At 43.3% G+C, this 72089-nt stretch overlaps 2 long non-coding RNA genes across 3 annotated transcripts; one reads left to right on the top strand and one right to left on the bottom strand.

The window, feature by feature from the left end:
• Nucleotides 1-21829: 21829 nt before the first annotated feature.
• LOC308478018 lies at nt 21830-47372 on the bottom strand. Of its 2 annotated transcripts, XR_013986812.1 has the most exons (5): nt 47211-47372; nt 41952-42080; nt 23723-24090; nt 22806-22897; nt 21830-22329 (listed from the first exon to the last, which is right to left on the bottom strand). It is a non-coding gene; the product is annotated as an uncharacterized lncRNA (long non-coding RNA). The 2 variants fall into 2 exon arrangements; XR_013986811.1 differs by having other exon boundaries at nt 21830-22897.
• On the top strand, nt 22893-37179 carry LOC308478019. The gene is made up of 4 exons (XR_013986813.1): nt 22893-23741; nt 23880-24016; nt 26414-27712; nt 36848-37179. It is a non-coding gene; the product is annotated as an uncharacterized lncRNA (long non-coding RNA).
• Nucleotides 47373-72089: the final 24717 nt, after the last annotated feature.

The raw sequence follows: 72089 nt of genomic DNA, 5'->3' as shown, positions 1-72089 counted from the left end.
GTGGATAATGCTTTGGCCAAGAGCTCACCTTTGGCAATCTTCTAGAACATGTTGCATATGTAGCAGTTCTTTCTAGCTAGAGTGAAACTGAAACCTGACATTTACAGTATCAGATAGAATTGTTCTGGAATGTCCTGGCTGTGTCTGGAATGTCCTGGCTGTGTCTGTAGTACAACAGTTTTGGAAATCTGTAGGAGAGCATCCCACCAATCTCTTGTCATACTAACAATCTTGTTATCAACTAACAATCAAAAGTGCTAAAATTTTAGCTACATTGGCAACAGCATGTTGGCTAGAAGCAACTGGTTTTCTGAAGCTAAAACTTACAATTTTGTTCTAGTAGTTACTTGATCACAATATAGAACTATTTGTTTATTCCTGATGAGTTTTACACATGATGAAAACGTATACTCAAGCAGATATTTTTATAATCACTGTACTATACTATGATACAGTGCATAATGAACATCCACATTCAGTTAGTCTGTGTGCCATCCCCCTTCAGATTCAGCACAGAGAGCACCAAGTGACTCAGAAACAAATCAGAAGTTTAAAAGTCATGATACAAAATGAGTCTTGGGGCCTGTGTGCATACCTAACCTTAAAAAATAAAATAACAAACAAACAAACAAACAAACAAACAAACCGCACCACAGGGTAAGACTCCCAAAATCGGTTAAGACAGACCTTGAGATCTGGATCACGTTTCTGGAATGCTACAATGGAGTCTCCTTATGGCAGGAAATCCTCAACCTGTCCTCAGATTTCCAGGTTCACTGATGCCGCTGGGTCCTTGGGCTTCAGTTTATTCTTTAGGGGACGCTGGTGTGCTCAACAATGGCCAGCAGAGTAGCAAGGCGAGGCTATCATGCGGGATCTCACTTTTCTGGAGTTTTTTCCCCTTAGTTGTGGCTGTTCAAATTTGGACTGAGGAGTTCCAGAATCTCTGGGTGTGCTTCAGAACTGATAACCAGGCGGTGGTCAACATACTGGCTAAGCAGTCATCGCGTTCCGAGAGGGTGTCGCGCCTACTCCGATCATTCGTCCTCCGGTGCCTCGCTTCCGAGCATTAGCTCCCAGGGCTGAGCCACTGCCAGAACCCGTTCCGGAGCACCTGTGGAACCTTGGAGACGTGAAGTGATTAAGGGAGTATTAGCATCTGTCGCACCCTCTATGCTTAGATCATATAAGATGGTCTGGTGTGATTTCATGGGGTTCAGGTCCAAAGTATCCTCCCTTTCCACTAATGTTACACCCTCCACAGAAAACGTTCTGCAATACTTAACACACCTTCATGGCCTAGGTTGAGCCTCGAAAACTTTGAGGATACACATAGCCGCTATCACATTCTTTAGTAGACCCATGTTTTTCCACCGATTCGTGCTGTGACTTCATGGTCCGCAGGGCAATTGAAGGTTGGAGTTGACTGCAGCCTCCAAGTAACAAAGGCCGCAAGCCTATTTCTTACGAGCTCCTGTACCAAATCCGTATGAAACTTAGGTCAATTTGCTGGTCCAAGTTCAAGGCCCGGGTGTTCTCTGCGGCATACGTTATAGCCTCCTTTAGGCCGGGGCCCCAAAACTTTAAAGATACACGTAGTTGCCATCAGCTTCTTTTGTAAAGCCATGTTTTCCTCCGACCCGTGCGGTGACTTCCTGATCCGCAGAGCTATTGAAGGTTGGGGTAAGCTGCAACCCCCTAGAGCCGAGGGCCATAAGCCAATTTCTTACAGGCTGCTCTCTCAAATACGCATAAAGCTTAAGTCGATCTTTTGGACCAAGTTTGAGGCCCGCCTCTTTTCCGCAGCATATGCTAAGCCAATTTCTTACGGGCTGCTCTCTCAGATATGCACAAAGCTTAGGTCAATCTGCTGGACCAAGTTTGAGGCCCGCCTTTTTTCCGCTGCATATGCAATTGCCTTTTTGGTGCCTCGAGGGTCGGTGAAGTAGTAGCCGAGGTTAACGCTTCTGGGTCAACGCGCGGCCTCCTTACGGAGGACGTGCAGTTGTCCAAAGCTAGCACGACGGTGCGGATACGTCAATGCAAAATGGATCAGGCAGGTAGGGGTTCCCTCGTAAAACTTACAGCTTTAGCGCAGTGGGGCCCATGCCCGGTCAAGGACACTAGATGGTACCTTTACCTCAGACTGCCCGGTCCTGGCCTGCTCCTGGTTCACGAGGATGGGTCACCTTTGTTGAGACACCAATTCACAAGGGTACACCGCAAAGCTATTGATGCCTGTGGTTTATCTTCCCAGGATTATGCTGCACAGTCATTCAGGATTGGCGCCACCACAACAGCGGTGCGCTTGGGTCTGCCAGCGGATAGGATTAAAGAAATGGGCCGGTGGAAATCCGATGCTTATAAAGGTTACATTCGCTAGTATGCGCTCCGCTATATTACCTCTACTTACCCGTCTTTCTCTTTCCTTTATTCTCAGCCGTTCTCAGAAAAAGTGTTTGGATTTGTGGCCACAGTATAGTCCATTGGGCCCGTGTCGGCTAGCTGTGGCCTCACCCCTAATCTTGGGTTGCCACCTGGAGTGCGAGTTGCCTGGTTTTCGAGATGAGGCATGTGTTGGGAAGAGCTTGTGCCATTGCTGAGGGAGAAAGTCGCCATGTTTGGCCCTCCCGACATCCTTACCCTTCAAACAGGGGAAAATGACCTTGTTAACAGAAGAAGTGCGGACTTGTCGTGGAACATAAAAAGAGATTTGGATGAGATTGCTGCCTTGTGTCCCGGAACAATGGTGTTCTGGTCCTCCTTCCTGAAGAGAATTGTTTGGCGCAGTGCGCAGAACTGTATGGCCATTGAAAAATCCAGGAAACTCTTAAATCGTGCAATAGCCCGTTGGGTGCGCTTTATGAATGGCCGAGTCATTTCTCACGACCATATCCGGATTGGCGATCAGGCCTTGTACCGGAATGATGGGGTTCATCTTTCAGACCAAGGGAATGACATTTGGTTAAATAGCAGCAGCAGCAGCATCAGGGATTGGTTACAGCTGTGAGGGTATTGGCGGCGAGCATTTTGGGCTCGGGTGGCGGTTAGGCATTGGAATAATATGTTGTGGTGTGTCGAAGGGCTAGGTGTGGCCATCGCCTGCGCCTTCAATTTTGGGTATTCCGTTAAAGGAATCCGGCAGTTGTGTATTCTGTCTGATGCCTGCGTGGCAGGAGGCCATGGCACGACCCTCGGTGACATCAGGGGAGAGCTTATAGTTGGATTAGCATCAACAGGCTCCATCTACTGGTGAATAAACCCCCCTGCTTTAGACTCACCCCTCTCTGAGGGGGTGGAGTCAGCTGACGTAATCCAATGCCTAAGCCAATACCTTTTCACTTGCTGTAATCAATAAAGTTGTGGCCTTTTCTTGCCCATTAACCTTATATCATGTGTCCTCGTGTTTTCATTCCACTATGCGGGGATCGGGTCCTCGAACCACAAAGACTCTCCTCCTGCAAGAGAGGGGAGTGGTTGTGGTCGGGAGCTGGACTCCGCCTCAAGCAGGGGGCGTTCGCCCCCTGCCTACCACTAACCTGGCTGGCGCCCACGCCCACGGGCAGGCACCCAACCAGGTGCCTGCGAGGGGGCGTGTTTAGCAGCCTAAATTGCTGTGGCACCAGCCTTCCGGCCTCACTTTTCATCGTACCGTCACAAGTCACCCACCCTCCACTCCCTTAGAGCTCAGGGTCTCAGTTTTCTTTTAGCCTTGCTATGGACCTTAGGTTGTCCGGGGGGCCTGGTAGGAATTTTTCCATTTAGCATTAGGCTTTTTGGTTTTTTCGCCTACCTCATAGCAATCATCACAACTTTCGTGGTATTGGTGGGTAGGTTAGGCACTGGAATAATGTGTTGTGATGTGTCAAAGTGCTAGGTGTGGCCATCGCCTGCGCCTTCAATTTTGGGTATTCCGTTAAAGGAATCCGGCGGTCGTGTATTCTGTCCGATGCCTGCGTGGTGGGAGGCCATGGCATGACCCTCGGTGACATCAGGGGAGAGCTTATAGTTGGATTAGCATCAACAGGCTCCACCTACTGGTGAATACCCCCCCCCCGTTTTAGACTCACCCCTCTCTGAGGGGGTGGAGTCAGCTGACGTAATCCAATGCCTAAGCCAATACCTTTTCACTTGCTGTAATCAATAAAGTTGTGGCCTTTTCTTGCCCATTAACCTTATATCATGTGTCCTCGTGTTTTCATTCCACTACGCGGGGATCGGGTCCTCAAACCACAAGTTCCCATTCTTCTTAAAGTCGCAGTTGTCCTTATCACGCAGTTTGTAAGTCAATTTAGCCAATTCCTCATAACTCATCAGTTTTTCTCACCACTGTTCTTTCTTTGGGATTTCCTCCTTCTTCCATCCTTGCTCTAGCAAGAGTCTTGCCGCTGTTGTAGCAAAGCTTTCCAACTGTACGCAGTTGCACAAACAGAAAAAAAAAAATTATTCACATGTTTGTTCTAATCAGCTAAAGATTGGGGCATGGACAGTGGGGTGAGCCAAGGCATGGTGCGCTGTGTGTAATTTGAGAATGCTCTAATCCCTATTAGCAGGTGATGGCTGCTCAAAAAAGGTATTATTATTATTATTATTATTATTATTATTATTATTATCACCCTGCCCATCTGGCTGGGTTTCCACATCCACTCTGGGTGGCTCCCAACAGAATATTAAAAACACCATAAAACATCAAACATTAAAAACTTCCCTAAACAGGGCTGCCTTCAGATGTCTTCCAAAAGTCAAATAGTTGTTTATTTCCTTGACATCTGATGGGAGGGCATTCCACAGGGTGGGTGCCACTACTGAGAAGGCCCTCTGCCTGGTTCCCTGTAACCTCACTTCTTGCAGGGACGGAACCGCCAGAAGGTCCTGGCGCTGGACCTGAGTATCTGGACTGGACGATGGGGGTGGAGAAGCTCCTTCAGGTATACTGGGCGGAGGCCATTTAGGGCTTTAAAGGTCAAGACCAATCTTTTGAATTGTGCTCGGAAACGTACTGGCAGCCAATGTAGGTCTTTCAGGACTGGTGTTATGTGGTCTTGGTAGCCACAGTGAGGGAATCTAGAAGTATATCCTTCACTCATGTGAAGCAGTGGCGTAGCATGGGGGTGCAGGGGGGGCTGGCCGCAGCAGGCGCAACATCTGGGGGTTAGGGTTAGGGGGCGCAAATCCACGGGTTAGGGGGCGCAAATTACTTGCCTTGCCCCGGGTGCTGACAACCCACGCTACGCCACTGATGTAAAGGCTCTGATTCATGGAGACATCATGTGAGGGCCACTGACTGTATGAAGCAGCAGGGCTTACTGGTTAAATTTTGGTTCTTTCACACTGTCGATCTCATATTCCACATCAAATATTTATAAATGGTTGAATAGGTTGTCTTTATTGGCAATGAGAAGATGGATTGAGCATCAGAAACTGGGATAATTGGAACCTTGCAATTAATTCTTCCTCATCCAATCTTCACCCCTACCCTCTATTTTCCTGTTCTACTCTCTCATTAGTCTTGCATTTTGTGTCTTGAAAACATTATTTGTAATTTAATGGAGGAAATATGCCTAGGGGGAGTTATACTGCATTTTTTATAAACACACTTTTATTATTCTTTCTATAAATGCTTGTACGTTTACCTACAAAATCTCCATAAATTGGAAGAAAATTCCATGTACTATAAATAACACAAATTAATTTAGGCACAAAATTGATGCATATCTCTCTCTGTGTACCCCCCTCCCCCACATACAGGTGTGTGTGTGTACATGCTTGTTTTCTATGTTTGGCTTCGTCAAACTTTTACATGATGTTGCTATGGGGTGCTGTATGTTCTTCTCCTGGGCACTGGGAGTCAAGCTATAAAGTGATGTGTTGATCTTAGTACTGGAGATTTTCTATCAATTCCTGGTTATTAATTGAATCAGGGGGGAAATGTGACCCTCCTTTGAAGCTGTGACTTATGTAAGTTAAGGCAGAGATAGACAGCTGGAGGTCTTTGCCTCTGGGAAATCTTTTGAGGGCCACATGCCAGCGATGAGTGGAACCAGAGGCAAAAGTGGGTGGAGTAATGAATGTAAATTTCGTCTTTGCACAGTAGGCTAGTTTCTACACACACACACACACACACACACACCCCTTCTCACCCTCCATCCAGACATGTAAAATGCATTATCAGAGTTCAGTGACACATTCTAGCCTGGGAAAAACATTTGGAGCTCCAAAGGGCCTTCTGGTGGTTCCCTCCCTGCGAGAAGTGAGGTTGTAGGTAACCAGAGGGCCTTCTTGGTAGTGGCACCCACCCTGTGGAATGGCCTCCCATCAAATGTCAAGGAAATAGACAACTATCTGACTTTTAGAAGACATCTGAAGGCAGCCCTGTTTAGGGAAGTTTTTAATGTTTGATGTTTTATGGTGTTTTAAATATTCTGTTGGGAGCCACTCAGAGTGGCTGGGGAAACCCAGCCAGATTGGTGGGGTATAAATAATACATTATTATTATATTATTATTATTTTTAAAAAAGGTAAAGGACCCCTGACAGTTAAGTCCAGTCGCAGACAACTTTGGGGTTGGGGACTTTGGCGCTCATTTCGCTTTACAGGCCGAGGGAGCCGGCACTTGTCCGCAGACAGTTTTTATGGGTCATGTGGCCAGCATGACTAAGCCACTTCTGGTGAAACCAGAGCAGCACACGGAAATGCCGTTTACCTTCCCGCCAGAGTGGTACCTATTTATCTACTTGTACTTTTTGGCGTGCTTTCGAACTGCTAGGTTGGCAGGAGCTGGGACCAAGCAACGGGAGATCATCCCGTTGCAGGGATTCGAGCCGCCGACCTTCTGATCGGCAAGCCCAAGAGGCTCAGTGGTTTAGACCACAGCACCACCTGCATCCCATATATTGTTATTATTGGGGCACAAAGCATGGGCAACAAGGGATGTGGCCTGTGGAGTGTTCAGAGGGTCAGAGTTAAAGGAGACCTGGAGGGCCACCTTTGCCCCCTCATTCTTGTGGCTTCACCACTGTTAAGGGAAGTCTTCCTACCGCCCCCAGCCCTAGCAACCTTTGCTTTCAAATATATTAGCTCTGTGAGTTGGACCAGGGACCAGAAACAGGGAAGACAGAGTGAAAAAAGAACCTGCCTGGGTTAGAGCAGGGAACAAGTCTGTCGGGATATGTGCAGAGCATGAAGGAATCTAAAATCAATGGTGAAAACTGTGTGTATTTGTGGGGGGTTTTTTGTTTGTTTTTTAAATCCATCCAGTCATCCTCAGAAATAATTCAGGGAAGATCTGTATTATAGCCCAGCCTAAATCTGTGTCACATTTCCACACCTGAAGATACAAGGAAGTGATAATAAAATTCTCTTGTTTACTTGCCAGGGTTGTTGTTGTTGCTGCTGCTGCTGCTGCTGCTTGCTGTTATCTGGGAGGCTTCCAGGATATACAAAAGCATAATAAATTATGCAACTGAGTCTCCTGCCATTAGTAAGTGGTGATCTTTGAGTCAACAGAGGTGGCCTAAAATTACCCTTTGGCAAATGGTCACGTTACCCACAGTCACCTCTCTTTGCCAACAAGAATCTCGGCACAGATTGGTTATGGAACTTAATAGCTTCCCTCTTAATTCCAACTCCATGTCTTCTCATAATTAACAATAAATAGAACTACAACCATGTTCTCCTGAAAGTTGGAGGTGATACGGCAATAATTAACAGGATTTGTGATGCTTCCCATTCTTATTTGGCTTATTAAGTCTTAAGGGTACAAACTTCTCGTAATTATAACAGGTGAGAGAAAACAGCCTTTTCATAAAGTGTGTGCTTGAATATTAACTCATGCTTTCTTCATTTTGAACAAAAGATATTTGGGGGGGGGTTCTCCCTCCTCTTCATGTTTTTCACCTTTACAGTTGGTGGCTCATCAAATTCTGGAATACAAATACACAATTTGCACCACTGAGTGCCTGCAAAATGTAACTATGGATGTGATTATTGTATCCATCCAAGATACAACAATATGTATCTCACGTACGACTTTATTCACTCCAATTTTATTTCATTCTGAGCTCTTATTTGGTTTACTAGACTGGAATAAGTCACACAATGCAAATCACATGAGATTTATTTAGTTCCTATGGTTTTCCTTGGGTTTAAGCATATGTAAGTAAGATAATCACCCCATTGCAAAAAGAAGACATAGGTCCCTAGTTCCTTGTCTTCATTTTATTATTATTTTTTCCATTTTAAAGAAAAACACAATACCCACAATCCAGTTAAACCAAACCAAAAAATAAACAGGTAATATAGTTTTTCTGCAGGCAGCTTTCAGCAGCTGATTTAATCAAGAGATTCTTATCACTAACAAACAGTTCTAACAATAATAAAGAGCTTCCTCATTCACGGCCAATGAAATCTTGTTTTTCCCAATAATTCATCCACAGTTACCATCAAAACAGCTAAGGCTGCAATCCTGCAGCCACTTATTTAGTAGCAAACACTATGGAATCCCATGAGACTTTAGAGTAGGCTCTATATGCTATGTGAAAAGGTACTTCCTTTTGTCCTGAATCTTCCAACATCCAGCTTCATTGAATGTCTCTAACTTGACTTCTCCAGTTAGAAAGCTCTCGTACCTCTGCCAGAGACTCTGGAAAACTGCTGTGAGTCTGAGTAGACTCAGTAGACAATGCTGGACTCAGTGGTGATCAACAGAGTGGAGAGAAGTATTGTCACATAACACTGATCTTGAAAGACCAGCATTGGCTCCCAGCACATTTCCAAGCACAATTCAAAGTGTTGGTGCTGACCTTTAAAGCCCTAAACGGCCTTGGCCCTGTATATCTGAAGGAGCATCTCCACCCCCATCGTTCAGGCCGGACACTGAAGTCCAGCGCCAAGGGCCTTCTGGCGGTTCCCTCCCTGTGAGAAGTGAGGTTGCAGGGAACCAGGCAGAGGGCCTTTTTGGTAGTGGCACCTGCCCTGTGGAATGCCCTTCCATCAGATGTCAAGGAAATAAAAAACAATCTGACTTTTAGAAGACATCTGAAGGCAGCCCTGTTTAGGGAAGTTTTTAATGTTTGATGTTGTTGCTTTTTTATTGTTGTTATTGGTGTTCTATTGGAAGCCGACCAGAGTGTCTGGGAAAACCCAGCCAGATGGGTGGGGTATAAATAATAATTTTTTTATTATTATTATTATTGCTCACAAGGCTTTCCAGTACAGAGGTCACTGCTGATAACTGAGTGGAGCACGAAGTGGCAAGGAGGTTGGTACAGAGTGGTTGCAGTGGTGAAGCCAATACGTATGACTCTCCCAACACTTCCCCTACATGACACCAACCTCCCCACTACCTTCCTCCAGTGTCTTCCCCTCTTCGAATTTTGTGATGCAGCTTTGCTTCAAAAATTGTCTATAAAAATGTGTGTTTCTTGGGGAAAATGCATATGAAAATGTCTGTTTTAGGGGGAAATGCATAAAAAAGCATTCCAAAATGTATATTTCTGGGGCAGGTATGCATTAAAAGCACTTTTTAGGTAAAGTGCTTGCAACGGTGAATTTTTCAAGCTGTTTTAAAATAATAATAATAACAACCAGAAAACAACATTTCTGACTGAACACATACAAAGCTGATATGGAATGGCAACGGATAGGATTCATCCATACCAGGCTAAAATGCTTTACATAGAACACAGGGAAGCGAAATCTAAAGTCAATGGGATGGTGCACAACACTGTTTGTTTAATCTCGTTCAGCTATGTGATGATGCAACTGAGGGCAAGTTAGTATAATTTAGACTGAGGGTATATAGGGTTCTGCAAATATGAACAATATAAAATCATATTTTAAAAACTGTCCTGAAGGGGATAAATTTCAATACTATCAAAATATTCACAAGGAAACAGTTGATTCAGTATAACTAGGTATATTTATATATATAAACACAAACACATTTTAGTGATGTTATTTTTTTAATTAGAAAAAAAACCTTGTCTGCTGTCCTTGTTGTATTAGAATTTATTCATTTTGCCTCTTTTCGCAGTAGCTGATATTGCTATAATCAATGTATAATGCAATTAATAAACTGAACACATACACTATTTAATTGAAAAAGTAAAGAGAAATTAATTATGGAGACATGAAACTAAGTTATGCTCATGTCCTGCAATTTACCAACAGTGAGAAATGTGATTCTTACATGATAAATGGAAATAGGTAAAAACTACACACCAATTTGAAAAGGATAAATGGCTTTCTCTGAAATCAAAATTCTGTGGTTTCATCAAGTCAGAGGTTATATTCAGCTTCTGGCTGGAGCAAGCTAGTATAAAATTTTATGAAGGGCCATGAATAATTCTCCCTTCCCCCTCCCTTTCCCAATTTTTCCTTTCAATATGACCCAGCTCCCAATGCTAACGTATCTGATTATTTACTTCTATGCAAGGAAAAATTGTGCATGGAATGTAGCATTCATTCAGCACAATGGAAGTAGGTACAAAGGATCGTGATTTGTAGCCTTTGTACAAAGTTATTCAAGTGATTGTTAAGATGCAGGTGTTTGGTTCTAATCAATGCCAGCGATAGTAAGATAGTTACCAGTTGTATGTGGTCTACAGCCACTTCCCCATTGAGCTGACTGCAGCCATTCACCATGTCTGGCCCTGTGTTTGACACTCTTCCCCCCCCCTCCTCTGCCATTTTCCCAGTCTCAAGTAGGCAGAAAATACAGGCTGTTTATGGAGCCCAAGATGAACAGCCATCATACAGGGCTGCATTTAGCTTGATGGGTTATGTAAAATCACTTGTATGAGCCAATACTTTGCATGATAAGGAAATTGTGCTTTATTTGTAAAATGACATGGGGGAGGGGGAGAAAGGTGCCATGAAACATGAATAGAAAGTTTACTTTGCTATGATTTATTCAGTGTATATGCTCCCACTTCTGGAATTAGGATTGGAGCTCCAGTCAATTGACCGGTTAAATAATTTCAGTAGACCATGCATGCCAGCTCCTACGGGCTGAGGCAGTTTTGCCCCACCCCAATGTTGTTGGTTTTTTGAGGGGGCTGGGCCCCCTCAATGTTCAGCTCTGCCCCGTGGCTCGTCGTGACATCATATGATGTCACATGTGTGACACCAGGACATCGTGCGATGTCACACGCATGGTGTCAGGACATTGCGTCAGAAGAAGAGTTTGGATTTGATATCCCGCTTTATCACTACCCGAAGGAGTCTCAAAGCGGCTAACATTCTCCTTTCCCTTCCTCCCCCACAACAAACACTCTGTGAGGTGAGTGGGGCTGAGAGACTTCAAAGAAGTGTGACTGGCCCAAGGTCACCCAGCAGCTGCATGTGGAGGAGCGGAGACGTGAACCCGGTTCCCCAGATTACGAGTCTACTGCTCTTAACCACTACACCACACTGCATCAGGCCCCCTTAATCAACTAGAGAAGATGGCACCTCTGTAGTCAACGAATCAACCAATCATCTATTATTTGACTGCAGTCAAATACTGCCAAATGTTACATAACACCAAGGCATTATTTGTTAGCAACAGTCAGGGTCAAACGTAGAACCAAATCAAGGCTTTTCCTACAGCCCACCTGCCACACTGGAGGTGGCTTTAGAGAGGAGCGACAAGCAAGTCATCAACGACAAAGGACATTGTCTAAGACTGCCAACGACTCCTTTGTGCCTGTTTCAGGATCTTAGATGTATATAGGCCTGAACTGTGGTGTAGAAAAAACGTTGTTGTTGAAAGAACCCAAAGCACTGGCCATAGGAGCCAATTCCTAGGGGATGTCACCCCTTTAAAATATATAAAATATTTCAGGGGGTTGACCCCCAAAGCATTCACATTCAAATGGTGTGTGTGCACTACATATTGTGATCGATCATGCAGAGATTATGCCTACCTGCCCCCCCCCAATATTTTATTCAAGTTAGCACCACACACACTGAATGAAGTATAGAAACAAACTACTATTCCCTTCTATTTTAATTTATTTTTTAAAATAGGGTTTTTTGGGGGAAGTTGCACCCCCTATTCTGCCATTGTTTTGGTGCCATTTTGTTTGACCTGAAAGAATATTTCCCACTCTCTTTTCTTCCCAGCCGTGAGCTGATGGGCCTCCCAATGCACATTAAACTACTCACTTTTTTAAAATTCCTTGCTGCGTGCTGATGCACATGCTAATGTGCATTAGGAGGCTCTTTTTAAGCCCTGTTGCTGTGCACTAATGCACATTAAGATATATTTTAAGCCCCATTGTTATGTGCAAATGAGCATAAACACCTGGATTTAGAAGGACAAATAATAATAATAATAATCTGGAAATCTTCTGGTGAATATTCCTTTCCCTTCTAAGTACACAGTGGAAAATTACGTATCAGAAAGGAAGTGGGGGAACTTTCTGAGAGGAGCAAAACTGTGGATGAAATTTGCACCCCTCCAGTTCCAGTAGCTACTCAAAAGCATTATTTTCAACCCACAAATCAAAGCGAAAGAACGTCATCACACAACCCTGCTGGAAATAGACATCTAACTGGCATCTGTATAAGTGACTGAGCAAGGAAGTCAGCCCCCATCAGAATTACTGACAGAACTGACTCCTGGGAAGAATGCCCGGTGACTATCAGCACATCAGATCACTGTCTCCTTGCACAGAACCTCATTGGCTTCAACTTTCGCCAGCTGTTCTCTCAACTCCAACTGTATCATTTTGGGGGGTTAATACATCCAGGGGGAAAATGAATGTATTAAAAACACAGCTCTTGGCAAATAGATGTTATTCTCTCCCTCCCCCCGATCTTTATTGCTACAGTGACAAATGTGAGCAAATAAAAGGGAAGTCAGCAGATTTAATGGAGAGATTTCAGGCAGTCATTTAATTCAGTGTCTCATAAAATCTTACTCTCAAAATTAATTGGATATGAACACTGTCACGCAGAGCGAAAGCTAGCTTAAGGACCGTTTGCAAAGCATAATGCCAAATGACAATCTCGCAACTTTGGGGAATATTGCAAAGACTCTCGTCTAGGTCTGGCCTTACTGAATATTTCAATATCCTCAAAACAGGAAATAAACAGAATGCTAATGAAGTTCACAGATCAAAGCATTTGTGTGCAGGAAAAGACAATGAAATCCAATTTGGGAATTTGGGAATCAACCCCTCCTGGGGCAGTTTAATGCAGGAAACATGTTCAGATTGTTTTCCTGTGAGATGGGGTGAGGGGGTGGGGTGGGGTTCAGATGCTGTGCGAAAGCTGCAATCCTATGTACAAAGAAGTTAGTCCCATTAAACTATTGAACTCAGAGGCAAAGCCCATTTACAAAAAGAAAAAAGGGAAAAAAGGTCCACTCCTAGTTAAGTACATATAGGAGTGCAGCCACTGTCTCTTGAATAAATGTATAACTACAAGCTCAATCTCTCTGCTCCCATGTTGTCACCAGCAACAAGACAAAAATATGATCCTGGCTATTCCTCTGTGGAGTTGCCAATTTGATTGTTCCAGACAAGCTCCTGTACCTTTACAAGCTCAGTGAGAATCATACAACAAGCGAGGGACAAGGCACATGCTCCCTTGCTGTTTGCCAAGAAACTATGGATAGCACAGGAGTCCAAGAATGCAGTGACCATTTGGCAACCCCACACACATCTATTAATTCTTTTAAAGAATTCCCTTCATCCCAGATGCTGTTCCTTAAAAACTTTGACTTTACCATGGAGGGTGTTTCCGTGTTGCTAAGTATATATGGGTCCTTTTCTCCTGCCCTGATATGATCTGCTTTCAGAGGCCCTGAGGATGGGAGTCTGATGAGGTCAGAGAGGGAGTCTGAAGGGCAGTGTGCTCAAGCAGGTTTCCTGAGGGTGCAGGCCTCTCAGGGTGCAACAGTGAAATGGTTGCTACTGCCAAGGGGCATAAAGCAGTCAGTTGAGGGTAGAATCAGGGTACAAAATCTTTTTTTTTTTAATGATATTTATTGAAAAAAGAATTTTTTTAAAAAATTACAAAGAAAAAAGACAAAAACAGAAAAATAAAAAATAAAACCATCATTTTCAAATTCTCCACTTTCATTACCTTCTTTCCATGACCTCCTCCTCCTCCCATCTCTTGTATCTTGATTAATAATTTTCACAGCAAATCCTTTCCATAATTCATAATATTCTGTCATTACCTTACCTTACTCTATTTTCATCTTATCTTATAAAAAAACCTTAAAACTTAAGACTTAAATCTTATTTTTACCAACTTCTCATAACCATTACCTTTTTAACTAATTCTTTAAACATTTTTACAAGAGCCAAGTAATTTCATTTCAACATTTTTCCAACGTTCATCAATTTTATAAAACATTTCTAATGATAAAAAAAAGAAACAAAAACAATCCATTCTTCTTCCAGCGTCCCCTCCCCCCGGTCCCGGGATTGTCAGTCCTTTTTATCCCATTAGTCTGGCACATTAACCTGGTGATCTTATATCCGAGGCCTTCGAATCTCTTCCATGTCCCTTCCGCAGCTCTTCTTCATATTTTCCTTTCGCTCGTGGGAACTCCAGCTTGGTAGTGTTTTTGACCCTTTTCAACAAATCAGCCCCTTTCCCATAGTCCAGGCTAGACTCCATGTGGTATTTTAAGACATGTTTCAAATTCCCTCCAAAATTGGAAGTCCCAACAGCTCCAAACCTCTGACGGCCCATTGCTGGACTCGGAAAGTCCAAACATTAGAATCAGGGTACAAAATCAATTCAGTTCATGACCCTACCTAATTCACAATATGCAAATGGAAACACAGCTATCCTTTGAAATTTGCCCACGTCTGAATTATACAATGCAGGCAAGTAACATGTTCCAAAATGCATATATTAGGGTAATATGTGCATTCAGGTATATGCATTAGTGAAACCAACACACAAAAGTGCGTCATATTAGGGGAGATTGTCTTGCAAAAATGTGTACATTAGGTGTAATTGCATACAAACATAAGGATTGTAGAACAAAGTTGCACTAAAATGCTGGTGAATTTTCATGAGGTCTTTTTTTAAAAAATGCAAACTGATGTGGAGATCTGAATTTAAGATTGGAAAAATGAGAAAATGTGAGAAATGGGAATTGACAGATTAACCCACCCCAGTTGTGGGGAGGGGAGGGGAGGGATGTGAAAGGAGGTCCATTTTCAACTGCTTGGATGCCACCATGCAGAGCTGACCTGTCAGGCAAAATAGTAGTGAACAATTGTACATGTACACTTGTTGTACATGTTCAAAAGTGGCTACTTAGTCCTCACAGGAGCTGGTTAATTAGCGTATGCAGTGTGCCCCCAAACTGGCTTAGATGTGTCCCTTCTCTACCTTTTATAGCATGACTCTGTACCCTTGATTCAAACCTGGATTCTCTGCATGTAAAATGTGAGGTGTTCTTCACAAAAGACGTGTCTATTTCTCATTGGCTGTTGTTGCTTGCTGGGTAAGAAATTACAATGTGATGTTTGCCAAGTGGGTTTCAGACCCAGGAACTCCCTCTATTTTGCCTGTGTGCATGTGTTTACACCAATAAGACTTTTCTCCTAAAGCTATTGCCTCAGCAGGTGGTGGCATTTCCATGAGAATTGTGGCTGGAGAGGGACGGATTAAATTTCTCCTCCCCATGTTCTGTGGTCCTGGTGATAATTAGCCTCTCCTCCACACATAAACCAACACATAGTACTGAAAACCTTTGACAAAGCTGCATACTCCACATGTAATGAAACATGTAGTTTCCCCATATTTGCTGCATGGAACAGAACATTATCGCAGGATGCTGGAACATGCAGTCAATCAAGTCGATTTCTTGATGTGCTTGACAATTTAGGGAAGTTAATTTGAAATAAAATCCTCACAGAAATTATTCAGTTCATCCATATATATATATATATATATATATATATATATATATATAAACTGTTAATTTGTATTCTGTTTAGTATTATCAATATTATATTTGTCATCATCCAATGATAGGGTGGGGGAGGAAGGAACTATAAAACCTATGCAGTGGTCACGAACCTCAGGTTACGAACTTAATTTGTTCTGGAGGTCCATTCTTAACCCGAAACCATTCTTAACCTGAGGCGCACTTTCACTAATGGGGCCTCCCGCAGCCGCTACGCCACTGGCACGCAATTTCCATTCTCATCCTGGGGCAAAGTTTGTAACCCGAGGTACTCCTTCCAGGTTAGCGGAGTTTGTAACCCAAAGTTTTTGTAACTCAAGGTGTTTGTAACCCGAGATACCACTGTACTTCTTAAAGATATTTCTAGAAATCAATCATCCATAGATCTCACAGAATTTATCCATTGTAGACCAGTGGTGGCATACTGGGCCTTCTCAGTAGTGGTGCCTACCCTGTGGAATTCCCTCTTATCTGATGTTAAGGAAATGAGTAATTATATAGCATTTAGGAAACATCTGAAGGCAGCCCTGTATAGGGAAGCTTTTTAAGGTTTAAAGCATTCCAAATGTGGCTGCACCAGAGACTTGTACATATGTTTAAAAAAATGTTTAGTGTTTTATTATGTTTTTATATATGCTGGAAGCCACCCAGAGTAGCTGGGGAAACCCAGTCAGATGGGTGGGGTACAAATAATAAATTTTGATTATTAAATTATTATACTGCCACACACACGCATATAGCGAATGATTCTAACTCTGTGCTTGCACCGACCATTTGTTGCAAGCCTATACGCCAAAGCATCCTTACTGGGAAGGAAATTTGAGGGAAATCAATTGAATTTCATTTGGCAGACTATTATTTGTAATTAAAGCATTTTAATTAAAGGTTACCATGGGTCAGAAAGTGTATTGCAAAGGAATTAGAAATTGCGGCCAGTTATTTCACAGTGGGAATGAAAACTGAGCGAGGAATGTGCGTTGTTTTCAACGTGTTAATTGCTCTTGAGGTGGGCTTGTTTATGACGTTTATGGATGGCTTCTTGCCTGTGTTGAAAACATCTGACCACCAGTAATGAGGCACCATTAATTAACTAAAAGGCAGCAGGAGGTTAGTGGAGGTTGCTCATTGCCTCTTCCCCTCATTTTTTTTTTTTATATTATTCATGAGCAGGGCAGATGGGGCTATTCCTGGGCAGTGGAGACTCCCTTGCACCATTCATCATTTGATTGCAACCCCATTAGGAGAATATGAATTGACCCAAAGTCACTAATCTTTTTTTAATAAGCCTCATTATTTTTCAGAAAGAAGCAATATTTTATTATGGCTCTCCTTGGAGTTTCTGCAGAGTGTCCCATTCAAAAAAAAAGCAAAAAAAGAAAAAAAAAAAAGCCAAGAACAATTATTCTATCCCAAGAAAATTGTGGATAAAACAAACACAAGAAGAAGTCTCTTAAGAATACAATCGGGCCGGAACTTGGATGTTAACAGAGAAGTGTGGCTGCTCCACAAAAATCAGCAGACCTGGACCTTATAATGGAACAAAATCTGTCATGCAGGATCACGGTACTTGGTGTCTCCTTACCTTGACATAGAGATGGGTAAATAATAATAATAATAATAATAATAATAATAATAATAATAATAATAATTTATTTATACCCCACCCATCTGGCTGGGTTTCCCCAGCCACTCTGGGTGGCTTTCAACAAAATATTAAAATACAGTGGTCAATCTGTCATTTGCAGTTTCTCTCATTTTCTCATTCATTTTTCCATTCTTAAATTCAGTTCTTCAGAACTCTTTTGTTTTGTTTTTAAACAAACTTCATGAAAATTCAACCGTATTTTCACACACATTTTTCCTAACAAACACATTTTTGTATGTAGCTTTGGTTATTATCCGTGTTTTTGGCAAGCCATTTCCACTAATATATTTGTTGCATGTTCTTTTCCCAAATATGTGTACTTTTACCTAACAGATGCCTACTTGTTTTCTATGGCTGGAGGACCGCACTGCAAAATTTGGGGAAGTGTGAATTTTGAAGGGCAGCTATCCTTTGGTTTGCCAGTTGGTTTGAGAGTGAATCAGCTAGCTTTCTCATTAAAATGCAAATAATATCACATTTCTCTCCCATTCTCTACCATGATGCTTTCTTTGCAGAAGTGGGGAAACTTGTAACACAGTGATGGTTGGTTGCGTGACACATTTTATGTTTTATGGGGAGAGAGGGTGAAGTTGTTGTGATTCAATATATGGAGATACAAAGCTTCCATCTACTCAAACCACATCCACAAAATACATTTAAGGCACTATGGTGCCACTTCAAATGGTTGTGGGTTGCCCCAAAGAATTCTGGGGACTGTAGTTTTTAAAGAGTGCTTAGAGTTATTAGGAGACCCCCTATTCCCCTCGCACATATGTTCCAACATTCCTCAGATGAAAATAGGGACATTTTGTGGAGCCTTGTTAACTATGCCTCCTTGAGCCCCCATTTTTGCCCCCCGCCTGAGCATTTGCTATCAGAAGAATGGTGCTCGCTACCACCATTACACCAATGGGACACAGCACGCACACCCTCCACAATCCTAAGAAAACCCTTTAATCATTTTATTTTATTTTATTATTCATTGATGGATTTACAAAAAGAGAAACACACACCAATAAATAACCTTTAGAAAGGGGCAAGATTAGACCGCCCTGTGGAATGCCCTCCCACCAGATGTCAAAGAGAAGAACAATTACCAGACTTTTAGAAGACATCTGAAGGCAGCCCTCTTTAGGGAAGCTTTTAATGTTTAACAGACTACTGTATTTTAATACTTTGTTGAAAGCTGCCTAGAGCGGCTGGGGAAACCCAACCAGATAGGCGGGGTATAAATAATAAATTATTATTATTATTATTATTATTATTATTATTATTATTATTAGACCCAGACACACAAAGCATTAAAGAAAACAAAAACAAGACTCCTTACTCCCTGCTCCATTCCCCCTTTCTTCCAGCCCAGGGTGGCCCTGTCCCAGGGAGAGCCAGTGTGGTGTAGTGGTTAAGAGTGGTAGTCTTGCAATCTGGGGAACCAGGTTCGCGTCTCCACTCCTCCACATGCAGCTGCTGGGTGACCTTGGGCTAGTCACACTTCTCTGAAGTCTCTCAGCCCCACTCACCTCACAGAGTGTTTGTTGTGGGGGAGGAAGGGAAAGGAGAATGTTAGCCGCTTTGAGACTCCTTAGGGTAGTGATAAAGCAGGATATCAAATCCAAACTCTTCTTCTTCTTCCTCTGCTTGCACCTCAGAGCTGACACATCACATGGGGCTGGGCCTCAGCTTCTGCAGCCTCTCCTCCTCACCTGCTCTCCAGCAGCAGCTGTGAGCTGCCCAAGGAAGGAGACCTGCTGTGGCGGCCATGGAGAGGCAACAGGATGATCCCTCACAGCCACCATCACTCGGGACAAGCACCGACTCATCCTCCTCCTTGAGCTCGGCACTGGCGGTACTGGCAGGGAAAACAGGGGCTTTCCGGGATCTAATCAGAAGCAGGGATGCCTTTTGTAATTCCGGGACTGTCCCTGGAAAATTGGGACACTTGGAGGATCTGCTCACAAAGCTCCTGTTCTCAGAGTTTCCTGTGGGGAAGGATTGACTGCAAAACCACTGGCCATTACATCTCTGTTGGATCGCCATGAATGTTTAAAATGGTATAAGAGTGCTTTAAATGTATGATGTGAATGTGACCTGCGTCTGGCCTCTGAGCCCCTGAGCCCAATTACTCTGTACTCTAGCTGGCAGTAGTTTCTCTACCATCTCAGGCAAAGGTGTTTCCTTGTGCAGATATGAAAGCATGTTCCCTGGAGATTTCAGGGGTTTAACCTCGAACCTTAGACATGTACAGCATATGTTCCGCTCCTGAGTTATGGCCCTGGTTTCTATAAGCTTTTGAAAAATATAAATTCCACTTTCCCAAGGTGAACAGATCCTGGCAACAACGTAAGTGACTCTGTGAAGAAGACAGGGCTTGGTAAATAGGACAACATGAGATTTAAGATGTATGGTTTCTGTGCACACACATGCACTAAAACACAGAGAACCACATGGAAGCCACTTACCTATGGTGTTCTCCAATATGTGAAATGTGTGCATGAGTTGGTGCTGTACTAAATCGGATATCTAAGATAATTGTTGCCCATCTGAAAATGACTGGCTTGTTCCTGCCTCTTTCTCGGGGCACCTGAGAAATTCTTTGGCATCTTCATTTAAGCTTCTGAATACCAGTTGCTGGAAACCTTAGGAGTAGAGAGTGCTGTTGTTCTAAGCTCCTGTTTACAGGTGTCCCATAGGCATATGGTTGGCCAATGTGAAAACAGGGTGCTAGCAGCTAGACTGATGACTGGGAGCGGCCGCCGGGACCATATAACACCAGTCCTAAAGGACATTAACTGGCTCCCAGTCTGTTCCACACACAGTTCAAAGTGTTGGCGCTGTCCTGTAAAGCCCTAAATGGCCACGGCCCAGTATACCCGAAGGAGTGTCACCACTCCCATTGTTCAGTCCGGATGCTGACATCTGCCTCTGAGGGCCTTCTGGCAGTTCTCTCACGGTGAGAAGTGGAATTACAGGGAACCAGGCAGAGGGCCTTCTCAGCAGTTGCACCCTCCCTTCAGATGTCAAGGAGATAAAGAACTACACAACTTTTAGAAGACATGTAAAGGCAGCCCTTTATCAGGAAGTTTTTAATGTTTGACATGTTATTATGTTTTTATATGTGCTGAAAACTGCCCAGAGTGGCTGGGGAATATAAATTGTTGTTGTTGTTGTTGTTGTTGTTGTTGTTGTTGTTGTTGCCATTAGTCTGATCCAGCAGGGCTCTTATTATGTTCACTAAGAGACCTGAGATATTGTTCCGTGAAACAAACATTGCTTCATTTACCTATGACTGTTGCCCGGGGTTTCTTGCAGCTCTCTGCTTAGATGGGAGCAGTACGGAAGAATCCTGGAATGCAACAGCAATAAAGCATGCAAAACAAAATGTGTGCCTGATCTGTATTCAAAGATTAGAAGAAAATAACTCAAGCATGAAGAGTATGCCCTGTGGGGAGGGCAGCTGGAGTCCATGCAACTTTTTTACCTTGGGTTGTTTATTTGTAGGGCCAAATTATATAATCGGCGGGATCCAGGAGTAAAGCTTTTCCCAGAATGTACCAATTCAGGCTGCAGATGGAAAATCCTGTTTGAATGCTTTCTTATTTTTAGAAAAATCCTCCCTGAGTATACAAAATGATTCTGTCACTGGGATGTGCTGAGATTTGCTCTAAAATATTGCCTTTTATGTTCTTCTCCTCCACCCCCCTTTTTTTTTCTTTTTTGGCAGAAGTTTTCTTTCCAGGGAAGTGTTAACAAACCTGCAGTTTCCTGCCTACGGCATGTAATGGTGCTCACATCTCAATTTAAGTTGGCCCCATGCCAAGGGTGGCCCAAGGCATTTTGGCACCTGAGGCAAAATGCCCCACTGCTGCCCCCGCAGTGGGGGGGGACATGAGGCTCTGCAAGAGATTCCCCTCAAGGAAAAGCCCTTGCCAAACGTCGCCCCCTGCTGGTGGAGGGATTCGGTCATGGTTTCTCCTTAAGGAGAAGTCTTTGCTGAATCTCTCCTTTCCTGCACAGTCGTGAGGGCTTTGCAAGGGCTTGAGAAGTAGGAAGAGATCTGCTGCACAATCTCCCCCAACAATGCCACCTCTGCCGCTGTGCCACTTACCTCTGGCACTGACATATTGGTAAAAACCTATTTGGTGTTTCACAACTTTCTGACTAGTTGCAGGACCTTAGCCAGACCTAGCAGAGTAAACGCAGAATCCACGGAATTAATTGGTGACTTGGCTGCAGACAGGATAGACGAAGCAGGAACCAGGAACTTGTAGTTAGGTGTTTATTATATACAGTGGACTATTTACAGAAACAGAACTCAGATCTCCAAACTCTGAACTAACACATTCCAGTTAGTAGGCCATTACGGTAATTATCACTCCCTTGAGAGAGCTTGACCAATCAGGGAGCCTCTGTTATCACCAGGCAGACTTACTCCTTCAGATTGCCTTCTGGCTGTCTGCCAAACCTTAATTGACTCTGTGTGAGTAGCTGCACATACACAGTTTCCCAACATGAAGCTGCATCACCTGCCTCTGCCGGCACCACTGCCACACAGCTCGCTGTAGAGCCTTGGCACTGATTTCCAGCGCGACCTCCCAAGACCTCATCAAAATCTCACAAGATGTCTCTGTGAGATCTCATGAGCTCTTAGCAGATATCAGTGCTGATTCTAGCACCACTTCTCCAGTGGCAGTGGAGCAGGTGGGAGCCCATGGGGGCCTGAGGCAGCTGCTTCTCCATGCCTCATCATTGGGCCAGCCCTCTCCTATACAGAGGGAAGACAAGACCACAACAGCGTGAGATGGTTGTATTAAAAATGCCTGTCCTTTTGCAGTTTATTAGGAACTCTTTCTACTCATCCTTTTTTCAAACAAAGCTTATTTCCTTCTGCTAATCCATAGCTTTAAATTGGCAAAAGTTCAGTGAAAAACTGAAATGGCTCAGCAAATCTAAACCTCGGTTTTATACTTTTCATTTGAAGTCATTACTTCAGCTACCATAAAACATAAAAGATTGCTTACTCACCTTTGTCATTATCATTATCATTACCATTATTATTAAAATTTGTATATCACCCTTCAGCCAAAGATAACAATATAAAAAGACAAAATGGACACTGTAGCAATAGTTATGAAAGGCACTCTTTCATTAAGTTCTGCAACAGGGATGAAAGCTTTGATAAGATTTGTCTTCAGACGGCATGAGTGGTATTCAACTACATTTTACACAAAGTTGACCTACTAATATTTATGAAGGTAACTTATTTAGGTTCCTTAGTTTCAGTAGGTCTATTCGGAATGAGGCTTAGTTGAACACCGCCCGCTATGTACTGCCTGTCAACAAAGAGAAGGAAGCAGACATTTAAATACAGATGTGAGGAAGAATAGCGGGAGAAAGGTAAAAATTCATTAATACTCATATCAATAGTATTGTATTATATTACAATGTTCACTGCTTCAGGCAAGCAGCATCAGCATGAGGTCACAATGGCCAGCCTCTCTTCCCTTCAGACTGCCAGCATCAACAGCATTAGGTTATAAAGGCCAGTCTCTCTCCTTCATGCATGAAACATGAACATGAGGACACAAAGGCCATTCTCCTTCAGGCAGGCAGCATCAGCATGAGGTCACCATGGCTGGTCTCCCTTCTTTAGGCAGAAGGCACCAGAATAAGGTCACAATGGCCTGTCTGTTTCCTTCAGCACCAGCCTGTCACAATTACCAGTCTCTCTCTCTTAGGAAAGCATCAGAATGGTCTGACCTTCTGGTCAGCAACCTCAAAAGTAGCTCGCAATGAAGCGGGTGGTGCTGTGGTCTAAACCATTGAGCCTCTTGGGCTTGCCAATTAGAAGGTTGGTGGTTCGAATTCCCATGATGGAGTGAGCTCCCGTTGCTCGGTCCCTGCTCCTGCCAACCTAGAAGCTCGAAAGCATGCCAGTGCAAGTAGATAAATAGGTACCATTGCAGTGGGAAAGTAAACGGTGTTTCCTTGCGCTCTGGCTTCCATTTTGCCAAAAGCGGTTTAGTCCCGCTGGCCACATGACCCAGAAAGCTGTCTGTGGACAAACGCCGGCTCCCTCAGCCTGAAAGCGAAATGAGCGCCACAACTCTATAGTCACCTTTGACTGGACCTAACCGTCCACGGGTCCTTTACCTTACCTTTTACCTTCACAAGTAGGTCACAATGGCCAGTCTCTCCTTCAAGCAGGCAGCTTCAGGATGAGGTCACAATGGCCAGTCTCTCCTTCAAGCAGGCAGCTTCAGGATGAGGTCACAATGGCCAGTCTCTCCTTCAAGGAGGCAGCTTCAGGATGAGGTCACAATGGTCAGTCTCTCTCCCTCCCTCCCTCCCTCCCTCAGGCAGTCAATTGGGCAGGTGGCATCAGCAAACAACAGTTTCTAACTGGGGCAGGCGGAAGCAGGAGCGTGTGGACACAGTTTGTTCTATTTCAGGTGAGCATAGCCTCTCATTCTCCTACTTGATTGTGCCTATCATTTGAGTCAGCAGCAGTGTGCAGTCAGAGCAGCTGCTGGCAAGGAGAAAGGGAAAGTTGACAGGCAGGTAGTACCCCAACCATTACCATAGTGTTCTTCAACCATGGGTCCATGGATGTTGTTGGACTACAACTTCCATCATCCCTGAACATTAGCTAATCTGGTTGGGGATTATGAGAGTTGAAGTCCAACATCAGGGTACACAAAGTGTACACTTCCTCAAAAGTGCTTCAAGAAATTAATACATCCATTCAAGTTCTTTGACATAACGATGGGGGCTTGAAAAAAAGCAACTGACGACTTCCGGGTTGGCGCCATCGCCGAATGGCGGACTCCCTCCGAGCTCCGGAGGGAGCCTGCTCGGCAGGGGCTGGGTCCTACCGCACCGGCGATGCGGGGACCCTTAAAAACCACGGCCACGAGGGCCGTGGACATGGAGACTCGGCTGGCACCGTTAGCGCCCTCCCGACTCGTGAAGGAGCCTTTTTAAAGGCTACGGATCGGGTGCCGGGGAGAAGCGTGGTGCTTTGAGTCCTCTGCTATCCCTGCCGAGCGCAGCCGCATGCCATTCGGCGGAGAGCGCTGACTTCTTCCATTGAAAATTCGGACTTCTTAACAACAACCCGTGAGTAATTTGGAAACTGGGTTTAAAAGGAGAAAAAAAAAAAAGAATTTTTTTTTCGAATTGGACACGAGCGGGGGGGGATCCAAAAAGGAAGTCAGTCCCCCCCCCCTATTGTAAACCTTCCAAAACAAGGACGGGGAAACCAAGGTCCAAAAAGATTTGTATTGCTGATAAAAACTAAGAATTCCACGATGGGGAACTATAAGAACTGTGCTGGAGGAAGAATTGAGGGAGAAGAAACGTAACCCCCCCCCCTGGGAACCGGGGTGATTGAAGAGAGAGCCTGGTGAAAAGAGTCGGAGATTTTGACAGCTGTCACAGTAGCTGTCAAAGTCGGAAAGCAGAGAGGATTCTATTATGAGAACTTTGCTGGCTAAATTTGTTACAATTTGTTACAACTTGTTAAAACTTGGATACAAAATGGCGAAAACATGGATAACAATCGGACTTTTGGACTAGAGAAAACAAAGTTACAACAATCCCCCTAGAGGAGTTTCGGGACATTACAAAGATGGTCGTAAGTGGAAAAATACCATTGGAATTTTACAGGACTGGTTATCTTCTGGGAAAGCTGCAAAACGGAAATAATATTTTGTCTACAGGGTGTTCAGCTAAAGGAGACAATAGAATTTTCTATTGAAGAAAGGAAGGGACTGAGCGCAAGTTTTTGTTCCTGAATAACAATAATCCCTGCAGACTTACTAAGCTTCTGAATTAGAACGTTTCAGCAGCGGAACAAGAGGAAACTGGACTACAATTTGGAAAGAACAATGGGGGGAGCTTTATTAAAGATCTGAAGTTAAGTGTTTTAAAAAATAATTATAAAAAGAAAAAAGAAAAAAAAGCCAGCAAGGAGTTGGGGGAAATAGGTGATTTATGGACTTTAAGAATTCCAGGCGGATAACATGGTTTGGTGGTCAGGGGGAAATTAAACCGGGGACAGGGGGGGAGAACTAAAACCCAAAGGCTTGTTAACTTCTTCTTTTTTTTTGAACTGGCTCTTTTTCATCTATTATATTTTTTATTTCTTATTTCTGATATTTCTATTGTGTGGGGTGTCTTTATTATTAAAAAAAAAGGGAAATTGTGGAATGAAAATGGGGTGGGCCCTGGGAGAGAAATTTTTGTTTTTTATTAAGGGTATTGATGAGGAGTGTATAAATTTTAAATTCGAATAAGGGTCTAAACAAATTAAGTTTTTAATTAGAACCGAGAGCTTGTGGAGCCAACAATATGAAAGAGGAATATGGTAGGGGTGGGGGAAGGGGGGAGTCCCAGAAAGTGGATGTATGAAAATAAGGTTCTGAATGTATTTTAATTCTTACTTTCTGTATTTTTGAAAATCTTAATAAATATTATTTAAAAGAAAAAAAGAAAAAAAGCAACTGACTTCATGTCGCAGTCATGAAACTTGTCAAGATTGACATTTTCTGGTTTTTCGTATAATCTGATGCGTTTCTCTCCCCGCCCCCAAGTACAATTTAATCATTTGGCATTTATTCTCAGGGGAAGTGTAGATGTGGATCAAAAACAGTTTTTAAATTAATATTTGTAAATGCATTCATTGATTTTTGAACTCTCTGTTTTCTGTTTTAAAAAGAAAAGCTGGCTAGTGGTGTTCTTTTATCATATGATAGTTTATTGTTTGATCTAGTTTTTGATATTTACCTGGAGCTCTTTTCATATTTTATTGATGTTTGCTACATTGAATAATCCTTGGACTCGAAAAGAAAAAGAAGAAGAAGAAGAAGAAGAAGAAGAAGAAGAAGAAGAAGAAGAAGAAAGAAGATTGGATTCATTTCAAATGTGGACACATTACCTGTGCTTGGCAAAGTCCTTTGCTCCCCCTCACCTTCTGAGGTAGTATTACAGGAAATGGGTGGGCCAAGCACGTTTCCTATACATCCATCTATCCGTATGTCATGGAAGTTGCTTGTAGTCTAGACAGAGACTAACGACAGAGAAAGATGACAGGCTGGGCATATATAGACCTCTCATTTCTGTTAACGCCCTTTAGCTCTGCCTGCATACACATCCAGAAGCTCATGGAGAGAGAGAGAGGCAGTGAATCCATGTTCTATGAATAGAGTGGTCTTATGTCCTACTCTGCAGAGGGCACTTCTCTGTTTTGAAGGACTCTTTTGAAGAGTCCTCCATTTGAAGGTGCCCTCTGTTAGGGCTGAGAAGAATTTTCTCCTTGAGCCATTTTGCGGCTCTATGTTCATATCGCCAAGGTTTATTGCCATTGGCTAATCTCAAAGCGGAAGATACCAAAAAGGATGTCCCCATCTGGCAAAACTCTCTTTGAGAACAGACTAAGGCTGATTCTTCATGGCAGAGGCTGCCTGGTCTGCTTTCACTTTAAAATCCCTGGAAGTTATTGATTATTGTCCCCTCCTTCCTTTTCATTTATCTTCATTTATAACAATTTAGAATGCCATTGTTATTATATGCGTAATTGGCATCTCCTGATAAAAATAGGTCAGATTGGAGGATTTTCAAATTTGCTGACTATTAACATTGGTTCAGGGAGTGCTGTGCATAATGGCTATAGTATATAAAATCAATAAATAATTACAGCATAATGGGCCTGCCTTTTTAATGGCTTAAATTATAAGCACGGGTTTGCAATGTGCACTCATGTCTTAAGGACAGTGGTCCCCCCCCCCTCCTTCTGGCTCCAGCTGGGCCTTTGAAGGGCAAAAAGAGGGATGAATAATGTATCCCAATTTGGGAACTGTCATATGCAGCAAGCCACCAATGGCACATACCAGATGACCTCAAAGCTCTTGACTCTGTGATGAAGATGGGCCGTGGTGTCTCTAGGACTTGAAAGGCATCATGGTGCAATGGTTAAACAGGGCATACATTGGAAGGTTGGTGTCACACTCAGAAGCACTTCCTACTTCCCCATAGCTCATCAGATACAAGAAGCTAGTCCCTGAGTTCTTGTCATACTCTAGCATGGTGTGTCCAATTAACAGAACCCAGATAGAAATGAGCTTTGTTCTCAATAGCTCCCACTTACGGTAAGTTCTATGGAACAAGGTAAAAGAGTTCCAGTGTGGTCAATAGACTGAGGAGTAGAGTAAAACTTAAATACCCAACAGTCCAGGCCGTGAAGTCACCATAAGCAGGGAGCAGATTTAGCCCTTCATAGGAATGGGGAATTGGTAGGTGTGGTGTTTGCCCATTCGTTTGAAAATGTCTGTACAGGGGAGAGAGAAAGGGTTAAAAATATAGACCAATAGGAAAGTCGGAGGCGGAGCCTACCCATTTATAAAAGGGCTTAGCCCGAGGTTTGAGTGTGGGTGGTTGGTTGGTTTTAGTGGGTTGGTTGGTTGGGAAAGGCAGTTGGAAAAGCAGTTGGCAGGCAGTTGGAAATAGAGAGACAGTGCAATGGGTTCTTTTGTGAGGGGAGGTAGAAGAGATAGAGACAGGATAAAAGAAGATTAAGAAGGTAATGAGTAACGTTTGGAATGCAGTTAAAGTCTGCAATAAACTACACTCTTCTTTGTTAACTTGAGAACCTGACTGAGACTAAGTGATTTACCAGGGGGGACCTGGTTGGTGGCAGCGGATTAGTGGTGTATGGGTCAATAGTCCGTGAGATGACCGGGGGCTCCGTATGAATGCCACAGTAGGTATCCAGTTATTATAAGACTATAGTTTCCATTAACCATGACCATTGACTATGCTGGCTGAGGCTGATGGGAGTTGGATCCCAACAACATCTGGAGGATCACAGGTTACCCACTCTTAAGCCACACCACACTTGCATCAAACATTGAGTAGCTCACCAGAGGGCCCATCACTACCACAGGGTTTTGGTAATATGACAAAGTTGCTTGTTTTAAACAGTTTTGGATTTTGCAAAAGAAAAAAAGAAAATAAATATATTCCTGCCCACCTCACATTCATCACAGGCAATTTGTTATTATCAGATAATGACATCTTTTAAGCAAAATAATAGTGTCTCACAGTCAGGCAGTAAGCAAGCCGCATAAGGAAACTGTTCATTATGAAGCTCTGCGGCTATTATATTACATGAACAAAACACTGGAATTCTTCACTTCAGTCTGAAAAGCACAAAATCCTCAGTGATCTGAGTGGGGCTGGAGTCCATGTGAAACATCTACCATATGTAACACGTGTCCCCCCCCAACAATTAGCTAGGGAAATATAGCTATAGATATATACTCTGTGTGTGTGTGTGTGTGTGTGTGTGTAGTCAGTATACCATGCAGAATATAGGTGCAAAGTTGCTCAGGTTGGTATCATAGCAACAAAACCAATATTCTAGCACCCTAATTTGCATATATGGTGTGGGGGTGGAGTAGTCTCTATTCTTAGATTCAGATTTAGTAGATACCAGCAATTGATCATGTGTCAAGGGTGCTTCCAACCCTTTATTGTAAACAAAAAAAGAACACCATCACTTCTGCAGTTCTGGATACCTGCACACACCGTCCTAGCATCTAGGCAGCTACTCCCAGGTCCACAATCTATGGAGCAGTTGCAGCAACTGGGGACCACTCCCCCTCCACCAGTTTATGTACCTTCCCCTGACAGGCTGCATGCACCTAGCCAGAGACTATGCCTCTGTAGAAGCTACCCCTGCTCTTCCTGCTTCAGTTCTCTCCTGGTTCTGGGAGACAGTGGTGCAGGAGAAGGTGGGGAAGCACCCAGCCTTTCACTTGCCTGTCCTGCCTCTTCCTCCAGTTCTGAAGCCCACCCCCCGCCTCTGATTCTCGCCTCCTGTCTTGTACAGGCCCCCACAAACCACAGTCCCCCTCTCCTGAGTCAGCCCACTTCCAGCAGTGCACACTCACAGCGTTCTGCCCGTCCCTGATGTCATGAAGGAAACAGGCTCTGTATGCATTTAAACCTTTTGTTACGCATTGGCATGTATTGATTCATTTCAATATATGCAACTGTAAAGTTGCCAGGCCATATTCCCTCTCCTTTTCCATGAAATGCTTCCCTTACGCATCTCTAGCCATCGATCTCCTCCTTGCAGTTGCAGTAATAGGGCATCCTATCCACAACAATTCCTGAGATGAAGTTACCGTAAGGCATGGGTAGGCAAACTAAGGCCCAGGGGCTGGATCTGGCCCAATCACCTTCTAAATCTGGCCTGTGGGCGGTCCGGGAACCAGCATGTTTTTACATGAATAGAATGTGTCCTTTTATTTAAAATGCTTCTCTGGGTTATTTGTGGGGCATAGGAATTCATTCATTTTTTCCCTCCAAAATATAGTCCGGCCCCCCACAAAGTCTGAGGGACAGTGGACTGGCCCCCTGCTGAAAAAGTTTGCTGCCCCCTGCAAGGTGTTATGCCAAACAGGTAATAGTAGGAAACATGAGGGTGTGCGCACAAGGCCTTCCTCAGTTTCCCCCTGCATGCCAGGCTCTGTGTTGAATTGAGAAGGTCCACAGGAGGCCCTTAAATGAGCTCATCTGGAAACAATTGGAAAATTCTGCCTGACCCTGGGATATCTGAGTTCCTGGTTGTGTTGATGCTTCTAAGCATATCCATCTGAATACCTGGCACGGAGAATGCCAAAGATAGAGTGCCTGGGGGCTGATATCACCCCACATGCTGAACATTATCTTTTTTTAAAAAAAAAAGATATTTATTAAAGTTTCAAAGAAAAAATTACATAGATAAAAAGAAAAAGAAATAAAAAAGAAAAAAATACAAAATACAGAAAAAGATAAAAAAACACTTTAAAAAAAAACACATCGATCTTTCCATAACTTACATTTCATTTCCTTACTTCCCTGACTTCCTCACACCTCCCTTTTTTGTATTCCAGTTCTATTAGTTAATTCAGCAATTCCTTTCCCTCTTTGTTTTTGTTTTAATCCTTTAACTTAACTTATTATAACTTTAGATTCTCATCTGTTAACAATCCATTTGTACATACACCTTTATAACATTGCTGCTAAGACCACTTAATTTCATTCTGACATCATTCTAACATTCATTAATTTTGCAATATTTCTGTAAATAGTCTTTAAATTTCTTCCAATCTTCTTCCACCGACTCTTCTCCCTGGTCTCGGATTCTGCCAGTCATTTCCGCCAGTTCCATATAGTCCATCACCTTCATCTGCCATTCTTCCAGAGTGGGTAAATCTTGTGTCTTCCAATACTTTGCAATAAGTATTCTTGCTGCTGTTGTGGCATACATAAAGAAAATTCTGTCCTTCTTTGGCACCGATTGGCCGACCATGCCCAGGAGAAAAGCCTCTGGTTTCTTCAAGAAGGTATATTTATATACCTTTTTCATTTCATTATAGATCATCTCCCAGAAAGCCTTAATCCTTGGGCAAGTCCACCAAAGGTGAAAGAATGTACCTTCAGTCTCTTTACATTTCCAACATTTATTATCGGGCAAGTGATAGATTTTTGTAAGCTTGACTGGTGTCATGTACCACCTGTATATCATTTTCATAATATTCTCTCTTAAGGCATTACATAACTGTTCCCAGTCAGCCATCATTATGTTATGTCCAACATCTTGTGCCCACTTAATCATAGCAGATTTAACCGTTTCATCCTGAGTATTCCATTTCAACAGCAAGTTATACATCTTTGACAAAATCTTAGTTTCTAACAGTTCTGTTTCTAATTTTGATTTTTCCACCTGGAAGCCTATTTTCTTATCCAAATTGTATGCCTTCATTATCTGATAATAATGAAGCCAATCTCGCACTTTGTTTTTTAGTTTCTCAAAGCTCTGCAATTTCAGTCTATCTCCCTCTTGTTCCAGAATTTCCCAATATTTCGGCCATTTGGCCTCCATATTGAGCTTTTTCAGAGCTTTCGCTTCCATCGGTGACAGCCATCTTGGGGTTTTATTTTCCAGTAGGTCTTTATATCTTATCCAGACATTAAACAATGCTTTCCTGACAATATGATTTTTAAATGCTTTATGTGCTTTGACCTTATCATACCACAAATATGCATGCCATCCAAATACATTATTAAAACCTTCTAAGTCCAAAATGTCTGTGTTTTCAAGAAGCAGCCATTCTTTCAGCCAGCAAAAAGCTGCTGATTCATAATAAAGTTTAAGGTCTGGCAGGGCAAATCCACCTCTTTCCTTTGCATCCGTTAGTATTTTAAATTTTATTCTAGGCTTCTTGCCCTGCCAGACAAATCTAGAGATATCTCTCTGCCACCTCTTGAAGCAATCCATTTTGTCCAAAATTTGCAATGTTTGAAAGAGAAATAACATTCTAGGCAATACATTCATTTTTATCGCAGCAGTACGGCCTAGCAGTGAAAGCTTCAAATTTGACCAAATTTCTAAGTCTTTTTTCACTTCAGCCCAGCATTTTTCATAATTGTCATTAAATAGATTCCCATTTTTTGCTGTCATGTTAATCCCCAGGTATTTCACTTTCTTAACCACTGTTAAACCTGTCTCATTCTGAAACCTCTCTTTCTCAATCACAGTTAAGTTTTTCTCTAAGACCTTTGTTTTTAACTTATTCAATTTAAATCCTGCCACCTGACCAAATTCTTGAATCAGTTCCAAAACCCTTTTAGTACTAGATTCTGGCTCCTGCAATGTCAATACTAAGTCATCTGCAAATGCTCTCAATTTGTACTGTTTAGCTCCGACTTGTATACCTTTAACCAATTGGTCCCTTCTAATCATATTCAGCAGGACCTCCAGGACCAATATAAATAGCAATGGGGAGATTGGGCAACCTTGTCGTGTCCCTTTTTCTATCTTAAATTCCTCCGTCACCACGTTATTTACAATTAATTTAGCCTTTTGTTCTGAATAAATTGCACTTATACCGTTTTCAAAGCCTTGGCCTACCCCCATCCCCTGTAGGTTCTTCTTCATGAAACTCCAAGAAATATTGTCAAAGGCTTTCTCCGTGTCCACAAATATCAAAACTGCCTTGGTATTTATATTCACTTGTAGTTTTTCTAAAATATTGATTATGTTTCTCACATTGTCAGACAAATGTCTACCCGGGAGAAAGCCTGCTTGATCTTTATGTATCTCTTCCATTAGGACTCTTTTTAGTCTTTTAGCCAAAATGTCTGCAAAGATTTTGTAATCCACATTGAGCAGTGATATGGGGCGGTAGTTCTTAAGCTGGGTCTTTTCAGTCTCTATTTTCGGTACAAGCGTAATATACGCTTCTTTTTTTGTAATCCATTTGTTTTCAAAAATCGGTCTACATCAATTTCTTTCTGTGGCCCTTGTGTGTATAGTTGTTTAAAATACCCCTGGAAACAATTTCTAATCTCAACTGGGTTCTGTATATTCCTTCCTTCCACTTCTAAATTTGTGACAGTATTTAGTTTTTGTCTTTTTTTCATTTGCCAAGCCAACAATTTCCCACATTTATTAGCTGACTCAAATGTCTTTTGTCTCATTTGTTTAATTTTCCATTCTATCTCCTGATTCATCATTTTCATGTATTGTACTTGATATAACTTTATTTCTCTCAAAATCTCTTGCAACTTTGGTTTTGCTCTCAATTTCTTTTCACTTTCCTTTATTTTCTCCAATATTTTATCCTTCTTCTCATTTTGGATTCTCTTCTTTAATGCATTCTGTTGTATCAAGAACCCTCTCATAACAGCTTTGCTTGCGTCCCAGATTGCTCTTTTTTCAACATTGGTGTTCATATTTATCTCAAAATAGTCTCTCAAGGTTTTTTGGGCCTTCTTAATGACTTCTTCATCTCTAAATAAGGCATCATTCATCCTCCATCTGAAGGAGCCGGTTGGTGTTAGTTTCATCTCCATCTTAACAGCATTATGGTCGGAGCAGGTTTTTGGGCAGATTTCTGCTTTTCTTGTCTTTGGTGCCATTCTTCTAGTTAGCCATATTTTGTCAATTCTTGTCCATGTCAGTTTGGCTTCAGAAAAGAAGGTTCCCTCTCTGGCCAGGGGATTCTTTGTTCTCCAGATATCAACTAAGTCCAAGTTGTCTGTCATCTCAAAAAAGGTTTTCGGTAGTCTACCATCCTTAGTGACTACCTGTCTTTGTGCCTTGTCCATATGTGTAGATACCACTCCATTCATATCTCCCATCAAAATCACATTATAGTCCAAATAGTCCATCAAGGTCTCATGCAACTTTTTAAAGAATTCAGATTTCCCCTCATTTGGTGCATAAACTCCTACTATTAAGAATTTCTCTCCTTGTATTTGAATTTCAATTGCCACAAATCTTCCTTGATCATCTTTGAAGATAAATTTCGGTAATAGTCTCTCCTTTGCATAAATCACTACTCTTTTTTTAACTTTATCCAAAGAAATAAATTCCTGGCCCAGTCTTTTGTTGATCAATACTTTCCTGTGTAACCTTGTTACATGTGTTTCCTGTAAACAAATCAAGTCCAATTGTTCCTTTTTTAATAAATGAAACACAGATTTCCTTTTCTGAGGGGAGTTGAGACCATTACAATTCCAGCTTAATAGTTGCAGAGCCATGATGTAGTTACTTTACTTCTCCTCCAACTGCACCAAGTGCCTGTTCCTCTTCAGTCGGTGGTATCACCTTCTCCAGGCGGTCTTTTAATTCAAAAGGTAGTCTTGGTATGTCTAAAGTTCCTCTTTCTAGTATTCTTGACTCTTCTCCAGCTTCTTTCTGCAGGTCTTCTCCGTGGTCTCTCAAAAATCTTTCTTTGTCGTCCTCTGATCTTATTTTTATCTTTCTTCCTTTGAAACTAAAGGAAAGGCCTTGGAGGAATTCCCACCTAAAGATGATTTTGTTGCTTCTCAGCAGGGCAACCAGATCTCTATAATTGGATCTAAGGTCCAAAAGATATTTCGGAATGTCCTTAAATATCTCCACCTTTGACTGATGTATTTCCAAAGTCTTCTGGAAGTGCAGACTCAAGATTTTGTCTCTCTCCTCTTTTGTTCGGAGGGTGATCAAACAGTCTCTCACCCTGTTCTTCTTCCCTCCTCTTCCAAGCCTGAAAGCGCTCACTATCTTAAAATTGTCCTTCTCCAAGTCTGGATTCCAAAAGTCTGCAAATTCCTGGGTAAGGAAGTCAGTCAAGTTGTCTTTCTCAAGTTCAGGTACGGCCCTGATCCTCAAATTCGTTTGTTTCTCCTTCAATTCAATCATAGACAATATTAACCTGTGGTCTTCAAGTTGCTTGTGTATCAGTGGTATCTTCTCTTCTACAGCAACTGCTATTTCCTTTGCTTCTTCAGCTGTCTTTCGGGTCGAAGTAGATTCCTGTAGCAATTTCTCAATGGTTTCTGTGTTAGTATTTACCTTCTGTCCCAAACTGTTAATACTTGTGGTATTTTGATCAATTTTAACTGATGCTTCAGCTACTTGTTTACTTATTTTTTCCAGTGATTCATTAATTTTACCTAGTGCCTGAGCTAAAGCATCTTCGGATGCCATTCCTTTGGGTTTAGATTGTACCAATGCAGCCCCTGTTGGTAAGCCAGAAGGGCCAGAAGGGCCAGATGTTGATGCTCTTCGCTGCAGCCCAACGTCTGGGCGAAATGATCTACCAGACCTCGTTTTTTCCTGAAGCAAATCTATTTTCTCTTTTCCATTTGCCATAACACTCTAGATAAGGCCCAAGGTCAATCCCACGACCAGAATTTGTTTTGAAGTGGAAAATTCCCCTGGCCCAGTTATTATTGTAACTGTTTCAAACTTCCTCTAGGGGGACACAGTAGCAGTCCGAAGTTGTTACCTTAAAATAAATAACCTTTTTTCTTTTAATCCCCCCAGTTCACAAAATAGATGACAGTTTCAATTTTCAGTTATTTTCCAGTTACTTTGAAACCAGAAGAAGCCAGCCAGAAATATTGTATCCCACTTGTATCTCACTTGCAGAGTTAGCTGTCAGAAAGTACTTTCACCAATAGCGCATTTCACAGTACGGCATTCTTATTGTTCATTGGCAGCCCGTTCCCAGGGTTTAAGCGGTGGATTTTAGCTTCCTTTTCTCTCTTTTTGCAGGGAAATACAGTTCACACCTTTCCCCCCTCCTCTCCTGCAATCAAGGGGGGAAATCGCTTGTTTTGATGATAGAATTATAGTCCTTTTCAAGCGTCTTTCAAGGTTTTAGCTTACAAGTTCATTGCTTTACTCTATTTACAAAGAACGGAAGGCAGACTTCCTGTTTATGCCTCTCCGCTTTGGTATCAAATTACTTCTTTATTCTTTGTTCTCCTTTAATTCCCAAATTAGCCTACTCACGGATCGTTGTTTTGTAGCCAAATTGTCACAGGAAAAAGGTAGCGCTCTCCGGTAACGGCTGTGCGGCTTCGCTCCACGGAAGAAGCAGTTGACTCACAGCACCGCGCCGCTTCCCCGCTTCACTCCGGAACCCGTAATCGGGCTCCTTTGCAAATTGGGGGGGGCGCAAAAGGTGCCCGCCGAGTCCCACGGTCACAGGCTTCACCCGCCTGTGATTTTTGAAGGGTCCCCGCTTCACCGTAGTGGTACAGACCCGATTTCCGCAGAGCCGGTCCCCTCCGAGTCAGAGGGAATCCGCCATTACTGATGGCGCCACCCCGGAAGTCTTTTTAACAAGCAAACCAACCAATATGGTTGCTAATCACACAATCTGAATAATGACTAAAGACCCCTCAGACATCTTTTTTATTATTTTTGTGCATGGTTATATCTGCTCATGGGATGCGGGTGGCGCTGTGGGTTAAACCACAGAGCCCAGGGCTTGCCGATCAGAAGGTCGGCGGTTCGAATCCCTGTGACGGGGTGAGCTCCCGTTGCTTGGTCCCTGCTCCTGCCCACCTAGCAGTTCGAAAGCACATCAAAGTGCAAGTAGATAAATAGGTACCACTCCAGTGGGAAGGTAAACGGCATTTCCATGCACTGCTCTGGTTCGCCAGAAGCGGCTTAGTCATGCTGGCCACATGACCCGGAAGCTGTACACCGGCTCCCTCGGCCAATAAAGTGAGATGAGCACCGCAACCCCAGAGTTGTCTGCAACTGGACCTAATGGTCAGGGGTACCTTTACCTTTACCTATATCTGCTCATGAGTGTATATGGGCAGTTATACATGATCTCATTTTTAATACTGTTTATATCTGCAAAAGTTTTGGGTCAGACACACTGCTTTGCTTCCAGATGGTGCTTGTTGCATAGCTTCCTGTTGAAAGCCTGTATTTTTTTGTGCCACAGATCTTACGGGGCAGAGGGGTTGTCCCACTTTCTTTGTGCTATAGTGCAAGAGTGCCCCTCCGGATGGCAGTAACACAGTAACATTGGGAAAGCATCACAGAACGACTAAGGAAGCAGAACACGGTGCGGACGGTTCAGTATAAATCTGCCATCAATTCATCAAAGACATGTTACAGAATATGCCCACATAATAAACACCAGTCTGGAGTGGCCTGAGGGTAAGGTCATTTTGCATGCAAAACATACAGGTATGTCCTGAAATTCAGCTCCGGACCCTTCCCATGTGGCTTAAAGAAATTTTTTAATGGGGCTCTTCCACTCTGTAACCGCATTCAGAGATCCGGCAAGTAAACTATTAAATTGATATTCCCCAGGAAAACTCTGTCTGTCTTTCTGTCCCTTTTAATGGCTCTGTTTTACTGATGCATGTGTGTTTTGGAGTGACAATAACCTGCATAATACTCAGGCATTAGGTGAGAAAACATAAACACAACTCACACTGTTTTGTTTTGCTGAAAAGCTGGGATGGCTGCCAGGGATTGCTGCACTTTCTATTAAGTAGCACAGCAGAGTCTTGCCTAGTTATCAAATGGAAGTGGTCTGTTTCAAGGAGACATTTCTAGCTGTGCTTCCCTTGTGCTTCCTGTGTGACTGTGTGTGGAGGGGGTCTGCTCTCCAGCTTGGGAGTGCTGATTCCCCCAGTGGAGAAGCTTTAAAGAGTAAGATGTCTAACCCAGCCCTTTTAAACTGTTTTAAGATGGAGACATTAGATGGACTTAGGGCATGGGAACCTGTGGTCCTCCAGATGCTGGATTCCATCAGCTCCAGCCAGCGTGGCCTATGGTCAAGGGTGATAGATGCTGTAATCCAACAGCATTTGGAGTGTCACACACCTGCTGGCTCCACCCACTCACCAAGGCTTAATATGTGCCAAAAGGCACCAGAACTCAGGCTAGGAGTCATGTAAAACTCAATAAAAACACTTGGAATACAGTGAAGAAAAAAATATGATCATCATGGATACTGAACAGCTAATTTAAAACATATGTACATCATTGCTCTTTGTTGTTCTTATTGATGTGATGTTTTTATGGAACAAAATTTGAATACACTATATCAATGCCAGCACTGAATCCTGGAATAGATGAAGAAAAGTAGGGGAACACTGCTGCTCTTTGACATTTTCCACCTGAGGCATCAGCCTTAGTCTGTCTTATGGTAGGGCTGGCTCACCACATCCAAATCTCTCCTTCTCACATTGGTAAGGATGGCAATGAGGCTTACTTCCAGGAAAGCATGCATAAAATTGCAGCCTTAATGCCTCCATGGAGGATTAAAGAGCCTCTAAAGAGTACATGGTGCTGTGAAATTAGCTTCATCTGCGCCCACCTTCCATGTTTTAATTACGTTTGTGAAATCTCAGCAACACATTTCAGAATTCTGCAGAATGTAAAGCAGTTTATGGCTAGCAGGTGTGTCTAGTTTGCACGCACCAGATAGTTGGTCTGTGAACAATTTGCCAACTCCATTTAGCAATTTTTTGATATTTAAATAACATGCTATCATCTTTGACTATCTGGGGAAACCCCATGGAATCAGAAGACCTGGGAACACAATTGCAGGCAGGTCTGAAGAAAGAAAGCAGGAAGTGTCAGGGCTGGTGATCTGACAGCAAGCAGGAGCAAGCACTTCAACAGCAACCTGTACTTTAGCAACAGGTTGCAAGACAGAGTCAATAATTTCATAGGACCCTATAGTTGATAGCTGCGATATGACCCTGGCCATCTCTAGTAGTGGTTCTACAGCAAAGCAAGGAGGAGGGCAGTAATACTCTTACCCAGTAAGCTACCCACACTGATGCAGAAAATAAAGTACATTCATTCATTAGTAATTGGAGAAAGGCTATAGCTCAGTGGCAGAACACATACATTGCATTAAAAAAGCTCATGTCCAATCCTTGGTCTTTCCAGGTAAGGCTTGAAGAGACCCCTGTTTGAAGCCCTGGAGGGTTTTTGCCACTCAGTGTCAACAATACTGAGATAGATGGAACAATGGGTTGACTAAGGCAGCTCCCTATTCCAGTGTGCATGGCATACTACAGAGCACAAGATGGCAAGTATCTGTCCTGAGGGAGCTTGCACAGAGACTAGGAGGTCAAATGGTCTCCCCATAGATTTGTTAACTGATAGTGGCTGAGGAATTTTGTATCTTACCTACTGGTGCCCAGCGAATGGTCTGCAAGTGTTTGGTACTATTGTGCTGATTCTTAACAGATTTATCCTGAGCAGGATCCTGACCATTAGGAGCACCTCATGAGTTGCATTGGGCTTTCCAAAGGAAATGATGGCTATAAAAAGTGTTTGATCTGTTTGCTTTTTAAGCATTGTGTTCTTATTTTTAACATACAAATGTGTTAGATGAACTTATTAACACAGTTAGCATGTTGACTTCTACTCATATACGATCAATTTTGTAAGCTGCTGGGTAGCCCAGCTTCGGGGTTTCACTCCCGAAATGAAAATAATTGAATTTCTCTCTTGACTACACAATGAGAAGAAGCTGGATAAATGAGTGCTGTGAAAACATGTTATCTAAGTACAGGGGGCTTTCAGATCCTGCAAAATGTACTCTCTTGCAAAAGTAATTGAAGGAAAATAAATTAGAAAAGCAGACAAGGGAGGCTTAGGCAATCTTAAGCAAAGTAATGATTCATATATTTAATGGACAAGCGCCTTGTTATGCTACTGTCAACAGTATATATGTGTACGTTCTAAAGCCACAAAGATGATCCATATAACTGGACAGCATCACATCTAAAGAACAGCGTTGGTCAACATTAGTATTTTGACTATAATATTATAAATCTAGAAGCAAGTTCAATCCCGCCACATCACAAAATTGGCATCACCTATCTGTATGGAGCATATGCTTTTGAGTAATGTGAAGCAGAGCTAGCTGCAGGTGTGAAGGGCAGTTGGCTAAGGGACCTCTGGTGGGACTCATCCTACATCAGTGGCCTCCCTAGCAGGCTTACATGGTAGTTCTGGGCATAGCAGCACTTTGCTATGCACCAGCCACCATTTTAATTTCCAATAGTGCCCTCAAATGTGGCAACACTTTGAGCCTTGTGGGAAATCAAAAGGGCCACCATGATAATTTCCTACAGTGAGGTGGATTGATGCAATACCAGTGGCACTGCAGAAAATTAAAATAGTGGCTGGGCAGGCAGCACTGATTGGACAACTCAGGGCAAGACTTAGCAGTTGGTCTTGCTGGGACCTCAGCAGTTGCTTGATGACGATGCATGTTAATGTTGAGCCTAGTATGAGGCAAGTGGCAGAACAGGCCTACCATGTAGCACAGTGAAGCATTGTGCTTCAGGCAGCATGGGGGGCATGAATAGATAAAAGAACGGACTGGTATCTGAATAACAGAGCACAAGGCTTTGTAACACATGGGCCCTACCATAAGACAGCCACCACTTGGGGCTCTGCTTCAGGCAGTAAAATATGTTGAGCTTTCTGAATGACCCCTCAATGAGAAGAACAGTAGAGGGTCATCGGCTTTCATAGAACATGCCTGAGATAGCAACACCACAAAAGGAAGCAGGAAGTCAACACCAGTGCCACTGTGTCTTTTCTTTGCAGCAGAATTGTGAGCAAAACGTCAAGTTCTACACAGGATGACTCCATCCATTTGCCTTCCCTGCTCTGAGGACTTTCCAGCTTTAAGGTCCAGGTAGTGCAATGAAGTAGGTCTCAAGCTACGACCATGAGAATTCTGGTCTGGAGCATTCCCCTTCCCTTTTTCTGTTTCAGGTGAGGACTTTGGTAATATGGTAAGGACAAAACTGTGTGTGTGTGTGTGTGTGTGTGTGTGTGTGTGTGTGTGTGTGTCCCACCCCTATTTCTTATTTTCACAAGAATTCATTTGGATACAGTTGCTTTTTTATGGATCTTCTCAATAGGTACCCATATAAATATTGGATGGTGCTGATGATGAGGAGGATTAGCCCCCTTGGCTCAACACCCTGTGTGGAGAAACCTCCCACAGCACCCTAAATCTGGTACTGATCCCTTTTCACCCATATGACAACTCAGCATTCCGTCAAACAAACAAACAAACAAACAGGGAGCAAACAGTTGCAAACACAAGAGAGACACAATCTGACAATCTTGGGGTTGGGTACACAATACGTTTCCGAGCACAATTCAAAGTGTTGGTGCTGACCTTTAAAGCCCTAAATGGCCTCAGTCCAGTATACTGTACCTGAAGGAGCGTCTCCACCTCCATCGTTCTTCCCGGACACTGAGGTCCAGTGCTGAGGGCCTTCTGGCAGTTCCCTCACTGCGAGAAGCCAAGTTACAGGAAACCAGGCAGAGGACCTTCTCAGTAGTGGCACCCGCCCTGTGGAACACCCTCTCACCAGATGTCAAAGAGAACAACTACTACCAGACTTTTAGAAGACATCTGAAGACAGCCCTGTTTAGGGAAGCTTTTAATGTTTGATGGACTACTGTATTTTAATATTTTGTTGGAAGCCGCCCAGAGTTGCTGGGGAAACCCAGCCAGATGGGCGGGGTATAAATTATTATTATTATTATTTGCACAAATGAACATCGTCTGCCAAGAAAAGCTGAGTTCAGTGACCTGCCAAAATTAAGCAAAGGTGCATATATTTCCTAAATACATGCCACAAAGAGTAAGAACAGCAACAACCTTTGCAGAGCAGTTAAGCGCCCCTCCCTACATGTGATTCCCCTCTGGCTTCAGAGATTTCTCCAGGCACACTTTAAAGCAGGGGATGGTGCCACTGGGCAGAAAGTATCTGATGGTTCATTAATGAACTATTGGAAAATTTTGCTGGAACACTTGCAAGGATGTTGGACTAGGAAGATCTTGATTTCATCCAACCCGTAAGGCACTTCTTAAGCAAAAGACCAAACTGAGGTTCACTTAACATAAATTAGTTATGACTTAACTATTAAGAGATCTGGGTTAGGTACTCTTGCTTTATACATTTAAAATTCTCAGGGATTTGGGTGAAAGAAAGAAAAGTAGACCCCAAAAGACTTGAGTCCATCCACCTAACATTAAAGCCTACCTTCAATGTAAACTTGCTTTTCAGAGACAAAAGTGGGGAGTCTCAGGATGCTGTATTTTCAGAATACTAGTACATATCACACTTGCAGACATTTGTGGGATGCACTGAGCTCTGGCTGGCTTCCTGATTCTAAAAAAAATAAAGGTGTAATGTCACTTTGATGATGTTTTGCTGTCTGACTGATCCACTGAGGGGCAAACTACATGTTACACAGAGTATCATGGATTTTCTTTTCTTTTCATGAGAAGCATCTATAATAAGAAGTGAGGAGGTTATGCCTCAGCTGATGATGAGGATATTCCTCCCTTTCCCCCCTAACTGATGGTGGTTTCTCACAAAATGGCACCCTCCCATGTCACTTCTCCCACATGCATAAACACACACACACCCCATGGGGGAGGGGATGCACATTCCTGTATGCCTGTAGAGAGAATAAATAGGATTAATGCCCTATTCCAAGCTAAAAACAACGACAACAACCCTCTCCACCGACAGCTTCAGCTTGCTTGCTTGCCAACCTTTCTTTTTCTTCTAATGCTAATGTCTCCCTGTTATCTGTTCAGAAGAAATCCACACTGCCTCTGACAGCCTTTTTGCTAGATTGTTTCCCTTCGATAATTCAGCCTCCACCATGTCATGAGTTTGGAATCCAAGATTTCCTTCTGCCCCCGAAGTCTAGATTACGAGGTGAGCTATAGGTCTGGGTGTTAGAAAGGTATTTCTCTCTCCAGCCTGAAGCAAAACATTTCTAAATTGATGTGAAGAGGTAAAAAACAAAACCAGCAGTATTTTTCTGATTCATTATCACTGGCACACTAAGATTTTAATTGTAATGTAATATGTATAAGGACCCTAACAACGGTATGTTCTTATTTTTGCCATCAACATGTTTTGCAAGCATTGATTTTCTTAGGAAACAAAACACTCCCTCAAAGAAACAGGATGTTGTGCATTATAGAAATGTCTCCTAAATTTGCTTGTTTTATGTTTAAATGCTTTCTTTAAAGAAAAGTATAGCTCAAAGGATGTGCATGTTGGGTATGTGTTTTTAATAGATAAAAAAAATTCAGTACATTTGTTTTGTTTTTCTTGCACCCATGGACTGAACTCTCCCTGTTACAGCAACAGTTTTCCATTGTCCTGTAAGCATTGTTCCTATCCACCAGCATGCAGTGTGCCCTCTTCCCCAGTGAAAGCAACCAAAGAAGGTTATTATAATGTATGCCAAATCATTATTCAAAATGTTGCAGATAATTTCCCCATCATTTTCGTGTTCCTATGGCAGCATGGCGCAATCTCTCTCCTCCTACATAAGGCTCTGTAGAACAAGAAAAAGATTGCTGTAATCCTTTTCTTCCCATGACACCCGAGAACTGTAATCTTCTTGCTATGTTAGTGGCAAATTCCTATCTGTTAATGTCAAGCCTGACTTTACAAGGAAAAGTTCCTGCAAGCCTTCATTGTATTGGTAAATAGCTATGGGAGGTTGAAAAAAGTGGGGGCAGCCCAAAGCAAGGCTGAAGATTGAACCCAAAGCTATAATTCAGTTGTGAGTTTGACATGCCCTTTTACGTGGGGATTTTAATTGAATTATGGCCTGTTATACCATAGCATTTAAGGGTATTCATGCACAAATTTAAGGAATATGGAAATGCACTACATAGTAAGCTGCTTTATACTGATCCTGATCATTGATCCAGTTGTAGTCCAAAATATCTGGAAGATACTGTATAACAACAACAACAACAACAACAACAACGGGATATTCAAATAGCCAGCATAGCTGCAGGTCAGCCTCAACACAATGGTCAAATGTTATTATTTTATTTAAATGGCACAACTTAATCCTTTCCACTCCAAAGTCTCAGCAGCGGTAACAAAAGTAAATGAGTGTTGTTTGGAGAAGACCAACAACAGATTTTTTTATAGCATTATCCAGTGCTTTTTTTCAAAAAAAATAAATGTTTAGGGGTACTCTCATTTTCCTACTCATATTGAAATACTGCCCCTCAATGAGGCCAAACTTAAACTCACAAAATGTTTAGGGGTATGCGTACCCCCGTGTACACCCCCCCCCCTAAAAAAGCACTGGCATTATCTTCTCCTCTCCTCAACCTTTTCTATTTTAAAGGAGGCAAGGAGAAGGTTTATGACAGGATATTACCGGAGGAAATGTGTGTGAAACAGACATCTTGATATGGAATTTTCTGCCTAAGGTACATTTTGTTCTTGAATGGCTCATGTGTGGTATTACCTAGATCTCACTCTCTGTCTTCATTCTCTTTCTCTGTTGCCCCCTTCTTTTTTAAGATGATAAAGAAAATGTGCAAGACCATTAGATTAACGCAAAGATACGGATGAGTTGGCTTTAGAGGCAGAGAAGTTAGGGAAAACAATGTCCCGATAGCAACCATAACTCCGCCATGGGGCACCTAGAATGTCTTTTGGTACTGCGCAGGATGTTAATTTCATAGCTCTGTCCTTCATTGTAGAGTGTGACCAAGATGCTCTGGGGCTCAGGCTGATAAAACAGTAGACTTGAATGGCCTGACTTCAGCATGAACTGTGTCAATAAAATAATAAAAATGAAAATCCACTCACACAACAGCTCTGTCAGATACAAAGAGTGGGGCAAAGATTCTAAAATTTATTTGCAGAGCAATCTGAACCTCTGATCTGCTGTAGCAGACAGAGTTTGGATGCTGCAGAGGTGCCCCTCCCCCTCCCCCTGCTAAGTTTCACCTGTGTGGACCTCCACCATTGTGAAGATCACAGTTGCATCCACCAAAAGCGTGGGTGGAAGTTAATTCCAGAGGAAACCCTTGAATGAGCAATGGGTGATGAGAGGGATGCAGCTGGACAAGCCAAGGATCTGCTGGATGCTAAGGCAGCCCTGCTACTAGTGATGGACCCAGTCTGGACCTCTCTATTGTGCTAGCCTGGAGTGCACACAACAAAACATGGGACAGAACCACCCCACCCCACCCCATTCACTGTGGGCAGTGCAAACAGCAGGGCTTCGGATACAGAGGAGATTTACTCTGCTACTATGTTCAGCCCTGCACTTTCCTAATTTTACCCCAAAGACTTTTGGGTCAGACTGGAGTTGTAACCCATTAGCGATGGGTAAACCTGTCAATTTTGGTTTCTCACTTTTCCACAATAGTTGTTGTTTTTTTAAGTCCTCATGAAAATTCACCAGCATTTTAGTGTTGATTTCTCCTCCCATATACATTTTTTGCATGCTGTTTTGCCTAATAAACACATTTTGTGCAAAACATTTCTCCTGAGAAGTTATTTTCAGTCATATATGCATTCACGCCCACACTTTATTTGAATTTGTGTACACATGACTTGGTTGAAGAACGGCATTGCAAATTCAGAGAAGTGCCAATTTTGAAGGATGGTTGCATTTTGAGTTCGCTTATTGTTTCAGGTAGTATAAATTGGGTAGGTTCATGCAAACTGAATCAAATTAATGCTCCATCCCTACCTGTTAATTGGTGTAGCCTTTTACCTAGTATCTAAGGCACACAACATATTCACCAACACCATTTTAGGGGTATCTTTGACAAAAACGATTCATGGGTGCACATCATGATTATAAGAGGAACTCAATGGGTGAGGGGGGAAATGGGTGCAGCCATCACTGCAGTATACATTCACAAGCTCACAAGAGTTCCGGTGAACTCAGCAAGTAAACAGACAGAAACCAGAGATGAAATGAGGTCCCACCAGCATCCAATCTCATTCATCATGGTTTGTTAACATAACAGAAAACAGACTCTTTTCCATCAGTGGATGAGGATGTATTAGGTCGGAAGGCATGACAAAACATAAAGCTCTTAAACCCCCACACTCCTTCTTTTATACTGTCAAAGGGAAGGGGGAAAATGCCATTAGGAAAATTCCAGAGCTTTAGGTCTGTCTCGTCTTGTAGAGGTAATGCCTATTGGAAATGGCATTTGCTTGTGCTTCGAGAAGGCTCCATTTGCAGCCATTATAGATTTGTTCCAACAATTATGTCATCACCCAAAGCAGCCACCTTTAAATCCAGAGTAATCTCTGGCAAGGCAAGGCAAGGTAGGAAATTCTCCTGTGCACGATTGCGAGGACTGTGAGTTAGGAAATGCTCCGCTCACTGTTACAGGCGGCAGAAAAGAAAAAAGGAGCAGACTTTCAGAGGCCTCTTCCGAGAAAGGATACAGGGCTCTGCACCCTTTGTGATGCCTTTAGGAGGAAATAAAGGAATGTGCGCTCAGTTACATCAGTATCAAAAGGAGAGGAGCAAAAAGAGCTGAGGTGACAAATGGGCTGCTTCATTCAGCAGTATACTTCCCAATACTTTGTTCTTCCTCAAAGAGGGAGATGACATATTCCCCTAAACACAAAAGGTATATGTCAGCAGGCAGGCTACACCCGCTGAATACACTTCTCTGAGAGCTCCATTGCTGAAATGTATGGGAAAGGAAGAAAGTATCTTCCACCCTACCCCACCCCATCCTGTCAGTAATTTATATAGTACTTGGTCGAGAGACTTCCTCTAGGTGAAAGCTGTTAATTCAGTAGCTGGTGTGATGCTCCCGTGCCAGAGGCTTGCAAAAAGAGTGCATTTTGGGTGGTGAACCACAAAACCATTGTTGCTGGCAGTGTGACATCATCGCAAGGCATCAGAAACAATTAACTCCTGGAAGGGTCTGCAGTAGCCGCAGAAACTACGTATCCCAGGCTTCCTCAACTTCGGCCCTCCAGCTGTTTTGAGACTACAATTCCCATCATCCCTGACCACTGGTCCTGCTAGCTAGGGATCATGGGAGTTGTAGGCCATAAACATCTGGAGGGCCGAGGTTGAGGAAGCCTGGCTTATCCCTTAGGAAAACCTGTTGGTCAGAAGAAGAAGAAGAAGAGTTTGGATTTGATATCCCGCTTTATCACTACCCGAAGGAGTCTCAAAGCGGCTAACATTCTCCTTTCCCTTCCTCCCCCACAACAAGCACTCTGTGAGGTGAGTGGGGCTGAGAGACTTCAAAGAAGTGTGACTAGCCCAAGGTCACCCAGCAGCTGCATGTGGAGGAGAGGGGAAGCGAACCCGGTTCCCCAGATTACGAGTCCACCACTCTTAACCACTACACCACACTGGCTCCCAAGGATATTTGCAGCAGCTGTTACTCAGGAGAACCAGCTGGCTTCAGCCTTCTTAAGCAGAGCTTCCAGCAGCAGTCAGATGTTGGTAACAATGCCTGTGTTTCCCAGCCCTACCTTGCTACTTCCTGCTTTCTGCCTGGACCCTTGGCTTTGTGATTATTGGGTTGTCTGACTATGCAGATTGCTGTTTGCCCAACCCTAGGAACAGCCCTGACTTCATATGTTGACCCTGCCTCCAGGCAAGCACACCTCAGAGGTTCTTTATCTTCTGTTTGCTTGGCCTTACACTCCACAGAGTTCTGCATGCTGTTGCTCAGCAATGGGACTATGACAAAAGTGGGCGGAGCAAAGGATGTGACTGTACAGTAAGCTACCTTCTAGCCACACAGAAGTCAGGGGCCTCTCCATCCAGGCCAACCAGAGGCATTATCACAGTTCAATGACATATTCTTAACAAGCAAAAACACATGACAAAGAGAAATGTTGGTGGGGGATGTGGCTTAAGGAAAAGGAGTGTGACCTGGGAAGTTTATGTTCCTACGTGTTATGTACTGAAGTTCTCACCCTGGGCCAGCAGGGGGATACTGTAGATAGTTATGCAAATGAAGGATCGAAAGTGACGTTCAGTGATTGGATAGTTTGTATGCAAATGAAGGATCGAAAGTGACGTTCAGTGATTGGATAGTTTTAGAAAGTTGTTACAGTAACAAGGTACTGGAGCTCTATACAAGCAGGCTGACTGAGCCCTTCAGCTCAGTTCAGTTCTGGCCTCAGAATAAAGAAGAGCTGTTTGAAGAATTGCTGTGTCGTCTGATATGTTCGCCCACAACTTAACACTGGCGACGAGGATGGGATGGATGGACATCAGAGCACAGCCAGATGCAGCCACCCTCTGAACTGAGCTGAATCACTGAGCTGAATCACTGAGCGAAATCACTGAACGTCACTTTCGATCCTTCATTTGCATAACTATCTACAGTATCGCCCTGCTGGCCCAGGGTGAGAACTTCAGTACATAAGACTACGTCCTAGGAAGAGTCCTGAATACTACACAGAGAGGCCTGGAGGTCACAGGTCACACCCCTGACATAGACCAAGGGCAGCTTGTGACCAAGCTAGACACAACCCCTATCCATATATGTGTTAGGATATTTCCGTTCCACCTTAAAAGGGAGCAGGCTTTGTGAGTCAGAGTCTGCGTATTTCCTGTTCACAGGATGTTTATGTTTTCTGTTGCTTTCGTTTTCTCTCTGTGTCGCAGACACTAAAGCAGTCGGTCATGTTTTCTGTGTTCTGATCAACGCTGAATAAACTTGTAAATAATGCTCTCCTGGGTGCAACTTTTGGCTGTGCATTATCTGCTGATAGAGCGTGCATGAGTCTGGAATGTGGCAAGATATTTTCTAGAAACTCATGTTGCTGCGTGCCTACGGGAGGTCGATGGATCGTCCGGCAGACGGCTTGGGGGCCTTGATGGACTTTATCTCCCTGGCAGTATCCCAACAACAGGTTATGGGCCCAGATTCACAGCACTTATAGGAGAGTAAGACTGCGACAGACTGCTGAAAGGTATGTGGAAGAAAAGCGAAAGTGAGGCTTTTCGTTGCCGCGGCAAAGTCCCTTTGATGTCCGGCAGGCCTAATTGGATCTGGGAGCTGCGCCAGAGCATTCGTGATTAATGGGAGCCAAGATAAGGGGTCTTTGAAGTGAATAAGACTCACGGCTCAAGTAAAAGGCTGAGATGGATCTTTTACAATCCTCAGAAACTGCTCCGTCTCCACCAAAGCTAAATGGCCACAACTATCAGACCTGGGCAAGGTACTGTGAGGGCCAGATGAGGAAGCTTGGAGTGTGGAATACCGTTTCTGAGGACCCCCCAGCCCCTGTGACAGATGAATGGACGGCACAGGACTCAAGAGCCATGGGGATAATTTTGCTCTCAGTAGCTCCTGAAGAGTTAATCACCCTGGCTGGCAAGGCCAGTGCCCGTGAGATGTGGGACGGGCTTAGAGCCTGTCATCTCCGACAAGAGGCTGGGTCTGTGTTGCTTTATTTCAGAAAGCTGCACAGGAAGCGTTTGGAGCCAGGGGAAGACCTTAGAGCCCCCGTTTTACATTTGCAGCATCTCAGACAGGAATTGACTCAGAGAGGTTTCAATATGCCTGAGTCACTGTTTGCAATTCTCATCCTGGACTCCCTGGATGAAAGCTACCATGCCGTGGCAAGTCAGCTGGCGACCCTCCCTGCGCAAGACCTCACTGCTACAAAGGTCTTGGCGACTTTGCAAAATGAATACGATAGAAGGAATGCAGCTGAGTCGGCTTGTGCGCTCCCGGGGGAGCAATGTGGGACAGCATTCCAGCCTCCAGGGGGAGCCAAAGCGTTGGCAGCTGTGAAGTGCTGGAACTGTGGGACCCAAGGTCACACTCAGAAGTTTTGTCCAAAGACTGGAAATAAACAAAGGAAGAAGCCAGCAGATGGCAAGAAGCAGAGGGGGGTGGAAAGCCCAAGCCAGGGAAAAACAATGCTTTGTTTGCTGGCACAGCTTCACCAAAGGCTAAAGGCAAGTCTGATGGCCAGGAGCAGGGGGGCAAGCTGCAAAAGCCCATGCCGGTGGAAAACAAAGTTTTGTTTGCTGGCACAGCCTCACTAAAGGCTAAAGGCAAGTCTGATGGCCAGGAGCAGGGGGGCAAGCTGCAAAAGCCCACGCCGGTGGAAAACAAGGTTTTGCTTGCCAGAAAGACTGATCCAAAGGCCAGGTTTGTTGTTGATTCAGGGTGTACCCGCCATGTGTCGAAAGACCGCCATCTCTTTATCTCCTTCAAACCTCAAGAAGGTGAGATCCACCTGGCTGATGGAAAGACATTGCGAATTGCAGGAGAAGGGACTGTGAGACTGGCAAGTCTGCACACGACCATCAAAGATGTACTGTATGTTCCAGGCGCTGCAGACAATTTGCTCAGTGTCCCACAGTTGACTGGGCGTGGTTTTGAGATTTCCTTCAAGAGGAGCGTCTGTGTCATCAGAAAAGGCAAAGAGGACATTTTGCATGCAAAGTTTATGGATGGCTTGTTCTGTATAACTTATGATGACATTGGTGCTGTTGTGTCTAATGTTGATTCTTGTTGTGTTGCACAAACTAACAAAGTTCTTCATGCAGGATGCATTCACGATGCACATCAAAGGTTTTGCCACCTCTCTTGGAAGGCACTGGCCAAGATGCCAGAGATGGTTGAGGGTTTGAACATCAAACCCTGTAAGTTTCACATGAAATGTGTATCTTGTGCAGAGAACAAGGTGAAGGTTGCTCCAAAAGGCAAGGAGTCTAGCAGGCAGGCTTCCAAACCCTACCAGCTAGTGCACGCAGACCTGGTTGGTCCACTTGCGCCCTCTTTGGGTGGAGCAAGGTACTTCATGGTTCTAATTGACTCTTTTTCCAGGTACATTCATGTGTTTATGCTCGAGCAGAAATCGCAAGCGTTTCCGAAGTTCAAGGCATTCTGTGCTTGGTTGGAGAATGTTCACGGTAAACGTATTGGCTGTCTGTTTACTGATCGAGGCGGGGAGTTCACTTCTCAGCAGTTTGAAGCTTTCCTGACTGAGAAGGGAATCCAGCATGACTTGTCAACGCCTAGATCGCCATGGATGAATGGGCTTGCGGAGCGAGCAAATCAAACGTTGCTGCAAGGAATGAAAACATTGTTGCATGATGCCAATCTCCCTGATAAGTTTTGGGGGGAGGCTCTATCGAATTTTGCTTACACTTATAATCGCAGATTGTCATCACCTATTGGTTGTACCCCCTATGAGAAGATGTTTGGTAAGAAACCCAACATCAAGCACATGAGAATCTTTGGTTCTGACATGTGGGTACACACCCCACAGAGCAACAAGCTTGGGAAGCGTGGGGCACATGGTTTGTTCATGGGGTACGAAAAAGGTGCATACAGGGTATGGATGACCAACTCTAAGTCCATTAAGTTCACAAGGAGTGTTGAGTACAATCCTAAGTGGGGGGAAAATGTGGGAATTTTCCAGAGTTACCCAGAGGAGGATGAAGGTGATGTCAAAGAAGCAGCTAAAGCCGAGGAAGCTGCTGAGGATGATGATGATGATGATGATCAGAGTTCGGATTCCAGTTCAGTGGGCGGCACTGCTGCTGGTGTCGGTGACAGTGATGACACAGCAGACTACAAGAGCGCAAAGGCCTCAGTCAGACCATCTGATGCGTCTGACAATGAACTGGAAGAACCACTGTTCACCATTGGTCACTTTTCTCCAAAGAAGGAGGAGATGAGTCCAGAAGACTTGCGTCTAGTACGCAGATCTGAGAGGGCCACAAAGGGCAGACCTCCAAAGAGATTTGCTGATGAGTTTGCTAAGACAGCAACTGCTGTTCTTAGTAGCTCAGAGAAGGTATGGGAACCTTCAAGCTTCAAAGAGGTTCAGGGGTTAACCTCTAAAGATGCTGAGCCTTGGCTTAATGCCATGAAGGCTGAAGTTGATTCCTTGAATAGGAACCAAACTTGGGAACTGGTACCGGTAGTCCCAGGGATGAGACTGGTTGGCAGCAAATGGGTCTTCAAGGCCAAGACAGACCAGAATGGCAAGGTTGTTAGACACAAAGCCAGATTGGTTGCCAGAGGTTTTTCACAGGTACCAGGACAGGATTACCACGAGACCTACTCACCCACCGTCAAATATGAGAGCATTCGGCTGATGCTCAAGATAGCTGTGGAGGAGAAACTGCATGTTTCCCATCATGACATTAATACAGCTTTTTTGTACGGGATTCTGGGGGAGGAGCTGTTTATGCTTCCACCTGATGGGATGCAGATACAGAAGGGAATGGTCTGTAAACTGCGGAAATCCTTATATGGTCTCAAGCAGAGTGCCAGGTGTTGGAACACGAAACTCACTGAGACATTGCTTTCTCTAGGTTTTCACCAGGGCAAAGCTGATCCATGTGTGTTTGTCAAGGAGGAGGGGCAAAACAAACTGTATTGTTTATGTTTTGTTGATGATCTTCTGATGTTTTGGAAGAATCAGGCTTTGTACCAAAGCACCCTAGCTCAGCTGAAGGAGCACTTTGACATGAAGGATCTTGGTGAGGTATCCAACTATCTTTCTCTGCAGGTGGAGAGGGACCAAGCAGGTAATTTTCTGGTACACCAAACACAGAAAATTGCTGATGTATTAACCAGGTTGAATTTGGTTGATGCAAACCCAGCAGACACACCGATGGTGACAGGTTACCAGGTAGACAGTACTGCTGAAGCGTTTTCTGACACAACGCTGTACAGATGCATTCTAGGCAAGTTGAATTTCATTGCTAGATGCTCAAGACCTGACATAGCTGTAAGCACTAACCTGCTTAGCAGACATGCTAACAATCCTACTGTTCAGGATTGGAAAGCTCTGAAGCGCATAGCCCGCTATTTGAAAGGGACTTTGCACTACAGGCTGAGGTTCACCAGTCAGAAGACTGGAGGTCTTGAAATCTTTGCAGATGCAAGTTTTGGAAGTGACACCACGGATGGTACAAGCACTTCTGGAGTATGCTACATGTACAACCACTGTCTGTTTGACTGGTTGTGCAAAAAGCAGACGACAGTGAGCCTAAGTTCCTGTGAAGCAGAACTCAATGCTCTGTCATTTTCACTCATGGATTGTGAATGGTTGATGCAACTGTTTAAGGACATCGGAGTTTCTGTGAAATGTCCTGTACAAGTGTATCAAGACAATAGATCCTGTTTGGCTTTGCTGAACTCGGAGAGTTGCAAGCAAAGGACCAAGTACTTGCAGATTAAGCTACATCGTGCAAGGGAGTGTATTCAGAAAGGACTCATTCAGGTGTCCTACATGCCAGGAAATGAAATTCCTGCTGATCTGTTGTCTAAGGTTGTTAACAGAGAACAACTTAAGGTTTACGTACAAAGGTTGCAATTGGGTTGAACCACAGGTACTACAGGTTACACGGAAAGGGGGAGGATGTTAGGATATTTCCGTTCCACCTTAAAAGGGAGCAGGCTTTGTGAGTCAGAGTCTGCGTATTTCCTGTTCACAGGATGTTTATGTTTTCTGTTGCTTTCGTTTTCTCTCTGTGTCGCAGACACTAAAGCAGTCGGTCATGTTTTCTGTGTTCTGATCAACGCTGAATAAACTTGTAAATAATGCTCTCCTGGGTGCAACTTTTGGCTGTGCATTATCTGCTGATAGAGCGTGCATGAGTCTGGAATGTGGCAAGATATTTTCTAGAAACTCATGTCGCTGCGTGCCTACGGGAGGTCGATGGATCGTCCGGCAGACGGCTTGGGGGCCTTGATGGACTTTATCTCCCTGGCAGTATCCCAACAACATGGTAGTCCACTGGGACTTCTATAAACCAACAACTTTGCTGCCTGCCTGCATCTGCAAAAGTGGGGAGATTGACAATCAGCTGGCAGGTTACCCTTGATGGCTGGCTGGGCTGCATTTGGCTTGGTGGCTCACCAGTTGTACACATTTAAGGTTGAACTGCCAATTTTTTCCCCTGATAGGGCTCCTGGGCTTTTGACATGACAGCAGAAACTCAGCTGGTTCATATTTTCCTGACCCAAAGATACAATATGGGATTGGCCCCACCAGTCAAAATTCAATTGGGCATGCAGCCCCTGAAAGCACAGGGTTAGGCAGCCCTAACTCAAGACATCATGAATGCCAACCTTGACAAAAGGCAATTAGCTTATTCTGCCAGACTGGCTTAAGCCATTGCATGCTTCCCTCCCTATGACAATAATTTAGCTGCAAGATAGTTAGCTACAAACAATAACTCAGTTGTGTGGGTTGTAGTGCAATACGTGGCAATATTTTCCCCTTTCCCCAAGAATGCAACAAAGATTATAGAGGGCTCATTTGAGCTATTTGAAGTAGTGATGTATGTAACACATCAAAGGCAGTTTAGGAAATGAAAATGACAAAGAAGAAGAAAGAAAAAGGGGGCACTTCCCACACAAACATGTCATTTGCACTTAATGGGGCTATTTTAAGTTAATTTTGGCACTGCATTAAACTAACTACACTTGTTGACATTTATAGCGTATCTGAGAGAAAAGTGTGTTTTTTCTATAATGAAAGCTCTTGTTTCACTCTCCCTCTCCAGCCTTCTAATAATAAATAATTAACTTAAATAAGGCATGCACAAACGCACGCACATGCGCGCACGCGCACGCACACACACACACACACACACACAATTGCTTTGCCTCCCATATAGCAATTTGAGAGTGCAGCAACCTTGTCAAAGCACTGAATTTCTCAAACTTTTTCAGCTTGTCTCATCTTCTACCCTGATAATATCAGGTTTTCATTTGTGAGGGGAGGGGACCAAAGCTCAGTAGTAGAGTGCATGCTTTGGAATACATAAGAACCTGCTTTTAACCCCTTGTCTCCTCAATGAATGCAGGAATGGGGTATCTCCATTTGTCTGCAGGACTATAACTCCCATCATCCTTGACCATTGGCCATGCTGGCTGGGTCTGATGGGAGTTGGAGTCCAACAATATCTAGAAAGCCACAGGATCCCCATCCGTGAACAAAAGGTTTTCAAGTGGTAGAACTGAGAAAGCTTACACCATAGAACCAGAAAAACCACTGCTATTCATGGCAGATAATACTGGCCTCAGTGGAGCAATGGCAGGTTCATGTGCTCATGTCTTTCTATAGTCCCCTAAGTACTCACAGACCAACTGAGGCAGTCAGATAGAGTTTCTTATTTTTAATAATAATAATAATAATAGTAATAATAATAATAGTGCCTCTTTGAGAGATATTGTGTCATTTAACTGATGCAACATCAGCAATCTGTTACTATGCTTCTGAAATGTCAGTCAGCATGCTGCACTAATTGATATCTCATTAACACACTACAGTGGCATTGCTTGACACCCATTCAACATCTAAACAGTCCTTTCAACTTTATTACTCTAATAAGGCAGTAATTGTGTGCTCATTGTTTCTGTAGTTTTTGAGATAAGGCCATGCCAAGCGTATATTCAGCTCTCATTACGCTCACTGAAGCTCAATGAGCTCCATTGGAGAGATATCAATATTTAATTAATAATAATTGCCGTTGTGCTGCCAAACAAATCACTTGTATAATTCATGGTTAATGGCAGTTAAAGGAAGTTTGCACAAAATGGATATTCCATGCACAGGCAAAGCAGTGAGATATTAGTGAAATTGGGACATGAGAAAGGCTCTGGAAGTGGGCCTGAAAGTGCTACAAAGGGTAAGGTAAAGGTAAAGGTAAAGGGACCCCTGACCATTAGGTCCAGTCGTGACCGACTCTGGGGTTGCGGCGCTCATCTCGCTTTATTGGCCGAGGGAGCCGGCGTACAGCTTCTGGGTCATGTGGCCAGCATGACTAAGCCGCTGCTGACGAACTAGAGCAGCACACGGAAACGCCGTTTACCTTCCCGCCGGAGCGGTACCTATTTATCTACTTGCACTTAGACGTGCTTTCGAACTGCCAGGTTGGCAGGAGCAGGGACTGAGCAACGGGAGCTCACCCCGTCGCAGGGATTCGAACCACCGAACTTTTGATCAGCAAGTCCTAGGCTCTGTGGTTTAACCCACAGCGCCACCCGCGTCCCACAGAGCAGCACACGGAAACGCTGTTTACCTTCCCGCCAGAGTGGTACCTATTTATCTACTTGCACTTTGAGGTGCTTTCGAACTGCTAGGTTGGCAGGAGCAAGGACCGAGCAACCAGAGCTCACCCCGTCGCGTGGATTCAAACCGCCGACCTTCTGATCGGCAAGTCCTAGGCTCTGTGGTTTAATCCACAGTGCCCCCCCCCGTGTCCCTGCTGCAAAGGGTAGGGGGTCATAAATTAGCCTATCAAAGCCTGTTGGCCATGATAGCTATGGTCCACTTCAACTTTCAGAGTTTTCATGCCTTTGACTACCAGTTCCTGGGAATCACATTGTGATGAAGTGTTGTTATGGTCAGGTTCTGCTTTCTGGCTTCTCATGGGCACCTGAGAACAGAGTGCTGCACTAGATGGATATTTGACCTGATACAGCAAAAGCTTTTCTCATGTTCTGTGTCCTGCCCAGCTCATAGACATCTTGGAAAGTGATAGAGAGGTGCCTTCACAGATCTAGCATTAGCAAAAACTTCACAGGAACTCTGCAGAATCAGGTTGGCCTAAGGGTCCATAGCTCTCAGAAACCATTGTGCAGGCCATTTGAAAGAAGAGGACTTGATGCCTGACTCCACCTCCAAGGCCGGTTCAGATTCCTCAAGTAAGTAACCAGAATCCACAGCTCTATCATCTTACCAACCACACCAAGGAACTTTCACTCCCCTCTAAGTTGCTGGAAGATAAGACAGAGAGTGTGCTAGAGGTTACAGTGCTGGTCTCCAAGCCCTTGTGCAAGCTCTCAGTGAGAGGTGGACTTTGGGCGTTCAGCTTTGCTATTTTGATGCTCAGATGAGCTCAGATCACTGTCAGATCAACAACTAGCTAGCCTAGGAGCTCTCCTTGGTCCTGAAGAGCCTGCCTTTGCCACCTGAGACCATTGCTTTTCATATCTGCTTCTGGCTGCTGCATGACTCCTCTTCAAAGTTATTCCCTTCCAAGATCAAGCCACTTCAAACATTTTAAAACAGGTGGCATATAAATGCCCACCATTACTTTATTGAGGCCTACCTCCTATGGACTCACAGGCTGGCAGGAACTGGACAACCTGCGTGAATGGATGGGAGACCTAATTGAATATCAGCTACAAAAACAATCCCATTTTAGAAAGCAAGTTTGATGCCATAAAACCTATTCAACTGAAATGAACTGAACAGAGGTTTTGTCTGTGTTTTGTTCTCAATAATGTTTTTAAGCCAAACATGATACTTGTTATTTAAACCTCTTTCTTATTTTAAATGCTTCCTAGCTCCTCTTCAACAGGGATTATAACTGGAGTAGTGGCTTCTTATGAATCACAAGAAGGTTCGTTCAGTTCTGCAGTATCAGAACAGGAATAAAGCCAAGTATAGATCCTATTTTCTGAACTTTTGATAAGGAATATATTTTCTTCTTGGGAGGAAGGAAGACTGGAGCTAAGAGCAAAGAGCCCTTTTGAGGGGCCCTACCTCTTTTTCCAACCTTTTAGATATGGCAGTCATTTTGCATTGTTCCATGCCTCCATTGTGGCAGCCTTTTTGTAACTGGTGTCCATAACATTTCCCCAGAATTTCAAAAGTACCCACCAACCCTAAAAGGGTTAGCAACTTGATTTAAAATTGGCATTCCTGGAACAGAAAACAATACGTAGGTGCACAACTGCATAACAACAACTGGAATATATAAAAAAGGAGATTTCCAAGGCGAACTTTTTTTGAAGTGCAGATATGTAATTACTTTTTCTGATTTGATCAACAAACTACTTAAAGTCTGTTGGCATGCATTTCCTTATTAGCAGATTAGTTACAGCTTCTCCCACTCAAAGCTGATGGGTGATGGGTATGCAGCAATAAATAAGACCTTTAAGTGGATTTAAAATCCACTGTAATGAAATAAAAGTTGCACGTTGTACTGTGAGTGGGTTCTTTAACTAACCCAGAAATGGAGATTCCTGTCATCAGATAGTTCTGCATTAAGCAGGATCATTAATGCTAAAGTACAAGCTCCTTCTCTCTTATGTGTAAATGACAAAACAGAGATAAGTTTAACACTGTTTAGTTAAACGTTCTTTCTTCTTCCTAAGCAAGACAGTTGGGATTGCAAGTTCTTATATATAGTAACTCATCAGAGATGAAAGACAATCAGCCCTAGCACCTGCAATTAAAATAAATGTTCTCTCTCTCTCTCTTTTAATGTTTTATTTCTATTTCTTTATTTCTTTATTTATTTATTTCTTTATTTATTTATTTATTTATTTATTTATTTATAGAAGTCTAATTTAGACTTCTCCACTGCAGTGCTGTTGTGGCTCACTGCATTTTACATCCACTTGCAGACAAATTAAAGGGGCAGTCCTACACACACATTTACCAGGGGGTAAACCAGTCTTGCAGTTAAGCCCATAAAAGTTACTGTCTTGCAAAGAAGAAGACAGTGAAGAAGAAGAAGATAATAGTGTTCTTCTTCATAGTTTATCAGGGATACAGGGATGGAGGGCTCAGACTGTTTTGCAGCTTTACATTTGTATGCCAAAGGTAAAGGATGAAGGATAAAGTGCTCCATCCTCCCTCCACCACACTACTTATCCAAGGGATTGCTTGTTGTCTTTCGTTACCAGACTAGCACTTAAATGCATGGTTGGAGCACATAGCACTGAATGCAATGGGATGTAAATATGAAAGGGATCGTGCTATACATGTGGCAATGAAACTGGAAATGCCTACCCTCTTAATCACATCTTTCACCCGCTTCCTGGAAACTAACTTTGAGCGATTTGCAAGCGATATTTTTTTTATTAAAAAAACATGGAACATGTGGGTCAGAACCTGAATTCAGCTCAGCAACATGCCAGAGTGTTCTAAAGTTTTGTCAATGTTACACCATTTCCTTAATAAAAGACGCATCCAGCTATTTCACCCAAGCGTAGTAGGGCTGGCATTAAGAGTTGCCACTGTGGGGCATCTGCCTAGGTCTTGTCCTTGCCAAGCATCTTCTGATGACCCTCACCCCAAACCAAGCTTCTTGGCTATCCTCTTTGCTTTCACTGCCCCCCCCCCTCTATACGTAAGTGAGAAGATGGTTCAATAGCCTTCCTGTGCTTTGCATGCTCTCTCTGAGTGGTTGCACAAGTTGGGTCCACGGGGCAAGGAAATGGGCAGTAATGATGAGGGCAAGGAGGACATGGGTCCATTCAGAATAGACCTTCCTATGCAGCCTTACATGAGAATTTCCCACTGTGCTTGCTTCTGAGTAGACATGCCCAGGATTATGCTACCAGTATCTGAAAATGTCCCTGGTTCATAATGCCACTGTAGCTGTGAACTCTCTCCAGAAGGTCTCACATAAACTAGTGGCTTCTTCAAGCCTTAGTCCCGGGTTAGCAGTGTGTGAATAATAATTCTTTTGCAAGGATAACTGAGGTAATGTATTTGAGGCACACTGAACACTTGAAATATGCTATATAAATGCTAAGTATTTTATTAAATGAAAGGGGAAGTGATCATGAGGCCCTGGGTGGTATTAGATATGAACAGTATGACCAGCTGAAGTAATAAGAGATCTTGAAGGTCAACAGATTGAGATGCAAAGCTGCTGCTGGTTTTTTGTTATTTGCCGGGTAGGCCTGAAACATTTCAAAACCAATTTATTTTTAATGTTCAGCTGCTCTCCCCCTTGGGTGTCCAACCAGATTCTGATCACTTTCACAGCTGAAAATAGGGGAGGAGGGAAATTGAGCTGGACAAAAACTGAAAAAATGGGTATTGCTGCAGTGAGCAGGATCTGTGGCAGTGAGATGAGGCAGCAGTTATTAGGAGGTGGGGTATCATGTTGAAATGGTTCTCAAGCAAAATTAGATGCTGACCCAGTTTCTAGATGGTTTGGGTTATGACGTCATCACTGAAAGTTTCCAACAATTTTATAGCTGAAGCTATAAATGGGAGATTCTTCTCATTTCCTACCTTTGCACTTTGAAAGATTGGCTATATTTTGTGAACTCCAAAATGGTCTTGGGCAAAACTAAGTTATTGTCCTGGCACTTAATATGGCCTAAATACCTCCACTTATCTAAGAGAACAAAGTGTCATTTCCAGTACCAGCTTAATCATAATAAACTGATATTTGGCAGATCCATTGGATCATAATTGCACAAACTACATTGCCAATAAAACCGGGGTGGAAAGTCCTTTTAAAAGTCGTAAGAATTTTATTCTAACTTCTTTCAAATTAATATTTTTTTTTAGTTTCTGACATATACTATCTAGTATAACACTAGATATAACCCCTCCAAATGTACTAGATTCTTGAGAATACATGAGAGCTTCCCAGAGGCGTATCATGGGGGGTCTGCGGCCCTGGGTGCAATTTTGCAAAGGGATGCAAACAGACGCCCCCACAACAGGCTCCTTCATCGGAGCTTGGTCCCCAGTGAGAAGGAGCTGCACCTTGGCTGTGGTGTTCATGCCTGACCGCAACTCTGCTCCCGGGTCAGACCTGACCCAGTGGTGGAGAGCAGGAGGCGAGTGGGCAGCAGCTTCCTCATCCCTCTCCTCCCCTGGACTGTGACACCCAAGAGGGCGCCCTTCTCCCCCCATGGGGGCACACCCCACCCACCCTGCACAGCATGGGCATATGCTCTCCTGCTGGAGCTTCCCTTGTGAGCACACAAGAAGAGCCTAGCTAGATTAGATAAAGGTCCATCTAGTCCATCATTCTCTTTCCACCAGTTAATTCTGGAAAGCTTATAAGCAAGACATGAGATCAACAGCTATTCTCTTTCGTTTGTCATCAGAAATTTACTAAGAACGCAGAGTCCACTTAACATGTCTTATAATTGTTGATGGATATGTATTTCCATGTATTTCTTTCTGGCATAGCTCCTGTGCTCCCAGTATCAGCCAGTAACAGGTAAATGAAGTGTGAACGAATAAAACTGCTCTGCCATTTCTTTTCCAGTTTTCAGTGTCAAAGTGGATTTTTTTATTTAGAGACTGCTCTTCTCATGAGGTTCAAAAAGATCACAGGAAGTTCAGAAAGTTAGCCAAGGAAATTGAACTTTAAGAGAGAAGAGTAAACCTAGCTTGAAACAAGTGTCTACTGCCCTTCTGACTGGTCAAGAGGTTGGGACAGACCCTCAAAGTGTCCCTATTTTCCAGGGATGTCCCTGATTTAGAGAAACCACCCCGGTTTCTGATTTGATCCTGGAATGTCCCACTTTTCCTTAGGATGTCCCTATTTTCATTGGATAAATGTTGGAGGGTATGGAGTTACCTGTCCCCCGAGCCATCTGAAGGCAATTCTGTATAGGGAAGGGTTTTTTAATGTTTTATCATGTTTTTATATAAGTTGGAAGTTGCCCAGAGTGCTTGGGCAACCCAATAAGATGTGTATAAATAATATTATATCATTATGGAATGGGACATCCCTATTTTCATCAGAGAAATGTTGGAAGGTATGTTGGGATGGAGCATTGGAGTAATGTGTATAAGTGAGGGAAGTAGAAAAAGCTGGAAATCGGAATGAAAAGCCAGGATGAAAAATGCTGCAAAGGATCCGGATTCCAGGGACAACAGAGACAGAGATGAAAACAAGTAGCCTGGAAACTGCACTGCCAAAGAACGAGAACGAGCTGAAAGAAAATTATATCATGCTAGCTTTTTCTGGAGTTGAGAAACCATCTAGGCTATGTTTAGATAGATAGTTTTTCCATATTCATTTCAGGTTCTAATTGTTCTTAGGGCCTTTCTGCTTTCACAATTTTTAGTGGAATTGTTGCTAGGCTTTTTGATATGTGGCATGCTGCCACTTTATGTCATTATTCTGCTAGTATTCTGAAACAACGTACTCAAAATCTGCCTTTTCTCTACAGTGGTACCTCGGGTTAAGTACTTAATTCATTCCGGAGGTCCGTACATAACCTGAAACTGTTCTTAACCTGAAGCACCACTTCAGCTAATGGGGCCTCCCGCTGCCGCTGCGCCGCCGGACCACAATTTCTGTTCTCACCCTGAAGCAAAGTTCTTAACCCGAGGTACTATTTCTGGGTTAGCGGAGTCTGTAACCTGAAGCGTATGTAACCTGAAGTGTATGTAACCCGAGGTACCACTGTACTGCATTTTTTAAAAAAAACTTTTGTGAAAGATCTAGACTGGATCCTCAATATGTTCATCTGTGTAGAAGGTGTACAAGTGTTGTCCTTGTTTCTGTGAGCAGGGGGTGGACCGGGTGGGGTTCATAGTCATGGTCTGGGAGACAACTGCTTTGCATCACCACCCTCTGATCAGTGCAAGCTGCCATTTTGCAAGCTCAATTCAGAGGAGAGATATGGCAGATAGAGACATTGGTGCTGGAAGGTGCAGATCAAGTCAGTCTATATGATATATTATATTAGAATTTGCATATATCATATTCGTCAAGCATTCCGACACGGCAGTACAGTCATCTAACAATGCTTTCAACCAGTTCATCATGAGGTCTACGTCTCTCAGCATGCTTAAAATAAGACGTGTGTTTCATATCGCCTCCTTTAAAAGCACATTTTCCTTGAACACATTCATCTCATTTTGAAAAGTGTCAGCATTCATTTTATAGCTGGGGGTTTCAGCGATAGACTAGTTGACTAGTTCCTGTGGAGAATAACAGAGACAGCAATCTTTTTGCTCTTGCTGGGTTAGATATGGAGTTTCTGGAAAGAAATAGCCTTGGAAAATAAACTAGTGGTCATGAATAGAAATGAGTTATGTAAGCACCATACAGTTCTTTTCAAATTATCAGCAAACAAATAAAAGCCAGTTCCCTGTTATGAAGATTGTCTAATCTGATATCATGCGGTTTCCCTCAGTCTTTGTGGATGGCAACAAGTTTTAGGCTGGTTTCAATATGAGTTTTTCACAGCGCAATCTATATAGCAGACTTCCCTGACCTGCTGACCTCCAGGTGTTTGGGACTACAGTTCTCATCATCCCTGAACATTGGTCATACTCTCTGAGGCTGGTGGTAATTGTACAGTAGTGGCCAAAATTGTGGAAACCTTTTGGGAAAAGTGTATTTCTGAGGTTTGATGGCTCATAACATCACTCTTTTTTGGAGTAACACCATAAAACTATATCAATGGAAAGATAATTTAATGCAGGATGTAATGCAACAAAGTTTGTTCAATTATCTGTATTCTATCAAAAGTTATAGCCAAATAGCCAGAAAAAGGAAGCACAACTTGCTTAGGTTGATATGCAGTAGCTTTCCTTCATCTGAATGTAGCCAATGAGCATGAGTGTTTAGAGAGCCAATCAGGTGTTATGAGCCATCCAACCTCAGAAATACACTTTCCCCAAATAGTTTCCACAATTTTGGCCACGAGTGTAGACCAAAACATCTGGAGGGTCCTGGGCTTGGGGGATATTGCTAGGAAAATAGGAATCTGTATTTACATTGACCGGAAAGTGGCTCTCCGGAATTTCAGGCAGGAGTCCTTTCCATCCCTACCTGGACATACCAACAATTGATTTTGAGACCTTCTGCATGTGAGGAAAGATGCTCTGCCACTGAGCCACAGCCCCATAGGATTTAATGCCACCACAGTATTCTGTTGTCTTGTAATGCTGGAGGCTAAATTTCGAAGCTAGGACTGTGATGTGGTTGTGGCCACAACAGTTTCTAATTCCCTTTGAAAGGGAGCTAGGCAAATGGATGGTTTATAGATTCATCTCTTAGAAAGAACAGCTAAATGGGAAGCAACTTCTGCATGTGGATGTTCCTCATTGGACAGTGGTGGGTATAAATGGGTAAATAAAGGGCATGTGCCTCTACACAGAGATCCGGCTATTAGTATTGGAGCATTTCTGATTTACGTTTAAATCTCAGAAGGGTAAACAGTGCACGGCAAATTCCAAGAAACATACCAAGCTCGGCTTAATCAGCATTCCCCTAGGGGTTCAGCACTAACAATCTATAATGAGCCTGGAAGATTTAAACTGGATATGATGAATGCAAACTACACTAAACCTTTCTGTAAGGAAAATTGATACAAGCTGTCACACATCACGAGCTGATTTACATGCAGATTTGGGTGCTGGCTCTCCTTTACTGTCCTTAAGCCTTTCAAATGTATTTTCAGAGACGCAATCTTCCTCCGATTTGTGTGTGTGTGTGTGTGTAATCTCTTTACATCAGAGTGAAATTTACATGATCTTTACTTCTTTTTTTAAAAAAGAAAAAAACATAACAAAGAAAACAGCTGTCAAGGGCAGAGTCAGAGCTTTTTTCCGCAGGAACTCACTGGAACTCAGTTCTGGCACCTCTCAGGTAGGCACCATTGCCATTATAAAAAAGTAAGGGAGGTGTTCTTAAAAAATAGCACTGGGCAGTGTGTGTGTGTGTGTGTGTAGGCAGAGGAACTGCCATATCCATAGTGCTGTCAGATTCTGCAGCCAGGTTGTAGGGTGAGAGGAGGGACACAGATTTTTTTTTAATCTTCCTTTCCATTGAGTTGGGTCCTTTTTGAATTTATGTTGAGCAAAGAGGGTGTTTAGTGTCCTTGCAGTTCCATGTCTGCCACAGAACAGAGCCAGTCCAGCCATGGGGCAGAGTGAAGCAGGCACCTCAGGTGGCATAAGCACAAGAGGTAGGGCCCTTTTGAGCACCCCACCCATCCCACTGCTTCTGCCACCACTGGAGAAGCAACCCAGGTAAGGAAGACTTGGGTGGTAGCAGAGCGGCCAATGTTCCGCTGCAGAGCATTGTTGCTTCTCTCCCCCTCCCTGAGGGGTGGAGGGAAATCAGCAGCAAATCCTTGCAGAACACCTCCCTCTTGCCAAGTCTTGGGGAGAAAGAGGCATTCCAGAGGCATTCCCCACCCCTGGCTGAACAGTGAGGCTTTGCAAGGGCTATTCCTTGAGGGGAAGCCTTTGCAGAGCCTCACGTCCCATCCTCCCACATCATGGGGGCGGGAGCTTGGCATTTTGCCTCCGGCACTAAAATGTCTTGGGCCACCGATGTCCCAGAATGCCCTGTTTTGGTGCCCATCACTAACAGAACTGTCAACCTCCAGTAGGAGGATATTTCTATCCCCAGAGCTTTCCTTATGTATACAAAGGGGCATCCAATTGCTTAACTGCCATCCCACCAGTGGATTTCCGCCTCCGCCAGCAGAGATTCTTGCTCTTTCCTGTGTCTCCTCAGCTGCCTTTTCAGCCAGCTGTAGAATTGTCCTCTCAAACTTAGTATTTTCTTGAAGTGCCTCTCTCCCTAAAATTCACATATATGTACAAATGAACAGACTGGCAGTGGTGCTGGTGGGGTGAAGTAAAATGTTTTACTCTCTTAAAAAAAGGAAAGGTCACAATACAAAAAAAAATTTAAAATATTTCCTGAATGGGAAATATTATCTGTGGATGGCTCCCTGACAATTTAAGGATCGGAATGTAAGCTGAAGTTCAGCATTCATTAGCTACCGCTGGAAAGCAAAGCAAAGCAGCATAAGCCATTAAAATGGTCAAGGGCTACTTAAAAACCATTACTGGCCAGATGCACTTAGTGCCCACTCCCAGTCAATCTATTTCCTTGTGATGTGCACTTGCTTGTGCAGTTTCCATAGCTATGATGTGGGCCCACATGCACCCAGGGGCAACTTGGACAATTTTCCCCTGTTCTAGGTTTAAAAAATAAAATAAAATAAATTCTCACATTTAGTTGTCTGCAATGGGAGAGAGTACTTCCTCCTTCAGTCCTCCCCCAATTAAAGCCCTTTCCCTTGTCTGTCCAAGTGGTAAAGAGAATAGCAAGGACAATTAATCAGGTGCATTAAGGGAAAAGGGACTGCAATTGGGGTATCTGCACATATTTTTCTTAATTACCATTTTGCTCCTTAATCTCAACAAGAAGCAACAACACACACACACATTTCACTAAGATTTATATGCATCATTATAAACATTTTTTAGCATAATATTATGCACATATACACTGCAGTTTCACTGGTGCTCAGTATAAGAGGTGGTTCTGATGCAAGGAAAGCTTGATCAGGTTATATAATTCCATGTATAAATCTGTTTAAAACAGATTCCTGCTCCAGTCCTAATTGGGAAAATGGGGACAATTGTCCCAGGCATGTTTTCTCATGAGGCTAAAGCAGCAACGAATGGGGATTACGCTTCCCCAGAAGATTCTTTAGGGGATTCACTGGAATTCTGACACACCAAGTGGTTGTAGTGCCTAATGGTTGGATCGGCTTTGCACATCTATGAGAGACAGTAGTGGTAAAGGAGAGGGGAAGGGAGGGAAGGGGGACTGTTAGACTAAAGATGCTCAGGGAATTTGCTCTTTGCAAATTCCAATGCAAGCTGACTTGATCTCCACATCCCAGGCAAATGTGTAGATTGAAACTGAGGGATGCAAACATAACCTTGGTCACTGCCCAGCAGAGTTTAATGGAGCTGTGGGGCCACTGCCACATCTGCTGCCCAGGTGGGCCAGCTAGGACAAAATATAGGGGGCAGGCAGATTGCTGCACAAGCCTGGATTGGACCTGATGCCATCACGTGATGTCAGCAAGACTGTTGGCAGCAGGGAGCCCTCCTGTGGCACACATACTCACCTGCATATTCAGCAAGTGGAAAGGTGGTGGTGCACCAGCAGGGTGACACTGGCATTACTCTGCAGGCAATCCACACCCCAGCCCAGCACAAGAGGGGGTGGATTGCTCTTCCACTTTTTAAAACCCAATGGCATTTGCACCTTTTTCATTTTTTTTTTTTAATCCAGTGACATTTGCACATGCCAAATGTTCCAATGAAATTCTTGGCTCAGAAACCATATCAAAATTAGTTTTTAAAATGAAGGGTGGTGTGGGTGTGGGTGTGGGTGTGGGTGGGTGGGTGTGTTACAAAAAATATATATGAGTAGTTATATATGTGTTTAAATGTGTGGGTCTTTTAGCAGATGGAAATAATAATAATGAATTTGTAGATTAATGAGTAAATGGGACAGAGTGGACCCAGTGGAGGGCACATCAGAAAGTGGCAGAGACCAGAAAGAGACTGATTCACCCGTCCCTACCATTTGGCATGAGTGGCTATGGTTGTCTTTGATAAAGCGCATCTGGGAAGGAGCACTGCTTCTATTCGCAGAACTGTTTATTGGTCTAGCTTTATTTCTTGGCTGGCAAAGATAAACTCATTACAAGAAGGAATGTCTCATTTCCTGTGCTGGCTCCCAGGATGTAGCAGGGCTTTTACCATTAATACTGTTATTTGTACTTACAGAGATGCACCATAGTTCTTTCTCCAACTCTCCCTGCCCCCTTCCCCTGTACTTGCTGTAGCTATAATGGTTCACTATAATATTACACTGTTGCAAGTTAGTTATGGTTACTCTTAGATGGCATGGCAATGAACCAGTGCTGCTACTTGCTCAGAGATGCAACCAGGGAAGCAAAATATTCTAGTTCAAATGCAATTTGAATGCAGCCATTTGGATGCCAACCAAATGCCAGGAAAAGATTGTTTGCCCCATCAAAAAACAAAGGGAGAATACTTCTCCCTATTTACATTATGGTCCTGTCCCCAAAATGGTGGGTTTCAAATGGGAAAAGGAAGCGAGGTCTACTAGGTATATCTCTAGTCTTTGCTTAGCTTTATGGGAGACCTGCCTGGACATAGGTTTTTAGCAGTAGTAGTGGCAGTGCTATTTTTTTTTTAATGAATTTCTTCCTATGAAGCATCTCAAAGTGATTTCATATATGAAACTATTGCATCTATAAAAACAATTAAAAGAGTTACATATATAAAAACAACTACATCTATCTATCTATGGAACAATTTCAAATCCAACTGTAATAAAACTTTTCGCTTAGAAGGCTTATTAAAAGAGGAAAGGCTTTGTCCCTGCTGAACGCCTGGTGCCTACTGGAGACTATCTTTTATTCCAGCAAGCTATTTTAGTTGACGTTGGATATTACAACTTTATCTGATTTTTATATTTTGCATTGTATATTTGTAAATGCTTAAAGACTATTGTAACTGAGTGGTTTATAAATTGCCTTAAAACAGTTAATAAACAGGACGCAAAAGACAACAGAGAGATGGTATCTTTCTGATACATAATGGGAGGCAGTTCCAGGTGGTAGGAGTTACCATACAAAAGGCCTGACTCTGACCTCTTGACAAGAGGGCACCTACAGGTTTCCCCCTCCTGCAGAGCACAGTGATCTGCTAGGTATATGAAGGATGGTATCCTTCGGGTAAAATGGATTGTTCAAGCTTTGAGCTTTGTAGCAACTTAACCATCCATTTAGCTATTATACCACTTCTTCTTCTTCTTCTTCTTCTTCTTCTTCTTCTTCTTCTTCTTCTTCTTCTTCTTCGTCTATCACTCGTAGCCGAGTAAGATTGTCTTCCAAAAACATAGTTTTAACAGTGAGTCTGTAAGTGACTGTGGAGGCCAATTTTGGACGCACACATCCCTCCACAGTGGAGATATAGGTTTCCAGGTGGGAGTTGATCACGGTGAGGGTTTGCCAAGCGTGCCTTCCCCTTAGCACGTTTCTCCCTTTTGTCCTGAGTTCGAGCGTCTTCAAAGTCCACAACCCCTTTGGTAAGGGCTGTTCTCCAATTGGAGCGCTTGCAAGCCAGTGTTTCCCAGTTGTGGTGTTCATACTACATACATTATACTACTACAGTGGGACAAGCACAAGGGATATACATAGGAACACAAGAAGCTGTCTTATATGTAGTCAGACCATTGGTCCATCTAGCTCAGCATTGTCTACACTGACTCCAACATTTCAGGCAGGAAACATTCCCAACTCTACCTGGAGATGCCAGAGATTGAATATGTGACCTTCTGCATGCAAGGCAGATGCTCTACCACTGGGCTAGATGGGTGCTTAGCTAGGGCTAAGCTGGTGCCCCAGAAAAAACAACAAAGCTTGGTGACACCTTAAAAACTAACTAATTTGTTGTGGCATAAGATTTCAGGAGTCCAATGCATCTGGTGACATGAACTCTGGTCCATGAAAGCTTGGGCCATAATAAATCTGATAGGTTTTCTTCAACATAGTGCTAAGCAAATCATTCCGTCAGCACAAGGATTTCTCCATGTGCAACATTATGTCCTTCTTGCCTCCCCTCCGCATGTGTCCCCTAAATCTGTTCTGGGTGGTCTCCTAACCCCCCAGAGAAGATTTGGTGGTAGCATGGGGGGAAGAGGGGGTCCCATTGTATGAGCACTATTCCTTGTACTAGTGCAATTATTTAGTTGAATAGTGCCCTTAATCTTCAAGGTGCATGCGACTTAGTTGCTTTTTTTCTGCAGCAGCCTAGCACACCCATCTTTCTGGAACTCAAACCTTGGATTAGTAATGACTGTATCTATGTCTGCCTCCCTGTGTCTCGACACCAGCATCTTCAATGCATAAGCAAACACCCTGACGAACCTCTGGCAGGAAACCTGCTTTGCTGTTTTGCACTTTCCAGTGTTAGTGGCCCAGATGTACCAAGATACAAACTTTCATCAACAGTTTTCAAAGCAGAATCAAAGTTGGAGGTTGGAGTCCTGAGAAACAAATGGAACTGCCCACGTTGAACCAAAGGGGAGTTCTGTATATTCTACAGTAAATGGTTTGCCAAAGGAGTTTGGCTAGCCGGCTAGCCAGAAGTCCCCCTTAGCATGTATTATCCTGAAGTGGATGTGGGCTGATATTTTATATTCAAGGTCATTTTTCAAATAGTGCTTCAATTTCTCCCCCTTTATTGCAAAGCCACTAGTGCACTTAATGTACTTCACCTGCAAATTGCAAATTACGATCCAATTACTAATGTGGGATGCAATAGGCTTCCTTCAGTTAAAAGCACAATTCTTTGCTCTTACATTGGGAGAATATTAAAAACAATCAGTTCCAGGATGTATGTTGAAAGCAACTTCGTTTTCTCTTTTTTTAGCCCAATAAATTAGTGATGAGCTATGGCTCTTGGGTATTAAACCAAAGAATTGGATTCCTGCTACTGAAAGCACCTATCTCTAGCTCTGCTCCATTCTTTTTCATTAGCTCAAACAATTTTTAAATAACTTTTTCCTGTGGAATCCTGTCTAAAGAGAAGTAAAAAAAGTTTCTGTTTTAAGATCCAGAGTGAAAATGGCAAGGATGTCCATACAAGGATGCTCTTAGAAACTGAAACAACTCAGTCCATGTTTTAGGCAGATGGAAATCAACCACTTTTGATGCATTGCTTTTCACTTAAATAGCGACTTTGAGCTTACACATTCATTCTCATGTAGTTGATGACTGCAGCCCTGAATAGTATTGCATGTGTGAATGAGTACTCATCATGCACATCAAAGGCCAGTCAAGGGCTATTGTGTATCTCCTCAGACATGATGCTTGTCAGTAGAGACAACTGGGTGTCCCTTCTCAGGCAGAACACTTGAGAATTGTTGAAGCCCGAAGAGTTTTGAAGTATCCTAGGAGGGTTCTTCACATTCTGTGTTCTGTTCCATAAACCAAAAGGTGAAGAGAATTTGAGGTTCCTCCTTATTTGAAACATCTGAGAAATTCTGAAAGGATGTTGAAAGAGTCTCTATAAGACCATAAATGATCTGAGATCCCTGGCTCACCATTTATGTTGCATGAAGCTTGCCGATCAGAAGGTCGGCGGTTTGAATCCCCGTGTAGGGTGAGCTCCCGTTGTTTTGTCCCAGCTCCTGCCAACCTAGCAGTTCAAAAGCATGTCAAGTGCAAGTAGATAAACAGGTACCGCTCTGGCGGGGAAGGTAAACGGCATTTCCGTGCGCTGCTCTGGTTCGCCAGAAGCAGCTTAGTCATGCTGGCCACATGACCCAGAAGCTGTACGCCGGCTCCCTCGGCCAGTAAAGCGAGTTGAGCGCCGCAAACCCAGAGTCACCCACAACTGGACTTAAGGGTCAGGAGTCCCTTTACCTTTATCTTTACCTGTTTTTTAAACATTTGAGGGATTTTGAAGGATTTTGAAAGCACCTTGATAAGACCACCAAATGTTTTGAGGAGGGCTACATATATTCAACAGGCATACTGCAAGAAGATCAAACCTATCCATTCTTAAGGAAATCAGCACTAAGTGCTCACTGGAAGGACAGATCCTGAAGCTGAGGCTCCAATACTTTGGCCACCTCATGAGAAGAGAAGACTCCCTGGAAAAGACCCTGATGTTGGGAAAGATGGAGGGCACAAGGAGAAGGGGACGACAGAGGACAAGATGGTTGGACAGTGTTCTCGAAGCTACGAACATGAGTTTGACCAAACTGCAGGAGGCAGTGGAAGACAGAAGTGCCTGGCGTGCTCTGGTCCATGGGGTCACGAAGAGTCGGACAAGACTAAATGACTAAACAATAACAACAGCACATATTCTGAGTTTCAGTTCTTATCCCAAGGTAATGTTGATTTGAGCTTATGATAACTGTTTGGGGATCAGTGAAATTAACCCTCTTGACCAAGAAGGAATGACAAAAAGGTGTTTTGTTCTAGCTGGTCTGTCCTCCCGACAAAATTGTTCAGATTACCTGATTAATCAGCTGGAAACATGGTGGTTTTGTTCCCACTTCATTTTGCATTCCCTTAAAATCCCCTAAATATATATTGTTAAACTAGGTCTCCTACTTCCCTGATCACAGTTTCCTGATTCTACTTGGAAGATGTTAAAAGCCACCTGCCAAAGCATACATTACCACCCACTGTGAAAGAGAGGCCACAACTTAACAAACACCTGGATGGGAACATGGGTAGGAGAGGAGGGAGACAGAACTAAATGGAGGCTGGTTCTCCCGAGTCTCTGCGAAGGAGGCAGAAATGAGATCAAAGAATGTAATTATAGCTTCTGGTAGCAACAACAGGAAAAGGAGACAGTGAAGCACAGAACCCACTTAGGACAAAAGCAGCTTCCAGGCTCAGCATGAGCAAAGAAAGATTTCAGGGGAAGAATCTTTAAAATTGGAAATTAGCTGACTTTCTTTTCATTGACTGTGTTGAGATGCTAATGGGATGGTTTGGCTGCAGTGCAGTAATACATAATCAGATGCACAGATATCTGGCTGCAAAGGAAGGGAACGTGAAAGGTACATCAAAGATGGCCTTAAAGTTATCTTTCCCAGGAGAAGATTGCTGGGGGCAGTTGCACCAAATCCTGCTTGCCACAAATGCTCCTGGTGTTTTCTTAAAATGTTAAAGAAGGAGCAACCAGAGCTTGCCCACAGGGCACTAGAATGCTGCTCACAGCTGCCCAACAACACATGGAAACTAACATTGTCTTATTGATGTACAGGCAGAGATTAATTTGATCCTGACTTGTTTTTAGGAGATAATTTAATTA

The sequence above is a fragment of the Podarcis pityusensis genome, assembly GCF_964106645.2.
Source record: "Podarcis pityusensis genome assembly, chromosome: 5".
Lineage (NCBI taxonomy): Eukaryota > Metazoa > Chordata > Lepidosauria > Squamata > Lacertidae > Podarcis > Podarcis pityusensis.
This window is presented reverse-complemented; position numbering and strand designations above follow the sequence as displayed.